The 72,089-nt window shown below is 40.3% G+C and overlaps 1 protein-coding gene, 1 non-coding gene and 1 pseudogene across 2 annotated transcripts in view; 1 reads left to right on the top strand and 2 right to left on the bottom strand.

Annotated features, from left to right (window-relative positions):
- Positions 1–8,310: 8,310 nt before the first annotated feature.
- On the bottom strand, positions 8,311–8,417 carry LOC118489656. Its single transcript, XR_004887673.1, has one exon. It is a non-coding gene; the product is annotated as a small nucleolar RNA R71 (small nucleolar RNA).
- A 5,456-nt stretch (positions 8,418–13,873) lies between these two features.
- LOC110924383 lies at positions 13,874–46,834 on the top strand (annotated as a pseudogene).
- Positions 46,835–71,004: 24,170 nt separating this feature from the next.
- LOC110924384 (uncharacterized protein DDB_G0286299-like) overlaps positions 71,005–72,089 on the bottom strand; it is a 7,412-nt gene continuing 6,327 nt past the window's right edge. Inside the window, exons 2-3 of the mRNA XM_022168397.1 lie at positions 71,383–71,714; positions 71,005–71,268 (exon numbers count right to left, since the gene is read on the bottom strand). Coding sequence (XP_022024089.1) covers positions 71,005–71,268; positions 71,383–71,714 — 596 coding nt within the window. The remainder of the gene's footprint in view (positions 71,269–71,382; positions 71,715–72,089) is intronic.

Raw genomic sequence — 72,089 nt, 5'->3', positions numbered from 1 at the left:
GACATACATGTCTTACACACATTCAAGACACAACACTTGTACACAAGTCATTTATAAAGACCGAAGTGTCTAACAAATATAAGAACATTTGTAGGTCGCAACACTATTCAAGACGACCGCACGTGAGATCATAGTTACTTCTATTCGCGGACGCGATTCTGTGAGTTCATGTCCCCTATTCATTTAAATGTTTTACAGCTTTACAACTATCGGAGAAAATACATGTTCAATTGTATGTTAAGTCATGGAATGAAACACCTTAGATCATGTGCGATTAGGGTCATACATCTAAGCACCATTAATCCAGTTTGGACCTAGGTACATAGGGTTAGATCTAATGGGTTTTGGCGAGCCCCACACTTGGTCGTAGACCCATACAGAAAAGTGCGTCTGTGTCCCAGTCGATGGTAGTCGACACGAAATCGTCTAGGTTTGGATTGCTTCCTAATTCGTCACACATATTAATGTCCTCGCGAAACATTAATGATCAACGATTTCATTGACGCTTTACATACTACATCATTACATACAGATACATCTTATACAACTCACATTTTATGGATACAGTTTATACAACTCACATTTTATGGATACATTTTATATAACTCACATTTTATGGTTACGTTTTATACAACTCACATTTTACATATACATTTTATACAACTCACATTTTACAGATACATCTCATACAACTAAACTGCATGAACTCGCCAACTTTTGTTGATGTTTTCAAACTTAACATGTATTTCAGGAAATTAGTAGACCATGCAGACATTTTAGTCAAGGAAAGCGAGTATCAAGACTCCATGCCACCATTTGAAGGGTTTGCCCGTTATATACCGCCTCTTTGCGGTGATAAGTGGTCAAAGCCTTGGCATTTTAAGACTTACATTTTGATGTATAAAACGATGACAACTTATTTTTATTTGATGGTTTGTAACCAATACATTTGACTTATGTTGCGTTCTTTGGAAACGATTATGACGATGGCATTGGAGCTTGTTTTTATTCATATAGTATGTTCACTTATATTGTTATGCAATGAGTACCGATCAGATCACCCCTCGCGCTTCCGCTATGAGCGGGTGTGACACACGGGGCCGTGCCCAATGGACACGAGGCCGTGTTCGTGCTTCTGTGCAGGCTATAAATAGGGGTGCTTGGCTCATTTGCAAACCATCCATTGGCACACCACCTCTCTCACACTTCACCCACCCACCACCACCATCACAACACCATCATCCACCACCATCATCCATCATCCATCTTAGAGTGTGTGAGTAGTCTCGGGATCCAAGATTGATCGTAAGAGTTCTTGACAATCAAAGGCCATGTTTGCCTAAGGTAAATCTTCCTTATCATTTGTCCGTGGTGTCTTGGCATTATTTTACTATCTATATAAAATAAAAGATTTTCACCATTCATATCTCCACGGACTATATGGAGATATGTTGGCTACCTGGTTGGGGGTTAAGGGAATGGTTTGGTAAGAGTCTTGCCTTGTTCAGTGTAAAGATCCTGCAATGACCTGGGTCAAATTTAGTAGAACCTCCTTCAATACCCACCGGTATTGGATGGCGGGGGTCCAAACTCTTTGATCCCCTCATATGTAAGCTACTATTAAAACTTTAACCCGGCTACTTAGGACTGTATCCCTGCTGACTCAGACTACTTAGCCGAGGGTAACGTCACCTTCAAAAGAGGGACCTACCACATTATGCATTAATAACTTAATTAATTATCTTTCAATAATCCAACCTTTAGGATTGTATCCTTGCTTACTCAAACTACTGGGTTGAAGGTAACGTCACCTTCAAAAGAGGGGCCTACTACAATAACTAAGATAATCTCTTAAAAAGTGCAAAAGTGCGGAAATAATCAAAGGTTACACTGTGACAACCCTCACTAAACCAGGTATCCGTACGACTTAATTAACTATTAATTGTTGCTTAATTACTGTGCTTAACTGAGATTCCTGATAAACTGCTACTTGACTGTTGATACATGTACATATCTGCATCATACTTTGATTTCCGTCACTACATTATTTACTTACTGAACTCTAGTGACAAACATGATGCACAAAAGCACAGTAGCATTTGAACGGATAACCTATTGAACATGCTGATATAGCCAGCATCAGGCAAACACTGCCTCTAAAGGCCTGAATGAGCCAGAAATATTTTACTACACCCATAGTGTGTGTAGGGATACAAGGGTTGTTAAACTGCGTCTCTAGGAATAAGATGTAATGATCGGATGTGCCTAAAACGTACTCTAAGCACGAAACACAGCACTTTTATCAACATACTAGCTTCTAGCTAATTAATAAAGTGCCAAAACATAAGGAAATATTCCTGACACTTTGCAGAGTAAATTGTGTCGCTAAAAATATTATTACGACGCTTAAAGGATTACTTAAGCACTTTAACGAATTACTATCCAACCGAACAACCGGACAATACCCGGAACATAAAAATATTGTCAGAAATATTATTAGTCTTTTTCTGAGCCAGTTAGGGTCCCTGATTACCCTAACACCCGCTTTATAACGCATCATGCAACTAACGGGGTTAATCTCTAAAGTAACCTACTTAACTAAACTAAACTCTAACTGAATGATTGAAAACCAACCGGATACCCCCCCCCCTAAAGATATCGGCCAAACCAAGGGGACAAAGGAGTACAAGAGTTGATTATTTTAATGTGTATGCTTAATATCTTGGTGACATTAAATCCAAAGGATTAAGGGTCTTGAGATTGTCTATAAATACCTTCACTTCTTACACAAGATAACACACATCACATTTCACCAACTCACTCCACTCTCTTGCCCTCCCCCATTCTCGGCCGAACCCACATAGGGTCACCACCACCACCTTCGATTCTTGTTCACCCATTCCAAGTATCTACAAGGCTTTCGGGTTTCATATTAGGGAGCTTGAAGCAAGCGGAAGTTGAAGGACCTCGTTTCTTTGCTTTTATCCATGCCATTTTCGACTAGATTCTTCCCTAGCCCCGAGCTAGAGGTATAATGTTTAAAACTCACTCTCGAACGTATTTAAAGTGGTTAATATGATTTTTAACGGTTAAAAGTCGGAATCATGCATTTTGAATCTTTAAAGTCTACTAAAACTTGATTTTTGTTGGTTAAAAGCTCATAACATGTGTAAAAGTTGTAGTATTTGAATATGTTGATTGTTGAGGCCCGATCTACGATGTGGTGGCTCTTATCATCGTTTAACCCGACTTTGTTAGGATCATAGATCTTGACATAAGCTTGTTTCTGTCGGTACGAGGGTTAAAAGGTGAAACTCCACCACACGAGAAACATGAACTTGTGTAAAAGCATTTTGACTTGTAAAATAGTATTTAAAACGAGCCGATCTACGTATGTACAAGTGGTATATTAGTAGAACCAAGTGTCGAGAAAATCATGTTTTATAAAAATTGGGTGACATGTTAACAAATATGATTTTTACAAACTACAAGTGTATAAACACTTGTGAAACGAAAGATCCGACAAAGTAACAATTTTTATAAAAGTTGTCGGGAAGTTGTAAAGGATGATTTGTTCTAAAAACGGGGTTTTTACAAGACTAAACTATTTTATACATAGATCCACTAAATATAAGGTGATCTACACTATGACTTTCGGAAAAACTACAAGTTCATGTAATAAAGCAATTTTACATACTAGTCTACAAGTTTGATGTGTTGAAACTAGTTTGAAGTATCGGAAATTGATTGGTTGATTTAAAGAAGTGTTGGAATGATTTTGTAAAAGAAAATGATACGCTTGAAAGCGTGGCCACCTCCAGTTACAGGGGAAACTCTGGCGAAATTTTTCTAAAATCTAACACTTAGAATTATTTACAAGTGTTAAACTATTTTTGAAATGTTTTCAAAATACATTTCGCCAAGACGCTATTTATTAAATAATCGGAGGTGGGATTTTCACAAAAACTAAACGTGATAAATATTTATTCGATAAATATATTTTTCACCACACTGTTTATGATTATTTTGTGAAAACATATAAATATTATTTTTAGAGTAAAAATAATATTTACAAACTTTGATGAACCCAAAATAATGCAAACGCTTACACGACAAACATATAAGTTACAACGGTAATTACTATTACCACTTACTCGCCAAAACGTAACTTACGCTTAATACGGAAATATTCATAAACGAGTATGTTGTCAACGTATTATTTTTGGAAAATATTATGTGTAGAGAAAATATAATATTTTTGAGAAAGATACTTATATTTTGGAATGAGAAGTAAAAATATATTAAGTGAGACTTAATATTATAAACGCGCATGTATTAATTCCCCCATCCTTGGGAAGGAGATTAACTACCAAATATATACAAGGAACGGTTGTCTAACTGTTTCCCGAAAATTAAACTATAAAGCTAAAGCACGGCCATCCGTCTAATAGAATTAGCACATGTAGGTCGTTGCACAGCTGTCGGACATTTGGAGTGCTTGATTTAGCGACGCACTGACTGTGAGTTCATGTCCCCCTTTTCTCTTAACTCTTTTCAGTTTTATAAACTGCGGGGGTGAAATACATGTTACTATGATTATGAAATACTTGATACATGGTATGGTTAGCGTAAGGAGGGTTATTACTTAGATCATGTGAGTGGGTAGGCGGGAACTGGAGGCCATTAATCCTCATGGTAGGACCGAGGGACGTAAGCGGTAGATCTATCTGGGTGTAGCGAGCCCAACTCCAGGTCCAGCATAACGGGCCACGGGGTGACTTTGTGCCCGACGCAAAATCCGCTAGGTTTGAGTCTTCCTACTTGCACTTCACACATATCAATGGCCTTGCAAACCATTGGTGATCTCTTTTTCTTTATTTGCTACATACCAGGGTTTTTGATAAATACAAAGGTTTATTTACTCACTTTCGCATGAACTCGCTCAACATTATTGTTGATTTTTCAACTTACATGTATTTCAGGGAATTAAAGATCTGGCACGGTATGGCATGTTTTCCGCTGCATAAGTCACCAGGGTCATCCAGGGTTCGGGGAATGTGACTCTTTCCTGGACAAGTCACAGTCCTTGAATCATGTTTATGTTATGTTTGGGTTTGTAATGTTTAGATAAAACACGAGAAACATGAACTTGTGTAAAAGCATTTTGACTTGTAAAATAGTATTTAAAACGAGCCGATCTACGTATGTACAAGTGGTATATTCGTAGAACCAAGTGTCGAGAAAATCATGTTTTATAAAAATTGGGTGACATGTTAACAAATATGATTTTTACAAACTACAAGTGTATAAACACTTGTGAAACGAAAGATCCGACAAAGTAACAATTTTTATAAAAGTTGTCGGGAAGTTGTAAAGGATGATTTGTTCTAAAAACGGGGTTTTTACAAGACTAAACTATTTTATACATAGATCCACTAAATATAAGGTGATCTACACTATGACTTTCGGAAAAACTACAAGTTCATGTAATAAAGCAATTTTACATACTAGTCTACAAGTTTGATGTGTTGAAACTAGTTTGAAGTATCGGAAATTGATTGGTTGATTTAAAGAAGTGTTGGAATGATTTTGTAAAAGAAAATGATACGCTTGAAAGCATGGCCACCTCCAGTTACAGGGGAAACTCTGGCGAAATTTTTCTAAAATCTAACACTTAGAATTATTTACAAGTGTTAAACTATTTTTGAAATGTTTTCAAAATACATTTCGCCAAGACGCTATTTATTAAATAATCGGAGGTGGGATTTTCACAAAAACTAAACGTGATAAATATTTATTCGATAAATATATTTTTCACCACACTGTTTATGATTATTTTGTGAAAATATATAAATATTATTTTTAGAGTAAAAATAATATTTACAAACTTTGACGAACCCAAAATAATGCAAACGCTTACACGACAAACATATAAGTTACAACGGTAATTACTATTACCACTTACTCGCCAAAACGTAACTTACGCTTAATACGGAAATATTCATAAACGAGTATGTTGTCAACGTATTATTTTTGGAAAATATTATGTGTAGAGAAAATATAATATTTTTGAGAAAGATACTTATATTTTGGAATGAGAAGTAAAAATATATTAAGTGAGACTTAATATTATAAACGCGCATGTATTAATTCCCCCATCCTTGGGAAGGAGATTAACTACCAAATATATACAAGGAACGGTTGTCTAACTGTTTCCCGAAAATTAAACTATAAAGCTAAAGCACGGCCATCCGTCTAATAGAATTAGCACATGTAGGTCGTTGCACAGCTTTCGGACATTTGGAGTGCTTGATTTAGCGACGCACTGACTGTGAGTTCATGTCCCCCTTTTCTCTTAACTCTTTTCAGTTTTATAAACTGCGGGGGTGAAATACATGTTACTATGATTATGAAATACTTGATACATGGTATGGTTAGCGTAAGGAGGGTTATTACTTAGATCATGTGAGTGGGTAGGCGGGAACTGGAGGCCATTAATCCTCATGGTAGGACCGAGGGACGTAAGCGGTAGATCTATCTGGGTGTAGCGAGCCCAACTCCAGGTCCAGCATAACGGGCCTCGGGGTGACTTTGTGCCCGACGCAAAATCCGCTAGGTTTGAGTCTTCCTACTTGCACTTCACACATATCAATGGCCTTGCAAACCATTGGTGATCTCTTTTTCCTTATTCGCTACATACCAGGGTTTTTGATAAATACAAAGGTTTATTTACTCACTTTCGCATGAACTCGCTCAACATTATTGTTGATTTTTCAACTTACATGTATTTCAGGGAATTAAAGATCTGGCACGGTATGGCATGTTTTCCGCTGCATAAGTCACCAGGGTCATCCAGGGTTCGGGGAATGTGACTCTTTCCTGGACAAGTCACTGTCCTTGAATCATGTTTATGTTATGTTTGGGTTTGTAATGTTTAGACAAGTATATGGTTGTTGGGTGTTAACCCGTTATTTTTTAATTCATATAGCTTGTTATGATTAAGCTATGGTATTAAGAAGTCACACCAACTTAACCACGCTTCCGCAAAGCCAGGGTGTGACATACACTAAACACGAGTTGGATCCAAGTGATTCATCTTGTCTATCTGTTTTTATTTTTATTTTATTTTTCAGCATTTTAATTAGTTTTATTTTTTCTAGTTTAAAAACCTTTTTTCTAAACCTTTGATTTGATTAGACATTGAGGATAAACCGGTATTAAAAGCTCTTGTGTCCTTGGATGACCTCGGTATCTTACCAACACTATACTACGCTCACGATGGGTGCACTTGCCCATATGTGTGTTTAGTGTTAGTAAATATCGTGTTTTATAAATTTAAAACTTGGCTAAAAAGTGTTAAAGGGCTTAAAATATATTAAAAAACTATACGACACTTCACACGCATCAAGTTTTTGGTGCAGTTGCCGGGAACACAAAGATTTTAAGAAAGTTAGGAATCAATGGCCTAATCGTTTTTTCTAATTTTTCTGTTTTTTTTTAGGATTTTCTTAAATTTTCAGTTTCTTCAGAGCTCAGCACGGGCCGTGCCTGGTCGGACACGGGCCATGCCCAACATTATTACTAGCAGTTTTTATTTTCCGAGTTACAGAGAGTTGAGCACGGGGCCGTGTCGGTGCAACACGGGGCCGTGTCGAACTCCCCAGTAACTGGGATCCGGAAAACAATCACTGTATCTTCGACCACGGGCCGTGTTCATCTGAACACGGGGCCGTGGTGAAGCTTCTGACCAACGTTCTTCTTTGTTTTTATTGTAGGACTTGGAACCCAAGCACCACATCTGAATTTTCCACGTAGTGTATGAGCTCCAGTTCTAGTAGAGACATAAAAGAACCCCTAGACGAACCCGGACGCTTTCTAAGAAGAAGACTTAAAGATAAAAACCAAGAGAAAGTTTCAGGGGACCCACTTCCAATAGTGGACCAACGTACCCTCATGGATTACCTACGACCCACCGTAGGTAATCTTGGCGCCGCTATCAATGCACCGAATGTCGAAGCCAACAACTTCGAACTTTGGCCGCATTTGATACAAATGCTTCAAAACTCTGCAACCTTCCATGGGCTTGCGGACGAGGATCCCCATCTACATATTACTAATTTCTTAGAAATATGTGATACCTTTTGGAACAACGGAGCATCAAACGACGCCATCCGCCTTCGAATGTTTCCTTTTTCGCTAAAAGACCGAGCTAAGGCTTGGCTTAATACCCTCCCAGTTGGCTCGGTAAACACCTGGGATGAACTAGCCCAAAAGTTTCTATATAAGTATTTCCCTCCTGCTAAAATGGCTAAATTAATGACTGAAATTAATACATATTCACAAGAGGATGGGGAATCCTTATATGAAACATGGGAAAGGTTCAAGGAGCTACTAAGAAAGTGTCCTCATCACGGTCTTGCGGTATGGCAACAAGTATCCACTTTCTATAATGGGTTGTTGCCACACAAGACAAACACTTGACTCTAGCTCCGGGGGACTTTTAGGTAATCGTCGCCCAAATGAAATATATAATCAAATTGAGGAAATTGCTCAAACCAATTTTCAGTGGCACACTCCCCGAGGAAATAAATCTATTGCCCCGGGCGCCCATAAGGTTGACGAAAGCACTTCTTTACAAGCTCAAATCGAGGCCCTTTCTTCAAAAATAAAAAAGCTAGAGATGGCAAAAACGGCCTCGGTTATGGCTTGTGAGGGGTGTGGTGGGCCACATGAAAATTAGAGTTGTATGAAAGAAGTAGATAATCAAACAGAATCGGTAAACTACATTGATAATAGACCTAGGCCGTCGGGTCCCCCAACGGGTACCTACAACCAAGGATGGCGTAACCACCCTAACCTTGGTTGGAGAGAACCCGGCAATGGTAGTAACCAACAAAATCTAAACCAACGAACAAACTTTCAACAACCAAGAAACGAGTCATAAAATTTCTCTCAACAACAAGGTGGACGAGAAAGGCTTGAATATACTGTATCTCGCCTCATCTCCGACACCGAAAAGAAAAACTCGGATCGATTTCAACAATTGGAATCGAATTTTAGAAATCAACAAGCTAGTATTCAAAACATTGAAAAACAATTAAATCACATAGCTTAAAATTTCTCCGAGAGACCACAAGGCGCGTTACCAAGTAATACCGAAACCAACCCAAAGGCAGAAGTACATCTCATCACATTGAGAAACCGTACCGTCTCCATCACCGCCAACTGAAAGAAGTCGATCGAGCCAAACCACAACTCCACCCACACCCCAACAAGAGGAGGCTTCTCCACCAAATCAAGAGCCCACCAAAAATCCTCCAGTTCCGTACCCCGGTCGGTTAATTCGCCAAAAGACCGATGAGCAATTCGCAAAGTTCGAAAATTTGATAAAACAATTGCATGTTAATATTCCATTTATCGAAGTCCTCACTCAAATGCCTAAATATTCAAAATTTATGAAGGACTTCCTCACTCATAAAAGGAAAATTGAATCATTGCAATTAGTTAATCTAGGCGAAGAATGCTCTGCTCTGCTAGTCAACAAACTCCCGAAAAAGAAGATTGACCCTGGAAGCTTCAGAATTCCTTGTTCGATTGGGGAATCCCCCATTCGCAATGCACTTGCCGATCTTGGGGCTAGCATCAACCTCATGCCCGCATCGATGTTCAACCGACTCGTCCTAGGGAAATCAAGCCCTACAAAAATGAGCATACAACTCGCCGATAGGTCCGTCAAATATCCACAAGGTGTCGCTGAAAATCTATTGGTCAAAGTCGGAGAATTTGTCTTCCCGACCGACTTTGTCAAACTAGATATGGAAGAAGACACCGAAATCCCACTCATTTTGGGGAGGCCGTTCCTAGCTACAGCCCAAGCAGTGGTAGATATGAATGATGGAACACTAACGTTGAGGATTGGGGACAAGGAGATGAAGTTTGGAGTTGGAAAGAAAGTAGAGGACGACGACCCGGTCAACTACATGAAGGTCATAGACTCAAGTTTGGATGATGCTCTCCGATGGTGTAGCATTGGATGCAAAACATCCCACTTGGGTAACATATGACAAGGCTTTGGGTCTAGCCAAGGACCCTTATAAACGTGGCGCACCACGGAGGCATTCCGCGGAACTATCCTTAGTTTAGTTTAGATTAAATTTTATGTTTTCTAGTTTATTTTTAATTTTCAGGAATAAAACACACTCAGGATGGTGAAGGATACCAAGGGAAACTTGAAACAGCACCCCATGCACAAAAACAGGGCCACCCGACAATTTTTCTACATTACAGCAAGTTCAGCATGGGCCGTGCTCACCTAACACGCCCCGTGCCCAACCATTTGCAGAAAATGCCCAGTTCAAGTAACTAGACACGGGGCGTGCTCACTGAACACGCCCCCGTGCCGAGGCTTCTGTTTTTTTTACTAATTTATGTTACTGGCGATCTGAACATAGGGCCGTGCCCGGACACCACGGGGCCGTGTCCAGATGCCCAGTAACATAAATTTTTGTTTTTTCACACCTTTTTACACATTCAATCAACCTAAAAACTTATTTTTGGGACACATTGAGGACAATGTGTAATTTAAGTGTGGGGGGGACGCTAAAACCTTGAATCTTGCAAATCCTAATTACAAGCCTTACACAAATTGGAACTGCTAATCACCCCAAATTTTTTTTTTCAAAAATTTTTCATTTTTTCTTTTACTTGTCTAGGTTTAATTTGGGAATTTCAAGTTCTAAAAAGGTTATATTTTTTACAAATTTACAACCGATAGCGTCGTGATAAAAAGAACCAACATAAGAAAATTATGAAACGGCATGACAAATTTAGTTAAAATATGATTATATATACTTGATCACATAAAAACTCATTCCCAAAAAAGTGAGTTTTGAGCTTTTATTGAGCATACAAATACATATCTTTAAACTAAATGCTCATTTTTCGTTTCTTGTGTGAATAGCCGCTTGGTTCTTACGACTCTAGAACTTGCCACGACGATACATTCCCGGTCCTTACCAACTTAAACCCGAGTAAGTAAATGATGGAGGCATTAGGACTAACCCTTTTTATTTCTACATTATTATTTTTCTTTTTTTTTTTACCACCTCCCCAAAATCCCCCTAGTTAACCTGTTGGTGCATATTTTGTGACAACAGCTTAGATTTGGTCTTTGGATATCTTGTAATTAGTTAAACGATAAACAGTTAGCGGGTTTAGCTTTGTATTAGTGAGATAATTGAGTTTGGGCTAAACTAAACCCAGATTGGGTGATGGGGGGCGAATTGGGCCTGTCCAATTCGCAGCCCAAGAGTGTTTAACCTAGCCCAGTTGTAACCTTATGTTATATAAACAAGGTTAGGCTTTAGGGTTTAGGTTAATCAGCCAAAACAGTTGTTAGAGGGAATTTCGTGAGAGCTTACTAGCTTGGATGAATTTGTGAGAGGATTAGGGTTTTAATTGATTGTAATACCTTGGTTTGATAATCAATAGAAAACCCGGATTGAAAGTGATTTCTGTTTCTACTCATTCTGATATATTCTGATCAAGAGGATTCCGCACTCTTGATCGGATTGACAATTCTGTTAAAGATCCATACACATCAAGGGGACCTACAATTGGTATCAGAGCATTAGGCTCTTGAAGGCTCGGTTCAGAATTGATTGCTGCAGAAACAGGGAGATTTTTCGAAATTTTTGAAACCTGAAAAATTAGGGTTTTGAAATTTTCGAAATTTTTGTGTGTTTGATACTGATTTTCAAAATTGTTGGATGTGTTGATATTCTGGTTTGTTTATTTGCTGTTTTGCAGGTTTTTGAGACTGTTTGGTTGATTATCTTGAAGAATTTTTGGCTGAAAGACTTGAAGATTCGAAGACTGTTCTTCGTGATTTTTCATAAGTTCTTCATAATTTTCGTAATTAATTTGCTGATTAGGTTTTGTGATTTTGTAGATTTGTGTTAGCAGAATCCAGAAAATCATCAAAAATTTCGAACAGATTGAGTTTCCATAGTTACTAGGCGAAATTAACTGTTCTGGCGAATTTGACTGATCTGCGAATTTAACCAGCAAACTTACCGGCGAAATTAACTCCAAAGGCGACTTTGGTAACCGTGTCAATTTTCCACAGCGAAATTATCACGGTTTTTCGGCGAATTTACTGGTCGTTGTACTAGCGAAATTGACCAGCGAATTTGGCGAAAATTTGGAGCGAAATTAACAGACCTGACCTATCAGCGAACTACACCAGCGAACTTGACCTGTCAGCGAATTTGACCTGCGAATTAAAACTAGCGAAATTGACCTTGAACCCAGCGAAATTAGGAGAGAGATTAAGTGGCGAAATTGAACCCAGCGAAATTAGGAGCGAAATTGACTCTGGAAAATCCCGAATTCGGTTTTTGACATTATATATCATTGGATTCGTCTTTTCGAGACGATTCTAATGGTGTAATTTGGTAACCACTGTTTTCGGAAAAAAATTGTACGGTTTTATCAGTCTGTTACGTTAAAAATGTCAAACATGTCTAGTTTGAATGAGTTGTTGAGAATGGAGCATGAGGTTGGCACTACCAACAAACCGCCTAAGATGATGAAGGTGGAAAATTATCTGACATGGAAGGATCGTTTTCAGTCCTTCATTGAATATCAGGATACGCGCATGTGGATATGCATTGAAGATGGGTACACAAACCCTACACACGACTTTGAGGGCAGACCACGTAGAACAGCTTATGTTAACATGCAAGATAATGACAAAAGGATGTATGAGGCTGAAAAGAGAGCCTTGGCTGCAATCAAAATGTCGCTACCTGATAGCATCAAGCATACCTTCAAGAAGTACACTAACTCAAAGGATATGTGGGATGCTTTGGAGAAAAGATACGCTGGAAATGCTGATGTCAAGAAAAACAAGATTGATCTACTGAAGAAGCAGTTTGCTGTTTTCAAGTACATGAAGCATGAGTTACTTGAAGACGTCATCACTCGTTACTACCATTTGATGTCAGAAATGGAAAATTACGAGATCGATTGCTATACTGACGTAGAGAAGAATGACAAGCTGCTAGATGCTTTGCCTACCAAGTGGGATATCTACACTCTCATGATCAAGGGTGAAGCAGATTATGAGACAAAAGAGCTTGAAGAGGTTGTTGGCAAGCTGAGAGCTTATGAGCTCAGCATGAAGAAGAAAGATACTGGATATGATCAGGTTCAAGATCCATCGGTCTACAATGGGCTTACGTCTTCTTCATCTCACAACGCTTCTAGCGACTCTGCTACTGCGTTTTTATCATGTGAAAATGAGCAGGTTGTGGTGAATCAGGATGGTGATGTGTGTTTTGTTGCTGCTTCAGGTGGAACATCAGGAGCAAAGAAAACATCAGCTTCTAAGCAGAGTAGTAGTGCTAAGTCAATGCCAATGAGTGTGAAGTCAGCTGAAGAGCATCTGGCTCTACTTGCTTCGTTTGTTGCTTCTTATGAAAACTACATTCAAGGAAAGATTTCTGATCCTGCTACTTTAGATGAAGACTATGATCAGATTGACCCTGATGATCTTGAAGAAATGGATTTGCAATGGCAAATGGCCATGATTTCTAGGCGTGTGAAGAGATTCATGAACAGGACAGAAAGGAAGTTTGTGGGAAGGTCTGTTGGTTTTGACAAGACCAAAGTTAGGTGCTTTAACTGTCAAAGTTATGGGCATTTTGCTAGGGAATGTCAGAAACAAAAGCAAGATAATTCAAGTCAGAGTTCAAACAACAGGAGTGCATCAAACAACTCTAGCTCAAAGGCTTTGATCTCCACAGCACGAGAAGGTTCTTATGATTGGAGTATTCATCTAGAAGATAATGAGAATGCCACTCAGGCATTCATGGCAGAGATAGTGCCTATTGATGATGATAAAGCTACTGAGGGAGATGCTGAAGTGAAAGTGGATGCTGAGGTGAAGGTTGAGAATAAAGCTGCAGAAGAGAAGGATGATCAGACAACGGTTGCTGAAGAGGAAAAGCAAAAGTCTGAACATGAAAGGGAAGCTGAAGAAAAGGATGCCAAGTATAAAAGAATGGAAGCTCAGCTTGCGGCTCTAATGGCAAACCTTGACAAACAGACGGGAGAGGTAAAGTCTGATTCGATATGTTTAAAATGCCGTGAACTACAGGGTGAGGTTGACAGGTTGTCACACACAACCAAAGTTTGGTAAGCGAAATATCTAACATAAAAGAATCAAACTTTTTCGCTAAAAGAAATGAATCCCTATACTTGAAGAAAATTAAAGGTTATGAAACTGAAATTGATTCTTTAACCTGCAAACTAAACGAAAAACTTCAAGTCATAGACTTAGCTCATGACATGATGGCTGAGAAAACAAAAGAGATTTCTGATAAAAACAAAGAGTTGTCAGATGCACAACTCAAAATTGTTAAACTTGAAAAGAAATTGGGTCAATTCAGGGATTCTACTTTTGTTATGAAACATATGATGGGTGGGTTAAAGAAGAGTAATGACAAGACTAGTGTGGGATTCCAAGGCTTTAATGAAGTCCCACCTCCTCTTTGTCATGATTATTCATTCCTACCTGATGAAGATGAGCTAACAAAGTTTATGTCAACAGCACCAAGTAGTTCCACAGCAAGTCGAGGTGATGAGTCTGCGTGTGATGATGCTAAGAAGAATGACAACAGCAAACCTGTTTTGAAAAAGAAAACTTCACATCCTAAGACTAAGAATCCAACTGTTGTTAAACAGATTAATTTTGTTCAAGGAAGTGACATGAAAAACGAAACGGCTGTTATTGAAAACGAATCTAATGTGGAGTTTGCTAAAAACAAAAACAAAGAAAATTCTGAAACTAAGCAAACTGAACCAGATTCTTCTAAAGCATCATCATCAAAGCCTGAATCTAGTTCAAAGGCTTCAGATAAGAAGTCCTCGAAAAAGATGTCGTGCTTCAAATGTCACACCAAAGGACATGTAGCTAGCTGCTGTCCTAACAAAAAGAATGAAGCACCAGTGAATGAGAGGAAGAGAGAGAAGTCACCAGAGAAAAGCGGTGATAAGCAGGAGAGAGAGTCCAACTCTCCAAAGAAATCTGCTTCTAAGCAACCAGAGAAAGTTGCTGTTTGTGTGGATAAGGCTGAAAAAGGAACTCCACAAGATCCTCGTTTTCAAAGAAATCAACCTAGATTTCAGCCTAGATCCCCACCAGGCAGATTTGAGAGACCTAGAAGCAGTTCACCACGAATGAACAATCAAAATACAAATAATTTCAGAAGTCAAGGTCAATATCAAAATCGATACCAAAATAATGGTGGTCGAAATTTTTATAACAATGGCTTTAGAAATTACAATAATAATGCTTCTTGGAATCAAAATCAAAATTTTCAAAGGTCAAATAGTCCAAACACACATAGGAACCCTCAGGACCAAAGACCTAGTGGAAATGAAAATCAAATTCCAACAGGTCTGAGATCCAAGACTCCAGTTAGGAGTAATGGATATTGGATGGATGTTCCGGTGGTTGGTGAATTTGGACGACCCAAGACCATTAAGGCTTGGGTCCCCCAATCTAACTAATTTCTTGGTTGGTGTGTGCAGGAGCTGCTAAGGAGGATTATCAACTTGTGGTATGTTGATAGTGGCTGCTCTAGGCACATGACGGGGGATGCGAGATTGTTGACTGAATTTGAAGATTATGATGGAGGACATGTGAATTTTGCGGGTGCGAAAGGTGGTAGAATTACTGGACGAGGAAAGGTGACCAATGGGAAGATCACACTGGACAAAGTGAACTATGTGGAGCAGCTTAAACACAATCTGATGAGCGTGTCACAAGTCTGCGACAAGGGTCACTCGATCCATTTTACCAAGAATGAAGCATTAGTGTTGAAACCAGGTTTGGAGATACCGGACGATTGGATAGTGATGCGAGCGCCAAGGAGAAATGACACTTATGTCATGGACATGGGTGCTAAGGATCCAACTGCGGTGGTGGCGTGTTTACTATCAAAAGCATCTGAAGCTGAATCGATGTTGTGGCACAGACGCATGGGCCATATTCACTATCGAAAAATGAACTATCTTGTTAAAAATGAGCTAGTGAAAGGGGTTCCAATGCAGAGGTTTCAAGTGGAAGACAAATGTCTTCCATGTCAAAAGGGAAAACAACATAAGAAACCTCACAAATCAAAAACAGTAAATTCCATAGATGCCCCTTACAAATTACTTCACATGGATTTATTCGGTCCAGTGAACATGAGGAGCATAGGTGGAAAGTACTATTGTCTTGTTGTCACTGATGATTACTCACGTTATTCATGGGTTTTCTTTTTAGGTACAAAAGATGAGACAGCAGAGATGTTGATAGATCTTTTTACAAAATTGGAAAACGTCCATGATGCAAAGATCAAGAGGATAAGGAGTGATAATGGCACGGAGTTCAAGAATCGCATTTTGGATCTCTATTGTCTTCGCAAGGGAATTGAACATCAATATTCTGCTCCTTAAACGCCTCAACAGAATGGAGTAGCTGAGAGGAAAAACAGGACGTTGATTGAAGCCGCTAGGACAATGCTTTCAGATTCTAAGCTACCAGTTCTTTTCTGGGGAGAAGCTGTGAATACAGCTTGCTATGTCCTAAACAAAGTTTTGACTGTTAAACATTTTAACAAAACTTGTCATGAGTTGATGTTTAACAAGAAACCAAACTTAGAAGGCTTTGAACCATTTGGATTACCCTGCACCATTGTGCGTAATAAAGATAAACAAAAATTCGGTGAGGTGGCTGACGATGGCTACTTTCTAGGTTACGTGCCTGGCACACCGAATAAAAGGGTTTTTAATCTAAAAACTGGTAAAATTGAGGTTGTGTTTAATGTTGAAATTACTTCTTACAAACCTCAACAATCAACGAGTGGACCAGCTATATTATATGATTATGAAAGTGTGTTTAAGTCATTTAATATTCCTGAGTTTTCCAATGCAGGTGAGTCTCAGCTGATTCAAACAGTGATTGGTGATGATGAAGGCGAGTTCATGCCTAGATCGAATGTTGATATGATGGATGCTCCGGATACTTCCCAAGATGCTGCTGATAGTGATTCAAGCGATAGTGAACCTGAACCCAATCAAGGGGATGACTTCATTAATCCGTTTGCAAATCAGAACATTCATGGGGAGATTGGATCAAACCTGGGTGACAATCTAGTAGTCGATGCGGTTGCTACTACACGAGCAAATAGAGATCATCCAGTTGACATCATACTTGGAGATCCTACTGCAGGTGTTCAGACGAGAAGAAGCATAGCAGCGAATACTGGTTTGTTTGTGTCGATTGAGAAGACTGGGATTGTAAACGAGTGCTTGTATAGTTGCTTTATTTCCCAAGAGGAGCCGAAGAACATTCATATGGCTCTTAAAGACAATTCATGGGTTGAAGCTATGCAAGAGGAATTGGCCCAGTTTGCTAAGTTGAAGGTTTGGGAGTTGGTTGATCTTCCTAAAGGTGAAAGAGAAATTGGCACTAAATGGGTGTTTAGGTGCAAGAAGGATGAAAGAGGTATAGTCACGCGAAACAAGGCTCGATTGGTTGTCAAAGGTTTCAATCAGCAAGAAGGGATAGATTACAATGAGGTGTTTGCACCAGTGGCAAGGTGGGAGGCAATTCGTTTGTTTCTGGCTTTCGCAACTTTCAAGGGCTTCAAAGTTTTCCAACTAGACGTGAAGAGTGCGTTTCTTTACGGGAAAGTCCAAGAAGTGGTGTATGTCTCACAACCAGATGGGTTCGTTGATCCAGATTATCTAGATCGAGTGTACAAACTTGATAAGGCTTTGTATGGGTTACATCAAGCTCCCAGGGCGTGGTACGAGACACTGTCTACACATCTGATAAAGAATGGTTTTGAAAGAGGTCAGATTGACAGTACACTGTTCATCAAGAGAAAGAAGGAAGATTTTCTACTGGTACAGGTGTACATGGATGACATCATCTTTGGGTCATCTGATGAAAGCCTGTGTAAAGAGTTCGAGCAGGTGATGAAGAGCAAGTTCGAAATGAGTGCTATGGGTGAGCTGTCTTACTTTCTGGGATTACAAGTTGAATAGAAGGAGGATGGGATGTTTATTCATCAAACAAAGTATGTGTATGACATTTTGAGTCGGTTCAAAATGAATGATTGCTCTACTTCCAACACACCCATATGTGAAAATCACAATCTTGGCCCAGATCATGAAAGTACTGTAGACGTTGATCCAACTCAATACAGGGCAATGATTGGTTCTCTAATGTACTTGACTGCTTCAAGACCCGACATTATGTTTGCCGTATGCTTGTGTGCCAGATATCAGGCAAATCCAAAAGAGTCACACATGAAAGCAGTGAAGCGGATTCTTCGTTACTTGAAGGGGAAACCTAAACTTGGGTTGTGGTATCCAGCTGATAGTGATCTGACGTTTGTTGCTTACACTGACTCAGACTTTGGAGGATGCAAGTCGAACAGAAAGTCTACAACAGGTGGTTGTTAGTTCTTAGGAGGCAGGATTGTGTCTTGGCAATGCAAGAAGCAATCTTGTGTGTCTACCTCTACGTGTGAAGCTGAATATGTTGCTGCTGGAAGCTGCTGCTCTTAGGTTCTCTGGATTCAACAGCAGATGCGCGATTACGGTTTGGATTTCACTCGTACTCCTATTATGATAGACAATAATGCCACAATTTCAATAACTAATAATCCCGTGAATCACAGTCGCACAAAACATATTGACATACGTCATCATTTTATACGGGATTGTGCTGAAAAGAGACTAATTGAATTACATCGAGTCGACACAGAGGATAACCTGGCAGATCTTTATACTAAAGCATTTGACAGGGCTCGCTTTGAACATTTAGTCGAACTCAATGGGATGAGGAATCCTGAATAACTGGTTTTTCATAAGAATTTTTGTAAGTAGTTTACTGTTTTTCTTAAAAATCAAAAATAAAAAAAAAAAACATTAAAAAAATCAAAAACATAAAAAAAATAGAAAAATAAAAAATGAGTTATCACTGTGTGAAAAAAGAAGAAATGATAGTACATCAGCAAGTTAGACTGTCACACTGAAATTGAACCAAAATTGCTTAAGTGTGATAGCAGCTTCATTATACGATGTACAAGTGGGCAAAAAGCATGAAATATTCAACTTACCAATGTGATATAAACTTAAATGAACTGAATATGAGTGGGGAACACATTAGTGGTGTATGGTTTAATGACCTTAATTCTTGCGTTGATATATTGCCAAAATCTGAAGTTTTGGGTCTTTATACTGTTATTTCATCTGGGATATCTTGGATGTCTGTCTGTTCAGAACAAAAATTGTACATGACCCCAGGAAAGAAAGTCACTTGGAATTAGCTCATTTCTATTTGAATGTCTGTATATTTTCCCGATACACACAATTTTGATCTGATTCTGAAATCTTCTCTGAAAAAAGTCGTGTACCTCCTCTGCTGCATCCAGATATATGCTGACCTGGAGGTGCTAGGCAACGATAGCTTCTGCTGCATCCAGATACATGCCGACCTAGCTGTACGTTGTCGCGCTATAGATCTAATACACCCGAAAGAGGCCCTCAAGTGCCCAAAAGAAACCCAATAAACCTATATCAAACTGAGAAAATCTCATTTGATCTGTATATTATACCATCTCTGCTAAAGATCTATTCTGTTCTCTTCTCAACCTATTCCCAATTAAGATTTCAGAACTCTGGATTGGACTTGTGAAATATGTGGTAGGGAAGATACTTGCATGATGGAGTGTGTTGTTTATATTTCCAGGATTTGATTTATATTTATTTGGGTGTTCATAGTTAAGCAATCAAAACATGATAAAACAGTTTAAATGCAGACCTAGACGCAGTCAGGATATCTTAAAGGATGACATCAGTATACTCACCTACTACGATGAATCTTTGTGCATATCTTGATCGCGAGGGTATATCCTGTTGTGGGACACGCTAATATATCAGAATTAAAATTACCTTAACGTATCATATGGTAATGGTACTTGAAATGTTCATGCATTTTGTTTAAGAGGACAAACATACTGGTAATCGTCTTGAACTGCTTTTCACGACAAATTAAATAAAGAATTATCTAATTGTGTGAAATAGTTTGATTGTGCTGATATGATCTTCTTACCAGTGATTCTCACAAAAATAGAGTGTTTATTGCTTTTGTATTTACTTGCTTTCAGAAAAATATAAAAATCCAAAAATAGTGTCATTTTCTGTTTAAAATTCTTAACGTACGGAAAACTGTTATTCGTGGAGGAATTGTTACTGATAGGGGGAGACGGTGTTATAAAGTGAGTTCAAAATTTTCAATCAGACAGGTACTTCTGTGTTGGACAAAAGTTTTGCGTATTGGTGATAAATTGAAAATGCTTAATCTATTATACAGTTTAACTAATCTCTTGAAAAATAATAATTTATTTAACTTTGTTGAAAAAATTCTTATGGTTTCTCGAGATGTTTGTTTTATAGTATACAGATTGAAGCAGTTTGTTGCTGAGAAGTTGCTGTGAAGTGAGAAGATGAGAGTTTGATTGGATGCATGGTAGAACCTCCTTTCTATATTGCAGACAAAGTTGAAGAGTTTGAAGTTTGCTGTGCAAATGCTAAACTGGAGTTTACTCAAGTGCTAACGTGTTGAAGATTTGGTGATTGGATGCATCAGCTTAGGGGGAGTCTGTTGCTGACAGAAGCTATTGAAGCTGAAGCTATCCAAAGACCAAAGACAGTGCAAGACTACATGAAGATTGCAAGAAGACTGAAGACAAAGTGTTGACTGAAGACAAAGTTTTATTGAAGCTATTGTCAAGGGGGAGTTTGTTGGTGCATATTTTATGACAACAGCTTAGATTTGGTCTTTAGATATCTTGTAATTAGTTAAACGATAAACAGTTAGCGGGTTTAGCTTTGTATTAGTGAGATAATTGAGTTTGGGCTAAACTAAACCCAGATTGGGTGATGGGGGGCGAATTGGGCCTGTCCAATTCGCAGCCCAAGAGTAATGCTCATTTTTCGTTTCTTGTGTGAATAGCCGCTTGGTTCTTACGACTCTAGAACTTGCCACGACGATACATTCCCGGTCCTTACCAACTTAAACCCGAGTAAGTAAATGATGGAGGCATTAGGACTAACCCTTTTTATTTCTACACTATTATTTTTCTTTTTTTTTACCACCTCCCCAAAATCCCCCTAGTTAACCCCTTTGAGCCTAAACCTTTTCATTTCTTAACCCAAAACAAACACCCTTTTACCCACCAGAAGCCTTTTTTTATTTTTAACCCTTTGTTTTTGTAACAAGCTCGGTTTTTTTTTATGACTTCCTTAAAAAATGATGATGATGAAGCAAAAAGAAATAAACAAACAAGTTTATCAAAAATAACTTTGTTTGAAGAATGGCTTCATCAAAATAAAAAAAAAGTCTTACGAAACCGACGCTTTTTACGCCTTTCGCCCTTTTACTAACCACTAACCCAACCACCTACCTTTAACCCAAGCCTAACCCTTCACCCAAAAGTCCTCTTGATATTTACAAAGGTGTATAGTTAAAAAGGAGGAGGATTGATTGCTTGGCAAGCTTATGGTAGGAGTAAGTTCCATGCCACTCTCGAGTGATTCACTAAAATACATCTTCGGCCGAGTGTTCAGTAATCCCCCGTGAGGTATGTGAACTTGTATATAAATGGAATTTTAAAAAGGCATGTTATGCCCTAATAAGTAATTTATCTTATGTAATGTTTTAAATAAATCATGACGAATAGGATTGTAAGTAAATAAAAATAAAACTTAATAAAGAATCCTGGAAATCCCGACACTCTATGACAAGCCCAAAAACCTTCTCTTCTACTCGTTCCATTTTGGGAGTGTAAAAGCCACATTATAAAGAGTTTTGCTTGAGAACAAGCAAAGATTCAAGTGTTGGGGTATTTGATGTTTACAAAATGCAACATATAAATTACATCAAATGTGGCATAAAACTAACCCTTTTTTAGTACCAATGTTGGAAAAAGTGTGTTTTTGTCTTCCTTTTGTATTTTCAGGATTAAATGAGCTCAAATGAACAAAAGAAGCAAAAAGGCAGCTAAATCTAACATAAATACAAGAATAGGAACAAATGTGGCATGCCCGACCCCTCGACAGCATCTTCCCAAGCAAAAACAAGAGAACAGAAGGCTGAACACGCCCCGTGCTCAGTGAGCACGGGGGCGTGCCCAAGTGTCTGCAGAAAAGACAAAACTATAGAAGCTTCTATCACCCACCATGGGGGCGTGCCCAGCAGACACGGGGCCGTGGTCAACTCTAAGATTCGAAGAATCTGAGGAAATCTTGATAGTACAGATACGCTTCTGCACACGGGGTCGTGCCCAACGGACACGGGGGCGTGGTCAACTAATGCAGACAAACTGCAATTAATGAAGAAAGAGAAGATGGGTGGACACAGGGTCGTACCCAATAGACACAGGGCCGTGTTCGTGCTTCTATGCAGGCTATAAATAGGGGTGCTTGGCTCATTTGCAAACCATCCCTTGGCACATCACCTCTCTCACACTTCACCCACCCACCACCACCATCACAACACCATCATCCACCACCATCATCCATCATCAATCGTAGAGTGTGTGAATAGTCTCAGGATCCAGGATTGATCGTAAGAGTTCTTGACAATCAAAGGCCATGTTTTCCTAAGTCTCTTACATCACTTGGTGAAGACAAGTGTCTAGTGTAGTACTTTTTATTTTTAATCTTTTCGCACTTTTTATTTGGTTATGTATTAATGACTTTAATAACTAGTTTCTTATGTTGAAGGTGAATCTTGCTTATCATTTGTCCGTGGTGTCTTGGCATTATTTTACTGTCTATATAAAATAAAAGATTTTCACCATTCATATCTCCACGGTCTATATGGAGATATGTTGGCTACCTGGTCGGGGGTTAACGGAATGGTTTGGTAAGAGTCTTGCTTTGTTCAGTGTATAGATCCTGCAAGGACCTGGGTCAAATTTAGTAGGACCTCCTTCAATACCCACCGGTATTGGATGGCGGGGGTCCAAACTCTTTGATCCCCTCATATGTAAGCTACTATTAAAACTTTAACCCGGCTACTTAGGACTGTATCCCTGCTGACTCAGACTACTTAGCCGAGGGTAACGTCACCTTCAAAAGAGTGGCCTACCACATTATGCATTAATAACTTAATTAATTATCTTTCAATAATCCAACCCTTTAGGATTGTATCCTTGCTGACTCAAACTACTGGGTTGAGGATAACGTCCCCTTCAAAAGAGGGGCCTACTACATTAATGTCACACCCCCAAAATCCACACGCGGAGTATTACCGCCTGGAGGCGTGACTGACCAGGATCAAGCCAACAATCATATTGAACATATTAAGTAATAAATGTATTTCAACCAAACAATATGAAAGGTGTTCAAAACAAAAGTATAGTAAGTGTTTAGCGGAAGCATAATCATGAAAACCCAACATAAGTAATAAGTTCAAAGTGTTATAATGTTTTAACATGGCATCCACTGTCCATGTCCCACAACGACTGCGCCCCCCAGTGCAAGCTCCATGAGTACCTAACGACCTGCAAGGCATGTAACAGAGAGTCAACAACAAAGTTGAGCGAGTTCACAGTTGGTTGTTTAGTTATAGTATTCGTTTCGTAAAGCATATGTTTATTTCGTAAACCATGTATCGTATTAGTTCGTATCGCGGTCTCCCAGACATGTTTGCGAAGATTAGTGGGGGCTTCCCATGTGTTACTAGACTAGTTGTATATATCGCGGTCTCCCAGACATGTTTGTGAAGATTAGTATTCGTATCGCGGCCTCCCAGACATGTTTGCGAAGATTAGTGGGGGCTTCCAATGTGTTCTAGTCTAGTTGTATGTATAGGTGTCCTTCCCAACCCGAGGACAATGGTACGTAAACAAGTAGCTATGAAAGTACGAGTAATCATTCAATCCCATTCCCAACCCACCGGGAATCCCATGCCTTGGTAAGAGTGTGAACTCACCTTGGTTTGCTCGGTATGCTAAAGTACGTGCTCACAAACAATCAGTTAAGTCCTAAAGTACGCACGTGTACGAAATCAGTTTGTATTCACGAAGTTCACGTATAAACACAATCACAGTGGATATTGAAGTATTGATTACCAAATAGCACAAAACACGTATTCAAGCTCATACAAGTCATGCTTAACACTTAACGGCAGTTAACTAACTTAGTTAACTCGTAACAGAGTCAAATCTGGTTACTGTGCAGTTTACCCATTCGGTGAAACACCCCTGTTTCGCCGTGAATCCCTTTCGACGAAACACCCTTGTTTCGTCGTGTTTCCCCATGGCGAAACACACCCGTTTCGTCATACCAGTTTCGTCATGACCAATGTTGACGAAACACCTCAGCGTTTCGTCGACATCAGCGTTTCGTGGAGACATCAGTTACGTCACATAACAGTTACGCAAAAACCCTAATCGTCTACAGCCGTTTACGCAATGCTCATCAACAACAGAACTTTATCCAGGAATCACGTGTTACCAGATCCCTTTCACCAACCTAAACATCTGATGCAAAAACATCCACCGAATACGAACTGTGTGCATAAACGAATACGAGTTTCAAGCATCTGATCTATCACTACGTCAAAAGTAGGCTACGGCCACACTTTTGGCAAAACCACCCAGTCACACATTTGAAAAATTGTGTGGCTAAAGGTTATTCGTAACATTTTAAAACACTTTTACCCACACATTATATTATTAGTGTGGCAATTGTGTAGTAGTTCAGAACATTTAGCCACACTTTTAGAAAATTATGTGACATGTATTAGCCACAACTCGAAATGTGTGGGCAAAGGTGATCTATAGCCACATATTTTTGTTTCATGTGACCAAAAGTACGTGTATTTGACACTTTTAGCCACACTTTAAGAAAAAAAATTGTGACAATTATTAGCCACGCTAGCAAAGTGTGGCCAAATGTGATCTACGACCACAATATTTGTTTTCATGTGACCAATAACACATGTATTCAAAACATTTAGCCACACTTTAAGAAAGAAACAATGACTTTTATTAGCCACACTAGCAACGTGTGGCCAAATATGATCTACAACCACAATATTTGTTTCATGTGACTAAAAACAGATATATTCGAGACCTTTAGCCATACGTTAAGAAAAAACAGTCACACTAGAAAAGTGTGGCCAAATATGATCTACGACCACATTACATGTTTGAAAACATTGTTAAAAGTTAATACAAATGACAACATATATTATTTTGTATGACCAAAGATAGACAATAGCCACACTTAAAATTACAAAATTTCATGTGGCTTTACATAGATACTCGTCACACCATAATCACTTTGTTTATTATGTGTGACGAAATGGTATCAAATGTCACGGAAAAAAAAGTATGACCAAATGTTAAACTTATTACGTACATCTTTAAAAATTTCCCCCAAAATATTTCATCCTAAAATTTAAACTTCCCCCTAAAATATTTCATCCTAAAAATTCCCCAAAATATTTCATACAAAAATTTCCCCCCAAAATATCTCATACTAAAACTTCCCTCTCAAATAATATTCTCATTTAAAAAAATAAAGAGTAAATTACGTTTTTGGCCCCTATGGTTATATCAGTTTTACTATATTGGCCCAAAATAAGAATTTTTAACAGATCTGCCCCCATGGTCCCTATATCTAACCATTTTGGCCCCTGAGACTAACTCCATCCCAAATTCTGGTTAACTATTAGGCACATGACATGCACATGATGGCTAAAAATGTAATTTCCCCTCCCCCTATTATGGCTTTATAAATAAAACTCAAATCTTGAACAAATCATCATCTGCATCTCTTTCTTGAACAAATCTTCTCCACTACTCATCCTTCAATTTTTGCACTGCAAATCCAGATGAAGAACCCTAAATTACGCAACTTACTACCATTGATACACACCTCCCTTTTCTCTTCTTCACCCTTTGTCTATAATTACAGTCACCATCGATCCTTCAGGTTTCTTTCTCATTCACTCACCCTTCAAAACCCCAATCCCCCTTTACCTTTTCAGGTTCTAATCTTTCCTCTGCAAATCGTCCTGAACATCGAAAACCCATCAAAACCCATCAAGGAATTACCCCCAAATATCAAGATCGGAAACTACTGCGATCTTTACCAAACGAAATCGAAACCAAAAAACTGAAATTACCAAGGTGGATTATCTTCAAGAACACCCATGGCAGCCACAGGTGGCGGCGCACGGTGGTGCACAGCGGTGGCAGTCCAAGGTGGATTTGGATGTGGGTTTTGGTTAAGGGATGATGATGATGGTTGAAGGTGGTCATTGAAGATCTGGGTTTGAAGATGATGTGTTTTGTTGAAGATCTGGGTTGCAGATGATGATGTTTTGTTGAAGATCTTAGATGCAGAAGGTGAGTTGTAAGATGGGTACTTTTTGTTTGATGTGGGGATGATGATGATGGTTGAAGATGATGATGTTCGTTAAAGATCTGGGTTAGATTTAATTGAAGATCTGGGGATGATGATGATGATTGAAGATGATTCGAATCAAAATTAACAGACTTGGGTGATTCAGATTCGAATCAAACATTAACAGATTTGGGTGATTCAGAATCAAAAGGTAATAATGTTAAGAATATGTGGTTTTAGGTTTATATAAATGAATATGTACCTGTGCTGTATGAGCAATTGGGGAGATTTAGGATTTGTATTGATGATTGATCCACTGGTGTGCTGGTAATTGTAAATCGGTTAATTAGGTTAATGTTGATGTGAATTTGAACATTATGTGAATAAGATTTGTGAGTTGATTGAGATTTATATTGCACAAACTGCAAATGGATTAAAATTGGTGCTGGTTTAACCGATTCAGTGTTAGTTCTGCATTTGAGAAGGTATTAAGTTTAACTGAACTGTTGATTTAATTATTAGTTTTATTTTATTTTTTATAAAGTCAGTAAAAGTAAAGGGAGAGGGGAAATTACAAATATGCCCATCAATGTGACAAATAATTAACCAGGTTAAGGGTTGAGTTAGACTCAGGGGCCAAAATGGTTAGATATAGGGACCATGGGGGCAGATCTGTTAAAAATTCTTATTTTGGGCCAATATAGTAAAACTGATATAACCACAGGGGCCAAAAACGTAATTTACTCAAAAATAAATTATTTAGTATTAAAAAACAAAAAAAAATCTTACTACGTATTTAAAAATTCAAACTATTATTAAATATTATATATTTTAAACCAACTTTTTTATTACTCATTCTCTTCTAAATAATACGTTAATATGCATATTAGTACCCATACCGAATTTCCCCTACAAAATTGTTTTCGGTACCGATTCAGTACCCACTTTTTGGTGTTTTTGGTACGAGTAGTTTTAATTCGATATGGTACCGGTATTTTATGGAATTTTACTTTCAAATACTCGTACCATCTCGGTACTTGTACCGTATCGAACATTTTCGGTACAGGTACCGAGCGTATCCCTAATCATATATGTGTTGATGTACCATATTAGGCCTTAATGGATATGGGCAATAGTGAATCATATATTTCTAATGAACTTGATTGGGCCGTAATGGATCATAGTGGACAACTTTAGATCATACATGTCTTAATGGATCTCGATAAATTATAGTAGATCATACATGTGTTAATGGAGCATATTGGGCCTTAATGGATCACAATGAAAAATAGTGGATCATATGTGTTAATGGACCAAATTGGGCCTTAATGGATCACGATGAACAATAGTAGATCATATATGTGTTAATGGGCCATATTGGGCCAAAATGGATCATAATGGCCAACTGTGGATCATACATATCTTAATGGACTATATTGGGCATAAATGAATCACGATGAACAATAGTAGATCATATATGTTTTAATGGACCATATTGGACCTTAATGGATCACAATAGACTATAGTAGATCATACACGTGTAAATAGATCATACACGCGTAAATGGACCATATTGGGACTTAATGGATCACAATGAATAATCGTAGATCAAAATATTTTAATGAACCATATTGGGCCTTAATGGATCACAATGGACAATGTTAGATCATACATATCTTAATGGACCACAATGAACAATAATAGATCATACATGTCTTAACGGAGAAAATTGGGCCTTAATGGATAACGTTGAACAATACTAGATCATATATGTGTTAATGGACCATATTGGGCCTTAATGGATAACAATGAACAATAGTAGATCAAAATATATCAATAGACCATATTGGGACTTAATGGATCACAATGGACAATGGTTCAGACTTCTTACTATTTCAACACTTAATGATTCAGACTTGTGACAACCCTCACCAAATCAGGTATCCGTACGACTTAATTAATATTTAATTACTGCTTAATTATTGTGCTTGTTTAAAATTGATAAACTGCTACTTGAATACTGATACATGCACATACATGCACATACTTGCATCATACTTTATTTGCTGTCACTCTATTATTTACATACAGAACTTTAGTGACAAACATGATGCACAAAATCACAGTAGCACAATAAACGGATAACCCAGTAAACGTGCTGACATAGCCAACACCAGGCAGGTACTGCCTCTAAGGCCTGTATGAGCCGGGAATAGTTTACTACACTAGTAGAGAGTGTAGGGAAATGAGGGTTGTAGAACTGCGTCACTAGGTGATAATTATAGTGACCAGATGTGCCAAGGACCTCTCTACGGTGCTTTTAACCACCTATTTTTCGACTAGTTTCTTCCCAAGCCTTGAGCTAGTAGTAAGTGACTCTAAACACCCTATTGTTCTATTCTAAAGTGGTTAATAAAAGATTTAACGGACAAAAATCATAAACAATAGAGATCAAGTTTAAAGTCTACAAAAAAAAATAATAAACAAAGTGGTTAATAAGTAAATAATAGTGTAAAACTTATAAATCTAGTTTTATTATGATTATTTATTGTTGTTGATTGCTAGTATGGGAATGGATCGTCATCAAACCCCGCTAGATCATGTTCACGAAACATGAACTAGCCTTATGTTTAGTCGTAAAGTTTCTAGATGACGAACCCTTTCCAACATAAACATGAACTTGTGTAAAAACAAATTTTCTTATGAAATAGAGTTCTAAACTAGTAGATCTAAGGATCCACAAGTGGTATTTTCGAAGGACCAAGTGTCAAAAGAAATCATATTTTTAAAGCCGGTTCTTTCCTAAACAAAGGTGGTTTTTGTAAACACACAAGTGTGTAGACACTCGTGTGACAAAGAGTTTTAACAAAAAAATTGTTTTTTGTAATATTTGACAAGAAGATGTACAAATGCATTTTCTGAAAGAACAAGATTCGTGAGAAACCGAGTTTATTTATAGAAAGATCTACTAAAAATAATGAAAGTTACTACACTTTTACACTACCCACAAGTTCATGTGTTTGTGATATTTTTGAACTAGTTTGATGTTGAAACGTTGTTTATTGATGTTAGGAACATTGTTGATTGGATTTTTGAAAAGAAAATGATACGCTTGAAAGCGTGGCCACCTCCAGTTACAGGGGAAACTCTGGCGAAATTTTTCCAAAATCTAACACTTGGAAATATTTTTATCACAAGTGTTATGAATATAATTTTTAACTTATTTTTCCCAAATAAATTTCGCCATGATTTTATTACAAAATTTCTAAGTGTCGGAGGTGGGATTTTCACAAAATAAAACTTGATAAATATATATTTAGTATATATTTTTCATAACAACACTTGTGAGATTTTTATGATTATTTTGTGAACTATACAAATATTATTTTTAGGGTAAAAATAATATTACCGAATGTTAACGACTCCAAAATAATACGAACGCCTTCACAATAAATATTAAGTTACAACGGTATTATTAATACCACCCGATCTTTAAACGTAACTTACGCATTTTCGGAAAAATACTAGTGAACGCGTATTTTGACAAAGGTATTATTTTGGGAAGAATTATATGTAATAAAATATAATATTTTTGGGAAAAATATTTATATTTTGGAGAAAGAATTGAAATATATTTTAAGTGAGACTTAATAATATATTACGAAAATTCACGAACGCACATGTATTAAAGCCCCTATCCTTGGGAAGGAAAATATTTTCCAAATAATTACGAAGTGTACATACGAAATAGTTGTCTAACTATTTCCCAAAGACATTAAACCTTAAGCTAAGGCACGGCCGTCCGTGTAATAGAAGTTAGTACGTGTAGGTCGTCGTACAGCAGATTGACAAGGAGATTTTCTTGTTAGAGACGCACCACTGTGAGTTCATTTCCCCCTTTCCTCTTAACTGTTTTCAGTTTTCTAAACTGCGGGGGTGAAATACATGTTACTTTGATTACAAGTACTTTTTACATGGTATGGTTAGCGTAAGGAGGGTTACTACTTAGATCATGTGAGTGGGTAGGCGCAACTTGAGGCCATTAATCCTCATTGTAGGACCGAGGGACAGTAGCGGTAGATCTATCTGGGTGTAGCGAGCCCAGCCCCAGGCCCAGCAGAACGGACCTTGGGGTGACTTTGTGCCCAACGCAAAATCCGCAAGGTTTGAGTCTTCCTACTTGCACTTCACACATATCAATGGCCTTGCAAACCATTGGTGATCTCTTTTTCCTTATCTGCTACATACCAGGATTTTTATACATACAAAGGTTTTATTACTCACTTACACATGAACTCGCTCAACAATTTTTGTTGATTTTTCCAACTTACATGTATTTCAGGGAACTAAAGATCTGGCGCGGTATGCTACGTTTTCCCGCTGCATAAGAGTTTCGAGGTCATCCAAGTTTAGGGGATGTGACTTTTACCTGGACGAGTCACAGTCCTTAAACTGCGTTTATTTCATGTTGGTGTTGTGTCTTTCAAACAATGTTTTTATGTTATCAGGTTGTAGTGTCCGTTGCATGAGTCAACGCCTTAAGACAATGTTGTGTTATTTATGTTTTAAAACTTAATTCAATGGATGATCTTGCATGGTTTTATTTTCATATAGCTTTGTTATGATTAAGCTTTGGTATTAAGAAGTCACACCAAAATAAACCACGCTTCCGCAAAGCCAGGGTGTGAAAGCTTGGTATCAGAGCTCTGATCATAGCGAACTAGGATTCCTTCTCGAGTCTAGACTATGATCACTAGGGCTCTCATGAAAACATTTTTACACTGCATACCACTTAAGTCCAGATCCAAAACGTTTTTATAAACAAATGTTGAGCACATTTTATTTATTATTTATAGGCTCAGTCTGGGAGGCTAAGGCTCGGTCTGGGAGGCCGAGGCTCGATCTGGGAGACCGAGGTAGTTGTCTAGTGGGACTAGGGAGTCAGTCTGGGAGGCTGGGAGAATTGGCTAGTGGGACTAGGAAGAGCAGTCTGGGAGGCTGGGAGGCTAGTGGGACTAGGAAGAGCAGTCTAGGAGGCTGGGAGGCTAGTGGGACTAGTAAGAGCAGTCTGGGAGGCTGGGAGGCTAGTGGGACTAGGAAGATCAGTCTGGGAGGCTGTGAGGCTAGTGGGACTAGGAGAACTATTTGATTGCTTAATTGGGGACTAATGTGTTTATCTGATTGTATGATTGATTATTTGTGCATATTTGTGTTTGTGTTACAGACACCATGGATTCATCAGGCATTGGTGAGTCGGACACTACGGGTCCTATGCCCATCGTATCAGACGACCGAGTATCATCGGAGCATGAGGCACACACTTTAGATGTTACCAGCACGGATGAGGATGATTTTCAGCCCTTCGCGCTACCCGATACTGTCGACGAGCCCGCTGATGGCCCTTTTGTCGGGGACTTACCGCTAGTGGAGATCCCTGCCCCTATACCTCTTGCTGCTTACCCTGCTCTTGACATACTCCTCGACGCCGACGCTGATGACGACGTCGATTTGTTTGATGACGAGCCCCTAGAGGATGATATTGAGGGCGAGGCCCTTCTAGCCGACGGCGGTCTTTTGTTGCTCGCAGATGCTCCTGCTGAGGAGTCACCTGTTCATTCACCCGTCCCAGACTCCTTTGAGTCTATGGCATCTGCACCGTCACATGCGCAGGGAGTGCAGCACTATTCTCATGATTCAGACCCTGATAGAGCATTGTTCGTTGCACCCGCCCCTGCCCCGAGCTTTGCGATCGATCATGACCTTGATGATGATTCTGACCCTGTTTTCCCTCCCGGTTTTGATCCCGATCATGATATTGAGTTTGTTCACCTAGATCAGCCCATGGAGGACCCTGTTGACCCTGTTTTTCCCATGTTCGCTGATCCCGCAGATTTCGAGATGGAGTTTGACGACCCGGAGCCTGTTGTGGCCCCCGAGCCAGTAGTTGCTCCAGATCCCGTGTTCGAGCATGACCCTATTCATGCTGATGTACCCATTGTTGATCCTGTGATTGCTGATCTACCTGTCGATGATCACCCTATTGTTGCTCCACTATTGGAGGGTGAGCATGCCGTTGATGCTCAGGTTGATGCCCCTCACATTGCCGATATACCCGCTGAGCCTGTTGTTGTCGCTCCTCTTCATGACCCTGTTCCATTGGAGCCCGACCATGCACTCTTTGCGACTCATATTGACCCCCGTTATGCGCACACCCGGAATGGGTGGATTGATGCTGATGATGAGTACCTGCCTTTTGTGGTACCAGTTACACCCGTTCCAGCCCCTGTGTCAGTTCCTCCTGAGGTTCCTATGCATCCCGTTCATACTACCAGTGTTCACCACACCGACTTACCTGTTATGTTCCGTCAGATTACTCCGCCATCGCGACCTGGAGAGGGTTCCTCGGCTCATCCCTTTGGACATGTGCCGGCATCTATCCCAGTTATACCACAGTTTTCTTCTGCTATTCCCCCTGTTCCTCCATTCTCTGTGCCACCTTTCGATCCAGCCAGTGAGCCATTTCTCTGGACGTCACCACCTATTATGCTGCCATCCGACCCCTACCATCCTTTCCATATGGGGTATTCTATTGAGGACATTCTTATGTCGTTTGTTGTCCAGCAGGAGGCACTCACACGGCGTATACAGGAGCTCGAGAGAGCCCAGCCACCGCCGTGCCAGTGTCAGGGTCAGACTCACCGTGCTACTTCGCAGCCCCCTCGACCGTTGCCACCGGACTCTGCTGCACGCCTTTTGGCACTAGAGCAGCAGATGGCGTCCTGGTTGCGTTCCCAGAGAGCCATGGAGGAGGACTGGCTCCATTTGCGTCGTTTGTTCTATTCCCATTTTCCCCCTCCTGCACCGCCATCAGTGTAGGGCGACCTTGTACAGCATGGGTGGACTTTGGTGAGAAGACGGCGATTGCTCTGACCGCACAGCTTTTTGGATACTGCACCCTGATTCTGACTTTTGTTGACATGTATATGGATGTATTGACACTGATTTGATATAGTTTTGGACTGGGGTGATGTAGCCCTTAGTCGTTGATGTTCTATGACACTATTATGTACTTGTACACTTTACCATGTGGTCTCGATTTATGGCAATGCAATCGCAGTATTCTCATCAAATATGATGTTTGATTGATTATTTATGTTTTATGACATGGGATGTTGTGTGATGGATATATTTATAACATGGGATGTTGTGTGATTGATATAATTGTAACATGGGATGTTATGTGATTGGTCTATTTATAACATGAGATGTTATGTACTATTACTATTATTATATACGTACGCTTTACTATGGCCTGACCCACGTGAACGCATCGTTTAGAAGATGCCGCCGAGACGTCAAACGCCAATGCCTACCAATGAGGCAGAGCTTCAGCAAGTCATCGCTGCTGCCATCGCACAGTACGCCGCCTCTCAAGGAGGAACTAGCGGAAGTAATTCTGGCAATACCGGCAACAACAATCCGCCTCATGGTAATACTAAGTCATTAAGACATACCATGATACAATTGGATATCTCTAGCAAGGTTGCTAATGCCATTCATATGTTGTAACGTATGTGCAGGGTGCACCTACAAGCAGTTCCTAGACTGCAAACCTGTAAACTTTGACGACACCGGAGGTGCTGTTGCTTTTGTTCGTTGGGCCGAAAAGACAGAGTCAGTTCTCCGCATGAGCAAATGCGCTCCAGACCAGCAAGTTACTTACATCTCTGGGCTATTCGTGGACGGAGCCCTGTCATGGTGGAATTTACAAGTCCAAACACTTGGTGAAGCCGCTGCATACGCAATGACATAGAGCGAGCTGAAAGAGCTCATGCGCAGAAAGTACTGTTCACGTGCGGAGATATAAAAGTTGGAAACTGAATTTTGGCATTTGAAGATGGAAGGTCCGAAAATCGTAGAGTATGTTCAGAGGTTTCACGACCTGTCACATGTGGTACCTTATATGGTCACACCAGAATTCAAGCGGATTGAGCGCTTCATTTGGGGTTTAGCTCCTCAAATCATAAGTATGGTGACCTCATCCAAGCCTGCAACAATTACTGAGGTAATTGATCTGAGCGTGGCTCTCACTGAGGAGGCTATCCGCCTAAACAAGTTTTCTGATGCTGAGCCAAAGAAGAAAGAGACTCATGTCGAGTCGTCCGGAGGTAACAAAAGAAAGTTCTCGAACTTCAAGCAAGGCGCTAGTGGGGTTGTTAAGAAAGGAGAACCAAGCACGCCAGCTCAAGCTACAGCTGGTACTGGTAGGAAAGGAAAGGGATATGTGGGTACCCATCCCAAGTGCTCCCAAGTGCAACACCTGCCAGCGCCACCATTCTGGCCGATGTGGTTTAAAAGTATGTGAAGCTTGTGGGAAAACTGGCCACTCGAAGGATTCATGTTGGGCCACTGTTGGTCGGGGAGGCCAAGGAGGATTTGGAAATAGAAACAATAACCGGGGTGGAAATGGAAATCGCCCACAAGGAAACAATGGAGGAAATGGAAATCGTGGCAACAATGCGAATCAGGCTGGTAATGCGAACCGTAATCAGAACAACAATCAAGCTGGGAATGGAGGTGGAAACGGGCAAAGACCTGGATGCTTTAGCTGTGGTGATATTGGGCACTATAAGAGGAACTGCCCAGAACTGAACCAAGCCCGTGGAAGAGTTTTCAATATCGAAGCAAGGGAAGCGCGCCAGGATCCCAATGTCGTTACTGGTACGTTCCCTGTAAACCAACGCTATGCATCCGTTTTATTTGATACTGGTGCCGATTATAGCTTCGTATCGTTAGAGTTTAAGAATATGCTTGGGTTAGCCGCTAGTAAATTAGATATCCCATACTCAATTGAATTGGCTAATGGAAAGTTAGTAGAAGCCAATGAAGTGGTCAGAGGTTGTGTAATCGAGTTGGGAGAGCGTGAGTTTGCTTTGGATCTACTACCAGTCCAGCTAGGGAGCTTCGACGTGGTAGTAGGAATGGATTGGTTATCGAGCAACAAGGCGGAGATTGTTTGTCACGAAAAGGTCGTTCGCATCCCAACCGAAGATGGTGAGACAATTGTGGTTCATGAGAGAAGTGTGATACACCGTTAAGAATTATCAGTTGCTTGAAAGTGCGAAAGTGTTTGCAGAAGGGATGTGCTGCCTTCCTGGCACACATTGTAGATAAGAAAGCTGTTGAGCCGAAAATCAAAGACATCCCTGTCGTGAGGGAATATCCAGAAGTCTTCCCAGAGGACTTGCCTGGATTGCCACCTCAGAGGCAAGTGGAGTTCCGCATCGACTTAGTTCCAGGCGCCGCGCCTGTGGCTAAGGCACCTTACAGACTTGCACCTTCAGAAATGCAAGAATTGTCGACACAACTTCAAGAGTTGTTAGACAAAGGATTCATCGGACCAAGCTTCTCGCCTTGGGGAGCTCCGGTCCCGTTTGTCAAGAAGAAGGACAGTAGTTTTCGAATGTGTATCGACTACCGGGAGTTGAATAAGCTGACGATCAAGAATAGATACCCTCTGCCAAGAATCGATGATTTATTCGATCAGCTACAAGGTTCAAACTTTTACTCGAAGATCGATTTGCGATCTGGATACCATCAGTTAAGGATACAAGAGGAAAGTATCCCTAAGACAGCCTTCAGAACTCGTTATGGACACTACGAGTTCCTAGTTATGCCGTTTGGGTTGACAAACGCGCCTGCAGTTTTCATGGATTTGATGAACAGAGTTTGCAAGCCGTATTTGGATAAGTTCGTGATTGTGTTTATCGACGACATTTTGAGTTACTCAAAGACAAAGGCTGAGCACGAACAGCATCTAAGAGCTATTTTGGAGCTGCTGAAGAAGGAACAGTTGTATGCCAAGTTCTCTAAGTGCGAGTTTTGGCTACGCGAAGTCCAATTCCTTGGACATGTGGTAAATGGAGATGGGATTCATGTGGACCCCACCAAGATCGAAGCGACCAAGAATTGGGAGACGCCAAAGACGCCAACCGAGATTCGACAATTCTTGGTTTTGGCTGGCTACTATCGAAGGTTCATTGAGGATTTTTCAAAGATCGCTCAACCATTGACGCTCCTCACACAGAAAGATAAGAAGTTTGATTGGGGAATCAAACAGGAAGAAGCGTTCCAGCTATTGAAGGATAAGCTCTGCAATGCGCCGATCTTAGCACTACCAGAAGGTACAGACGATTTTGTGGTATACTGTGACGCCTCACGCCAAGGTTTGGGTTGCCTGTTGATGCAACGCCAGAAGGTTATAGCTTACGCATCGCGTCAACTGAAGGTGCATGAAAAGAACTATACCACGCATGATTTGGAACTCGGCGCAGTGGTATTTGCTTTAAAGATCTGGAGACACTACCTATATGGTACAAAATGTACAATCTTCACAGATCATAAGAGCCTACAACACATATTCAACCAGAAGGCGTTGAATACGAGACAGAGACGTTGGGTTGAGTTGTTGAACGATTACGACTACGAGATAAAGTATCATCCAGGGAAGGCGAATGTGGTCGCCGACGCCCTAAGTCGAAAAGAAAGGATCAAGCCCATAAGGGTTAGGGCTTTAGAGATGATTATCCAAACCGATCTTTCCTTGCGCATTCGTGCCGCGCAGAAAGAAGCTCTTAAGGAAAGAAACCTTGAAGAAGAATATCTCCGTGGGATGGAGAAGCAATTGGTGCCAAACGAGGAAGGAACGTTATGTTTCATGAAAAGGATTTGGGTTCCTTTGTTCGGTGATTTAAGAAAGGTTATTTTCGATGAGGCACACAAATCACGGTACTCTATCCATCCAGGAGAGGACAAGATGTACCAGGATCTTAAAGATTATTATTGGTGGCCTACGATGAAAGGCGACGTTGCTGTTTATGTGAGCAAATGCTTAACGTGCGCCAAGGTTAAAGCTGAATACCAGAAGCCTTCAGGACTTCTGCAACAACCTGAGATTCCCAAATGGAAATGGGAACAAATTTCAATGGATTTTATTACAAAGTTGCCTAGAACGCCAAGAGGTCATGACACTATTTGGGTAATAGTGGACCGATTAATGAAGTCTGCGCACTTCTTACCTATCAGGGAGAAGGATAATACGAGCAAGTTGGCTGAAATTTACATGAGAGAAATTGTTACACGCCATGGAGTACCTCTCTCGATCATCTATGATAGAGACGGAAGGTTCGTATCAAGGAATTGGCAATCCTTCCAAGAAGCTTTTGGCTCACAATTGAATCTGAGCACTGCATTTCACCCACAGACCAACGGACAAAGCGAGCGAACGATACAGACTTTGGAAGATATGCTGAGAGCATGTGTTATGGATTTGGGCGGTAGCTGGGATAAGCATTTGCCATTGGTCGAATTTTCGTATAACAACAGCTACCACACCAGTATTGGTGCCGCGCCATTTGAAGCTCTATATGGCCGCAAGTGCAGATCACCGCTTTGTTGGTCTGATGCAGGTGATAGACAATTGGTTGGTCCTGATGTGGTACAGGAAACCACAGATAAGATCGCACAGATTCGAGATCGCATCAAGGCGGCTCGTGATCGTCAGAAATGTTATGCGGACCGAAGAAGGAAACCTCTAGAGTTTGAGATAGGTGATATGGTTTTGTTATAGGTATCACCCTGGAAGGGTGTGGCACGCTTCGGGAAGCATGGAAAGTTGAATCCGTGGAATATTGGTCCGTTCAGAATTCTGGAAAGAATTGGTTAGTAGCATACAAGTTGGATTTACCGGCCGAACTAAATGGTGTTCACGGTACATTTCATGTATCAAATTTGAAGAAAAGTCCAACTCAAGATACCGTTGTCATTCCCACCGATGAGATTCATGTTGACGACACGCTCCATTTTGTGGAAGAACCTGTTGAGGTTACGGATTGGAAAGTGAACAAAACCCGCCGGAGCAATGTCAAGCTCGTCAAAGTTCGTTGGAACGCAAGACATGGTCCTGAATACACCTGGGAGCGTGAGGACCGAATGAAAGAGAAATACCCCCACTTATTTCCCAAGACACCTGCAATTAGAAGCAGAACTTAAAATCTCGGGACAAAATTTTTCTAACGGGGGGAGAATGTGACAACCCTCACCAAATCAGGTATCCGTACGACTTAATTAATATTTAATTACTGCTTAATTATTGTGCTTGTTTGAAATTGTGGATAAACTGCTACTTGAATACTGATACATGCACATACTTGCATCATACTTTATTTGCTGTCACTCTATTATTTACATACAGAACTTTAGTGACAAACATGATGCACAAAAGCACAGTAGCACAATAAACGGATAACCCAGTAAACGTGCTGACATAGCCAGCACCAGGCAGGTACTGCCTCTAAGGCCTGTATGAGCCGGGAATAGTTTACTACACTAGTAGAGAGTGTAGGGAAATGAGGGTTGTAGAACTGCGTCACTAGGTGATAATTATAGTGACCGGATGTGCCAAAATATGATTTAAAAACAAAATTCTGCACTTTAACCCAAAAATTCAGCATTTTAGCTAATTAGTAAAGTGCAAAAATGCGGAAAAATAATACTAGACACTTTCTAAAGTGTCGGGAACTCTTTGTGTCACTAAAAATAATATTAACGACACTTTAAAGCTTTGTTAAGCACTTTAACGGATCAGTATCCAACCGAACAACCGGAATTAACCCGGGACATAAAAATATTGACATCAACATTATTTTTCTTTTTCTGAGCTAGTTAGGGTCCCCGAGTACCCTAACACCCGTTATAAATTACAACACACTAGTAACTAGTCTTAACCCTCTAACTTAACATAACTAATACTAACCTATTTAGTTGAAAAGCAACCATGGGAACCCCCATAACCGAACTCGGTTAGCAAGGGAGACAAACACTTACAAGAATTGATTATTTTAATCACTTGGCCTAATATCTTCTTGACACAATGACCTTTGGATAATTAGAAAGATATGACCTATAAGTAACAACATATATCTAACATAACATTCACAACACTTGGGAAAAAATCATAAACACTAGAGATCAAGTTTAAAGTCTACAAAAAAAAAAAAAAATAAACAAAGTGGTTAATAAGTAAATAATAGTGTAAAACTTATAAATCTAGTTTTATTATGATTATTTATTGTTGTTGATTGCTAGTATGGGAATGGATTGTCATCAAACCCCGCTAGATCATGTTCACGAAACATGAACTAGCCTTATGTTTAGTCGTAAAGTTTCTAGATGACGAACCCTTTCCAACATAAACATGAACTTGTGTAAAAACAATTTTTCTTATGAAATGGAGTTCTAAACTAGTAGATCTAAGGATCCACAAGTGGTATTTTCGAAGGACCAAGTGTCAAAAGAAATCATATTTTTAAAGCCGGATCTTTCCTAAACAAAGGTGATTTTTGTAAACACACAAGTGTGTAGACACTCGTGTGACAAAGAATTTTAACAAAAAAATTGTTTTTTGTAATATTTGACAAGAAGATGTACAAATGCATTTTCTGAAAGAACAAGATTCGTGAGAAACCGAGTTTATTTATAGAAAGATCTACTAAAAATAATGAAAGTTACTACACTTTTACACTACCCACAAGTTCATGTGTTTGTGATATTTTTGAACTAGTTTGATGTTGAAACGTTGTTTATTGATGTTAGGAACATTGTTGATTGGATTTTTGAAAAGAAAATGATACGCTTGAAAGCGTGGCCACCTCCAGTTACAGGGGAAACTCTGGTGAAATTTTTCCAAAATCTAACACTTGGAAATATTTTTATCACAAGTGTTATGAATATAATTTTTAACTTATTTTTCCCAAATAAATTTCGCTATGATTTTATTACAAAATTTCTAAGTGTCGGAGGTGGGATTTTCACAAAATAAAACTTGATAAATATATATTTAGTATATATTTTTCACAACAACACTTGTGAGATTTTTATGATTATTTTGTGAAATATACAAATATTATTTTTAGGGTAAAAATAATATTACCGAATGTTAACGACTCCAAAATAATACGCACGCCTTCACAATAAATATTAAGTTACAACGGCATTATTAATACCACCCGATCTTTAAACGTAACTTACGTATTTTCGGAAAAATACTAGTGAACGCGTATTTTGACAAAGGTATTATTTTGGGAAGAATTATATGTAATAAAATATAATATTTTTGGGAAAAATATTTATATTTGGAGAAAGAATTGAAATATATTTTAAGTGAGACTTAATAATATATTACGAAAATTCACGAACGCACATGTATTAAAGCCCCCATCCTTGGGAAGGAAAATATTTTCCAAATAATTACGAAGTGTACATACGAAATAGTTGTCTAACTATTTCCCAAAGACATTAAACCTTAAGGTAAGGCACGGCCGTCCGTTTAATAGAAGTTAGTACGTGTAGGTCGTCGCACAGCAGATTGACCAGGAGATTTTCTTGTTAGAGACGCACCACTGTGAGTTCATGTCCCCCTTTCCTCTTAACTGTTTTCAGTTTTCTAAACTGCGGGGGTGAAATACATGTTACTTTAATTACAAGTACTTTTTACATGGTATGGTTAGCGTAAAGAGGGTTACTACTTAGATCATGTCCTTGCAAATCATTGGTGATCTCTTTTTCCTTATCTGCTACATACCAGGATTTTTATACATACAAAGGTTTTATTACTCACTTACACATGAACTCGCTCAACAATTTTTGTTGATTTTTCCAACTTACATGTATTTCAGGGAACTAAAGATCTGGCGCGGTATGCTACATTTTCCTACTGCATAAGAGTTTCGAGGTCATCCAAGTTTAGGGGATGTGACTTTTACCTGGACGAGTCACAGTCCTTAAACTGCGTTTATTTCATGTTGGTGTTGTGTCTTTCAAACAATGTTTTTATGTTATCAGGTTGTAGTGTCCGTTGCATGAGTCAACGCCTTAAGACAATGTTGTGTTACTTATGTTTTAAAACTTAATTCAATGGATGATCTTGCATGGTTTTATTTTCACATAGCTTTGTTATGATTAAGCTATGGTATTAAGAAGTCACAACAAAATAAACCACGCTTCCGGAAAGACAGGGTGTGACACATTTGCCTCTAAACGATTAAGCGTTATAATAAATTTTATTTATAATTTTTAAGTTATGTATTTCCTACGTATCCAAGGTACCTCAATGAATTAATAGCTTAATACACTTTAGAGATCTGATCTCCTATTGATAATCTTATATTAAATCACTGTCTCAATGATTTGGTCTTTTCTTCAAGTCAGCGTTAAATGTTGATGAAGTCATTTTAGTAAAGTTTTTTTTTTAGTTTTTTTTTTAACAACAAGTTTTTTTAGTGTAAATAGTAATCAATGTTTAATTAATATAAATATTTATTTTATTTGACTCTAGGGGTGCAAACGAGCCGAGCCGCGCCCGAGCTCGATTAACTTATGAGAGCTCGGGCTCGAGCTCGTTTATATTTTCTCAAGCTCAAGCTCAAGCTTGACTCGGGCTCGGCTCGTTTATTATCTATTAATTAATATCTGGATAACACAGTACTGGTGAAATCATTGTCAAGTGCTACTATCATATTTTGTATAAAGTTAATCCAAAATTAAGTTGTATTCGCACATATATTCGTTTTTATCTATTTGGGCTGTTATACTAAATGCTCGTATGTTATCAATACCATAATAGTATCATAATGAACCGAACCAATGTCGGCGAAAAACGACGCGAAGCATGAAAATTTTCACACCTAAAAAACTTCCTCCAACCCAATTTCGCTTCCAAATTTCAAACTCCCCCCAAAATTTTTAGTATTCCTCTCCATCTATTTTCTTCCCTAAATTTGTTTGGCAAACCAAAATAACTTTTTAAAATGACCTCTTTTTTTTTTTTTTTTTTTGTAAAAAAAGCTACTAAGGAGAAACTTCTTTTCTTCTTCCAAACAAACTATCGTGGAACAACCAGAGCTTTCGCTTTCGTCAATGGCAAAGATACCTTCAGCTTCCGCTACTGCCACAACGGCTCACAGGTATCTTCAATTTTATAATCTCTATTTGAATTTCAGTTTTTATAACTCTCGAATTTTGAAATCAAAACCTAGTGATTTCAAACGCTAAATTCACATGAATGTGTTAGGTTTTCATATGATTAATACAGCGATTACACGTATGATAGTTGGAACCAGAGTTTGATGGATGAATATGTAACTTTGAATTAGTTATTACTCTCGCTTTCAAAATCTAATGTAGTGATTATATAACGCTAAATTTACATGAATGTTTTAGGTTTTGATATGATTTATACAGCGATTATAACTGATAGCGAGGTTGAAGTTAGTCGAAACTAGTTTGACAGTTGAGAATCTGTTCTTCAATTGTAGTTATCACTTTTCGCCTTTTGAAATCGAACCTAGTGATTATCAAACGCTAAACTCACATACATGTGTTAGTTTTTTTTATCTGATTCAAACAACGCTACTTCAATTGCGGTTATCACTCTTGATTCACGAAATCAAACCTGGTGATTTTCAAACGTTAAAGTCACGTGAAGTGTTGGTTTTCAATCTGATTCCTACTACGATTACAGCTAATATAGAGGCTGAAGTAAGTATAAGCTCGCATTACAGTTGATAATCTCTTCTGAAATTGCAGTTATCGTTCTCGCCTTTCGAAATTAAACCTAGTGATTTTTTTTCTGATTCATACGACGGTTACAACAAACATTACTCTTAGGTATATCATATGTTAGGTCTTTTCGTAGCGTTTTTCATGACCTGAAGTTAGGATGTTGACTTTTTTTTTTTTGTATATTTCAGTTGGAACAAATGTGGGAGATATCGGATTATGGGAAGTAGGCTCACGCGAAAAGCTGGTTCTAAAAAATTTCAAAGTTTGGAATCTTAGTGCATGTTCAATGCCTTTTCAAGTATGTAACAAAATATTCGACTTGAATTTCATAATCACATATGAAAGTAATTAATCTTTTTACATGAATGCAGGCTGCTCTAGTAAAAGATCCAGCTATCTCGGTGAACCGTGTAATCTGGAGTCCAGATGGTTCACTGTTCGGTAAGTCCAAATAACGTAGTATTTGATAAATAATCAAGTATACTAATTTATTATTATACGTACAGGAGTTGCATATTCAAGGCACATTGTACAAATATATTCATATCATGGAGGTGACGACGTGAGACAAAACGTAGAGGTACACTTAGTTTCTTTCTGAAACATGTATAAATTATTAAAATGTTAAAATGACACATGTTTAATTTGTTTCGTTTGTTTGAAGATTGATGCTCATGTGGGTGGAGCAAACGATCTTGCATTCTCTAATCCAAACAAGCAACTTTGTGTGATAACTTGTGGGGATGACAAAACAATCAAGGTTTGTTTTGTATAACATCTCATCAATTTATAACCAATAATTTTTTTATTATGATAATAAACATTTTTTGATTCTACTAATAGGTTTGGGATGCAACAACTGGTGTAAAAAAGTACACTTTTGAAGGCCATGAAGCTCCGGTTTACTCTGTAAGTCTGTATGCCCTCACTATAAAGAGAATATTCAGTTTATATTTTCAACGGCTCTTGATGGAAAGATAAAAGCATGGTTATATGATAACATGGGATCGCGTGTCGATTATGAAGCACCCAGTCGTTGGTGCACTACGATGGCATACAGTGCTGACGTAACAAAGTTCATCAACACGTTCTCGCTGTTCTTAAAGGTTTTTTTAACGACTTTTCGAGTTTTAACGTTTTGGAATCATTTCAGGCTTTTCTCATGTGGGACAATCAAAGACGGGGAATCACACATTGTCGAATGGAACGAGAGTGAAGGGGCGGTTAAACGAACGTATCTTGGTTTCCGTAAACGATCTTTAGGTGTCGTACAGTTTGATACAACAAAAAACAGATTTTAGCAGCTGGTGATGAGTTTTTAATTAAATATTGGGATATGGATAACGTTCAACTTTTGACAAGTGTTGATGCTGATGTAGGTCTTCCGGTAATGCCTTATTTCATAACAAAAAACAGAATCAAAACTGTTTAACTTGCTTACAACCAATCATTGTTCTTAATTAGGCAAGCCCACGAATCCGTTTTAACAAAGACGGTGCTCTTTTGGCTGTTTCTGCTCAAGATAACGGTATAAAAATTTTAGCAAATTCTGATGGACTTCGGTTACCTCGAACGTTTGAAAATCTTTCGTTTGATGGTTCTGCCTCAAGAACTCCTGAAGCTGCAAAGGTAGATGTTATATTTTTCTAGATGTTTGTTATGTTTATTATATAACTATTTATTCTCTAATTATGTTATTTTAAATTGCAGCCTACAATAAACGCGTTATCTGCTGCGGCTCCTAGTAGTGCGGCATTAGCAGAACGGGTTGCATCTGTTGGATCCATCTCTGCAGTGGTTAGTGCTCGTGTTTGACTTTGACTAGATATTCGTACTTCATATTCTGAGTGTCAGTTTAGTAATTAAAGTACGGTGGATGTAGAACGGGGATGCGAGAAGCTTGCCGGGTGTGAAACCTAGGATTGTGGAAGAATCGACAAATCAAAGATTTGGAAACTATCGGAGATTAATGAAGCTTCGCAATGTCGATTGCTGAAGCTCCCCGAGAACATGAGAGTAACGAAGGTATAATTATATTATTATATAATGATACAGCTCTTTTTTATAGTGTCGGAACTAATGGTGGGGTTTGTTTGTTGAATCTACAGATATCAAGATTGATATATACAAATTCGGGAAATGCTCTTTTAGCGTTAGCATCAAATGCTATTCATTTGCTATGGAAATGGCAGCGTAACGAGCGTAATTCAAGTGGCAAGGTGAATAGTGATTAAAATATTTTTAAACCAAAAGTTTGTAGCGCGATAGATTTTATATGTGGGTTTTTTACTGCAAGCGACAGCTGGCGTTTCACCGCAATTATGGCAACCTTCAAGTGGGATTTTGATGCGTGCTTTGCTTTGTCTAAAAACGATCCGTATGTTATGTCTGCATCTGGAGGAAAGATATCCTTGTTCAATATGATGACATTCAAGGTGACGGTTTTCTTATTGTTTGACATTTGAGGTCAGACAGACCAACAGTCCTCTTAGATTTTGACTTTTGTGTTGAATTTTCGCCTCAACAATTCGATTTAGATTACGAATACCATTTTTGTTGTGAAGGTTAAAAGCAAGCTTAAAGGACAAACGTATGTCTGGCCTCTCCTTTTCTCACGTGCTAAATGTGCTTGTCTCATCTGGTGTTAATGCTCAGGTTAGTAAAGTTCATGAAAAATTCGATTGTTTAAACTCATGTACATTTATGATATTTTTGTTTATCAACTAGATTCGCGTATGGAGTTCGGATGGATGGGAAAAACAAAAGACACGATACGTTCAACTCCCACCAGGTAGAACACCGTCACCACAATCCGACACACGTGTGCAGTTTCATCATGATCAGACCCATTTTCTTCTTGTTCACAAGACTCAACTCGCCATCTATGAAACGACAAAATGAGAATGCGTAAAACAGGTAATATTTTTATTCATTTTCTTTATAATATATGATAAATGTAACAGTGTGGTAAGATATTAAATTGATCTTTTGTTTTTCAGTGGATTCAACGTGAAAATTCAGCCCTGATATCGCATGCGACCTTTTCATGCGATAGTGAACTGATATACGCAAGTTTCTGCGTGTTCAACGCTTCGCACCTTCGCCTTCGATGCAAGATTAACCCCTTTGCGTATCTTACAAGGTATAATAAGTTATAAGTTAATAACCGAAACATATATGTCAGTTTGGTTCTTTTGAGAAATCTTGATTTTCGATGTTTGACAAAAACTCATGTATTGTCAGTAACCTTAACGTGCACCCCATGGTGATTGCGGCTCATCCACAAGAACCAAATCAACTTGCATTAGGGCTTTCTGATGGAACCGTTCATGTTTTGGAGCCACTTGAATCTGATGGCAGATGGGGCGTGCCACCATCGGCTGACAACGGGTCCACAAGAACAGTACCGGCTACACCACCAGCGGCTGGTTCAGGGTCGGAACAACCAGCATAGAGGTGACCCGGTTGTTTCCGGTTGACTAAACACTTGTTTACTATGCAGTTCCAGCTTAGTAGTTATGTTCCTGCTTCTAGTGCTACTGTTATTATTGTGGATTATTTTGTTTACTATGCAGTTCCAGCTTAGTAGTTATGTTCCTGCTTCTAGTGCTACTGTTATTATTGTGGATTATTTTGTTAAAATGTATTTTAGTTGGTGACTTGATTTAACTTGTTATGTAAGATGATGTGAAAGGGTGAATGCTAATTGTCTGATTTTAGTTTTCAATCTTTTAAAAGGAAACCAGAAACTGGCTTTTATGATAGAAACAACCACACTCACAGTAAATTCGTGTGACTATATAATAAAAATAACCACACTTACATTAAATTCGTGTGGCCACTAATACCATTTAGCCACACTTAATGGACCATTTGGTTGATTACAATAAGCTTTTTGCCACACTTTGTTTTAAGTGATTTGTCTAATACAAAGTTTATAGTGACTCTATAATTGGAATGGTCACTTACAACAAGTTCATGTGACCAAAGGTTATACAATTGCCACATTTAAAATTACAAAAGTGTTTCGTGTGACTAGTAAAAGTTTTTAGCCACCCGTACAATAAACTCATGTGACTAAATAATAGAATCGGCTACACTTACAAGAAATTCATGTGACCATTACTACCTTTTAGCCATACTTAATAGACAAAATGTTTAATTACAAAAACCCTTTTGCCACACTTTTGTTTAATTGACGTGGCTAAAATATATTTTTTAGTAAATATATGTGACTATACAATAGAAACAGTCACACTTAAAATAAATTCATGTGGCTGTTGCAACCCTTTAGCCACACTTAATGGAGGAACTACTAGATTTTAACAAAAAATGTTGGTACCTTTTAGCCACACTTTTAAGTTCTACGACCACTAAAAAGTGTGTGTGGCCGTATGATACCTACGATGACTCGAGCTTTGGTCACACTTGACATAAAAAAATACGTGTTGCAAAAGACATATAGTCACACTTTTTGGTGTGGCCGTATCCCTATTTGGCGTAGTGTATTCTCATGGATTACTAACCGAATATTTAACCCTACTGTTTATCATTCTATGCTCTAATCAACTCATGCGGGTAATCAGATTCGCCATTACAATTATTATTAACAATTGATTCTCGACATACAAATAATCATCGTGACAGTCATCATAAATCAGTCAGAGGAAATTAAGTTATGTCAACAAGCATTTACACAAACAATCTAATCAGTATTACAAGCAAACGACTCCAATTATTACACACTAACCGATTACGGGATGAACTAGCGAGGATCCGGGAAAGAGACGGAGGCTGCCGATGCTCAGAGAAGTCCTAGGGTTTTGGTTTTGGTGATTAGTTTCACAAATGAAACTGTTTTCGCGAGATATAGCTCACGTAACAGAGTTGGGCCTTTAACTGGGCCTCGGCATGCACTGCCCTGTTTCGTCGGGGTAAAGATGGCGAAACACATTCCATTTCGTCGAGATGTTGGTGACGAAACAACTCTCCGTTTCGTCGGAATGTATATGACGAAATGCACTTGTTTCGTCGAGCTTATACAAAGCTTAAATAGTTTAGGTGTTTTCAAGCAGACTACAAGTTATATCCCTAAACATATAATTGTAACAATCACAATACATTTAAACATATCACAAACATGTACGATTACAAAGTAAACAAGTCGTGTAAACAAACAGTTTAACAATTAACGTGCAATTAATGCGAATATGGAATCTTGGAAACTCGAGTTGTCACAAATAACTAAGATAATCTCTTAAAAAGTGCAATAGTGTGGAAATAATCAAAGGTTACACTAAGCACGAGTCGGATCCAAGTGATTCATCTTGTCTATAGTTTACTGGTTACTGAGGAAGCTAGGTAAGTTGTGTAGTTTACTGGTTTTCCTGCGGTGTCACATCATCCCCCCGTTGATTTGGAATTTCGTCCCGAAATTCTGTAGTAGCTTCAGCCTCAGTAGTAGTTGTGTTGTTTCCGAACAACTGGGGATACTTGAGTTTCATTTGGTCTTCTCGTTCCTAGGTGAACTCTGGGCCACGACGGGAGTTCCAACGAACTCGAACAAGAGGTATTATGGTGTGCTTGAGGACCTTAATATCCCGGTCCGTGATTTCAACAGGTTCCTCGACGAATCGCAACTGATCGTCGATAGTGAGCTCCTTCAAAGGAACTATGAGGGTCTCATCTGACACACACTTCTTCAGATTCGACACGTGAATAACATTGTGAACTCCCCCGAGTTCTGCTGGTAGGTTCAGTTTGTAGGCCACCTTGCCTATTTTCTCGATGATTTCGAACGGTCCGACATACCGCGGATTGAGCTTGCCTCGTTTACCAAAACGAACAACACCCTTCCAGGGTGAGACTTTGAGTAGCACTCGATCCCCAACCTGGAACTCGAGTGGTTTCCTGCGCTTATCAGCGTAGCTTTTCTGACGGTCACGAGCTGCCGCCATTCGTTGTCGTATCTGAGCAATTCTTTCTGTAGCATCGACTACAAGTTCTGGACCCGTGATCTGACTATCACCCACCTCTGCCCAACAAAGAGGTGATCGGCATTTACGCCCGTATAATGCCTCGAATGGAGCGGCTTGAATGCTGGTGTGGTAACTGTTGTTATATGAAAACTCCACCAAAGGGAGATGTTTTTCCCAGCCGTTGTCGAAGTCGATAACACATGCCTGAAGCATGTCTTCTAGAGTCTGGATAGTGCGCTCAGACTGCCCATCAGTCTGAGGGTGATAAGCTGTGCTCATGTCTAATCGAGAGCCAAAAGATTTGTGCATCGCTTGCCACAGTTCTGAAGTAAATCGTGCATCACGATCCGAAATAATGGAGGTTGGCACCCCGTGCCTCGAAACCACTTCTTTCAAGTAGATGTCTGCTAAGGTAGAGAACTTGTCTGTTTCCTTGATAGCCAAGAAGTGTGCAGACTTTGTGAGTCGATCCACGATCACCCAAATAGTATCGTTTCCACGCTGAGATCTAGGCAGGCAAGTAACAAAATCCATGGAAATTTCCTCCCATTTCCATTGTGGTATCTTTGGTTGCTGGAGTAGGCCTGATGGTTTTTGGTATTCCGTCTTGACTCTCGTACAAGTCAAACACTTGCTAACGTAAGTTGCTATGTGAGCTTTCATGCTAGGCCACCAATACGTAGTTCTGATATCGTGGTACATCTTATCTGAACCCGGATGTACTGAGTAGCGAGACTTATGTGCTTCATCCATTACCAGCTCGCGTAAGTTTCCATAATGTGGGACCCAAATGCATCCTGTCACGTAATAGGCGCCATCTTCCTTTTGTTCTAATCGTTGCCTTGATCTGCGTAAGGCTTCAGCCCTGACGTTTTCTGGTTTCAATGCTTCTACCTGAGCATCTCGTATCTGTGCAGGAAGACTAGACTGGATGGTAAGTTGTAATGCTCGCACACGTCTAGGTGCAGTATCTTTTCGACTGAGGGCGTCGACCACAACATTGGCTTTGCCTGGATGGTACTTGATGGCACATTCGTAATCGTTCAGTAACTCGACCCATCGACGTTGACGCATGTTCAACTCCTTTTGCTTGAATATATGCTCGAGACTCCTGTGATCGGTGTAGATGGTGCACTTGGTACCGTACAGGTAATGTCTCCATATCTTGAGCGCGAAAACAACAGCTCCCAGCTCTAGATCATGTGTAGTGTAGTTCCGTTCGTGAACTTTAAGTTGGCGCGAAGCGTAGGCAATGACCTTATCCCGTTGCATCAATACATAACCAAGACCCTGAATTGATGCGTCGCAGTAAACCACAAAGTCGTATGTGCCCTCTGGCAATGAAAGAATAGGTGCACTGCAAAGTCTGTCCTCTAAGTGCTGAAATGCTGATTCCTGTCTATTACCCCATCGATAAGTAACGCCCTTCTGCGTTAGTGAAGTGAGAGGTTGTGCGATCTTGGAAAAATCCTTAATAAACCTTCTGTAGTAACCTGCCAAACCCAAGAATTGGCGAATTTCCGTTGGTGTGCGAGGTGCATGCCAGTTCTTAATCGAGTCTACCTTGGATGTGTAACGCCCCGCTTTTTCGTAACTTTCTTTAACTAGAAAACGTGTCTTGTATTTCTTTTTTTTGGAAGTTTATTCCTTTTGTGTTTCGTATTTCGTTTCAAACCATTGTAAATCTGAGACTTCGATCGTAATGAAATTCTATTTTTATACATGCTTATGCGTCTTGCAATACTCGGGTTATGTGTTACCAATCTCGAATGCATACGCGCAACCGATACCTGACATACTAGTACTCAATAACTTATACATGCTTGTTATCTATTAAATACGTGGTTAAATTCTAGTAATATAATAATAATAATAATAAAAAAAAATAATAATAATAATAATAATAATAATAATAATAATAATAATAATAATAATAAAGTAACAATAGCATATAACATATGAACGTAAGTTCATAAAAGAAAAAAAAATATGAAAGTTAAATGCTGCCAACAGTCCGGTCGCAAGTCTTGGGGATGCACTTGATTTTTTTTATATATATTAAAACCACTTACGTTGTATTAGATTTAAATGGATAGAATATAATTATTTAACTAAAACATAATATAGTATATCTTATAACCATCTAACTTATGTTGTCATAAAAGAAAAGGGGGAAACTTGTTGACTGTTAACAGCCATGCGGCCGCACAGTACATGGCTGCCCCCAAAGTTCTTTTTTTAATTAAAACAAATCAACCAACTACTTATATTAAATGCCAACCAACCTAACCCTAATTCATTTCCTGTAAATACCAAGTCATTTCCAAGCCATTTTCACTTTTCTAAACACTCTCAACTCTCTCTAATCACTCACAAACCACTCTAAATTCGCAGCAACATCAGAAATTCGGACAGATTCAGCAAGCTTCACTAAAGTGAGCATAACTCACTCAATACTTGTCCGATTTAGTCCATTCTTTTTCCTATGTGCTTGGATCGACCTTAGCTTCGATTCCATGGGTTTTTAACATTAAATAAGTCCCTGGAACTCCGGCAAAAAGGCTCCAAAGTTCACTGTTTATTTCTGATTTCATCTAATCTTTACTAAACTTGTTCAACTTGAGTCTAACTCATCTCAAACCTATGTCCTTATGCTTATAGCCACTTCTATGGTTAGTTAGGCTTAAAAACAAGGTTGAGACATTCATAATCAGAGGTTAAAACCTCACATATATTCTGTTTTGTTTAGGGTTTTGACCCACAAGTGATGTTCAAGCTTCAAGCTTGATGAAGGTGTGATTGTGGACTAACTTGGGTTGTCCAACATAAGAGTCCCCACATTACTTGATGATTTCTCATAGTGTAGTTGTTTATATTCTTGTATTATTCATAGTTCATGACCCTCCTTGTATGTTTTTACATCAAGTGTAGTGGTGAACCATAAGAGGTACCTAAATGGAAGACTATTCTTCCTACCTCCTACATGACTTCCATGATACTAGAGGTGCCTAAATGAAGATCCTAATCTTCTACCTCCTACTTGAATTATTGGACTAAATAATATGTAGTACTTAACCTAAATATATATATACACTCATTCGAACCTTTGATGTTGAACTCGTGTTTATATGTTAAAGTAGTAGAACATCACCTAAGACCTAAACCTTGTTGTGATTCTTATGGGTGTTCGACTCATGAAAACATTATCATAACCCTTGTGGTTACCAAGTGTCACACAAGTGTTAAGTGTTGAAGATGATTATTTTCACATGCTATTCTCATATCTTACTTTTATGTTGTTTTAAATACCGATTCTCGACTCTAAGCATACTTGAACTTTAACCCTACACATTCAATCTTCTAACCTCATCAACTCGTCAATAGTTGGATAATCGGAAGGCATATGCAAACTTTGTGAGTATACTCGTATTCCCCCTTTTACTTTTATCACTTTTGGGGTGTAACATGTTTTATCTATCAACAAACTTACACATGAACATTTTGCTTAAACACATGAACATTCCTATAACATGCTTGTATACGTGATGGCTTGATACTTTGAACTTGGGTGAAACTTATGTGTTGAATTTATCATTAACTTCGTACGAGCCAAACCGTGACATATGTAGCGCAATAGGATTAATGACCCGCCCTTTATCATCGGTAATGTCATGAGCATATTGCGTTTCCTTGGTTTGATATGTTAGACACATGCCATGTTTAAATGTTTATCTTGAATCACATGCTTGCTATGAGGAATTGTTTAAAACTTATCTCTTGCTATGTATGTATCAAACTTGTATACTCGCCTTTGCTTTTGCAATGAATTATTTTAAACATGTTACAGGTTGATGATGACGATGCTATGAAAAGAAGTAGCGTTGATGCCTAGATACACATATAGACGTTTAGGTTTAATATGTTGTATCAATTTTGTTGTGTTGTCATGTTATTTTTGTTAAACTTGTTGTATTTTGAATTTCTTGTAATGTTGACAATTTATCTTATGAAATGAAATCGGATTATTTAAATACTTGTCACAATTATTAGCGTTATGATGTCTCGAGCAATCTTCACACTTCGTCTCATCCTGATGTTTCCGCCATTGGTTGGGGTGTGACAGGATGGATCGACATGAATCCCATCCTTGTTTACCACGTGGCCTAGAAAGTGAACTTCGCGAAGCCAGAAGTCGCATTTCGAAAACTTGGCATATAACTTTTCTGTTCGAAGGAGTTTCAAAATAAGTCGTAAATGCTGCTTGTGTTCCTCCTGACTCTTAGAATAGATCAGGATGTCGTCGATGAACGATAACAAATTTGTCTAGGTAGGGCTTGCATACTCTGTTCATAAGATCCATGAAGACTGCAGCCACGTTTGTTAACCCGAATGGCATGACCAGAAACTCGTAGTGGCCGTAGCGAGTTCTGAATGCTGTTTTGGAGACGTCCTCGTCCCGGACTCTCAGTTGATGGTAGCCTGACCTTAGGTCAATCTTCGAAGAGTAGCTCGACCCTTGCAACTAATCGAGCAGGTCATCAATACGTGGAAGAGGATAACGATTCTTCACTGTCACCTTGTTGAGTTTGCGATAGTCTATGCACATCCTGAAGGTTCCGTCTTTCTTTTTCACAAATAACACTGGAGTTCCCCAAGGCGAAGAGCTAGGACGAATGAAACCCTTATCCAAGAGTTCTTGTAGTTGTGAAGATAGTTCTTCCAGTTCAGAGGGGCTAAGCGATACGGTGCACGAGCTATTGGTGCTGCTCCAGGAGCTAGTTCGATTTGAAATTCGACCTGGCGATGAGGCGGTAGACCAGGTAAATCTTCAGGAAACACTTGAGGAAAGTCACGTACTACTGGAATATCCTCTAACCTCTTTTCTTTCGTTGATGCATCAGTAACAAGCGCCAAAATAGCGGTGTGGCCCTTTCATAAACACTTCTGGGCCTTAAGGAAGGAGATGATGCCTACCACAGCACCACTCTTGTCGCGTTGAACTTTGAGAGGTTCCTTACCAGGACGGGGAATTTGAACAATCTTCTCCTTGCATAGGATCTCTGCTTGCTGTTGGGACAACCAATCCATCCCGATGATGATGTCGAAACTACCCAGAACTATAGGAATGAGGTTGATAGAAAAAGTCTGACCAGCGAGGATAAGATTACAACCCTGAACTATGTGTGTGGCCTCTAGACTTTTACCATTAGCTAACTCTATGACATGCTTGGTGTTCAAAGGTGTCGGTGCGCGTTTGAGCATTTGACTAACTTTCAGAGACATATAACTGGTATCCGCACCCGAATCAAATAAAACAGTAACATAAAAGTCATCGAGAAGAAACTTACCCATCACCACATTAGGATCATTCCTTGCATCACCCTGACCCAGCACAAACGCTCGACCCCTGGCGCCATTGTTTCCATCATTGTTTCCCCCGTTGTTGTTTCCATTGCCCTGCTTATTGTTGTTGTTATTCTGGTTCTGGTTTAACTGGGGGCAGTCCCGCTTAAAGTGGCCTTCAGCACCACACTGAAAGCATCCCGTGTTGCCTCGCTGTTGCCGCTGCTGGTTCTGTGGAGCGGGTGGTTGTTGTTGTTGATTCTGATTCGCAGGTCGTGAGCTCCTGCAATCCTTAGCTTCATGACCCATCTTGAGACACCGCTGACAACGACCCTTGTTGCACTGACCACTGTGGTGCCTATTGCATGTATTGCACTTCGGAAGGTTTCCTCGATATCCACCCTGCCTTTGACTACCAGAAGATTGCTGACTAGGACTCTGGTAGTTATCAATCTTTCGCTGCTGTTCCTGGGACTGAACTGTAGTCGAACCCTTGCTGGAATCCCCATCCCATTTTTGCTTGTTGTCATTGGGAGTAGCAGTAGTGGTAGCGGTAGTAGTAGCACTGATACGTTTAGGCAGCCTGTTCTGTTCCACTGCCTGGTCTGTGAGACGATGAGCTAGACGAGTAACATCTTGAATGGTAGCAAGGTTGGCAGACGTCACATGGCTTTGAATCTCTGGTACTAAGCCTTTAAGGTACAACTCAATGCGCTTGATAGGAGGGTCCACCATAGTTGGACACAAGATGGCCAGCTCATTTGACCTTTTCGTATACGCCTCTATCTCTGACCCCGTCATTTTCAAATTAAAGAACTCCACTTCCAACTTGTGGATGTCATCACGTGTGTGGTATTCCCGCTTGATCAGTTCCTTGAATTCGTTCCATGGGGTGGCATTAGCAGCCGCCAACCCCAGCATCTGAACTTGCGCATTGCACCATGTCAGCGCAATGCCTTCGAGAGTACCAGTGGCATACTTCGCCCTGCGAGCCTCAGGGCATTCACACATCTCAAAGACGGACTTGAGCTTTTCAAACCAATGGAGGAGTCTAACGGCTCCTTCAGTGCCACTGAATGTGCTAGGACGACAGTCCATGAAAGTCTTGAAGGTGCATACAGGTTTCTGAGCGTGTTGACATGTTGTGTATAAGAACAGGACAAGGTCAAACACAAGAGTGGGTTCATGAGAGTTTGCGACTGCAGGGTATACCTCCTGCTTGAGCGGCTGCAAGTGCCGCAACAACTTGTTCGTTAATTAGAGCCGTCAACTGGGCTTGAGTCATGTTAACGCGTCCACTCATGATCTTCATACCAAAAAGGAAACATGTGTGAGAGAGGTTCGCAAAAGTGCGATGACAGAAGAGAGTAAGCACACAAGTGTTCCCATGCAATAGTTGTTACGTTAATCTAAGCATACCATGAGCAAAGTTCTATGTAACTAACAAGTAGGCAATAAAACATAAACCGTATCACCTATAGTGTTGAGTCTTGCACGTGGAGCGAATCGTCGTTGTGGATCGTTGAACACAGTTCTGGTTATAGTCTGGTTTTAACAAAAACTTTTTTCCCCTTATTAAAACCAAGTTCTCTATAACCAATGGCTCTGATACCAATCTGTCACACCCCCAAAATCCACACGCGGAGTATCACCGCCGGGAGGCGTGACTGACCAGGATCAAGCCAACAATCATATTGAACATATTAAGTAATAAATGTATTTCAACCAAACAATATGAAAGGTGTTCAAAAAAAAGTATAGTAAGTGTTTAGCGGAAGCATAATCATGAAAACCCAACATAAGTAATAAGTTCAAAGTGTTATAATGTTTTAACATGGCATCCACTGTCCATCTCCCAAAACGACTGCGCCTCCCACTGCAAGCTCCATGACTACCTAACGACCTGCAAGGCATGTAACAGAGAGTCAACAACAAAGTTGAGCGAGTTCACAGTTGGTTGCTTAGTTATAGTATTCGTTTCGTAAAGCATATCTTTATTTCGTAAACCATGTATCGTATTAGTTCGTATCGCGGTCTCCCAGACATGTTTGCGAAAATTAGTGGGGGCTTCCCATGTGTTACTAGACTAGTTGTATCTGTATTTGTATCGCGATCTCCCAGACATGTTTGCGAAGATTAGTATTCGTATCACGGCCTCCCAGACATGTTTGTGAAGATTAGTGGGGGCTTCCCATGTGTTCTAGTCTAGTTGTATCTATAGGTGTCCTTCCCAACCCGAGGACAGTGGTACGTAAACCAGTAGCTATGAAAGTACGAGTAATTATTCAATCCAATTCCCAACCCACCGGGAATCCCATGCCTTGGTAAGAGTGTGAACTCACCTTGGTTTGCTCGGTATGCTAAAGTATGTGCTCACAAACAATCAGTCAAGTCCTAAAGTACGCACGTGTACGAAATCAGTTTGTATTCACGAAGTTCACGTATAAGCACAATCACAGTGGATATTGAAGTAGTGATCACCAAATAGCACAAAACACGTATTCAAGCTCATACAAGTCATGCTTAACACTTAACGACAGTTAACTAACTTAGTTAACTCTTAACAGAATCAAATCAGGTTACTGTGAAGTTTACCCATTCGGCGAAACACCCCTATTTCGCCGTGAATCCCTTTCGATGAAACACCCTTGTTTCGCCGTGTTTCCCCATGGCGAAACACACCCGTTTAGTCATACCAGTTTCGTCGTGACCAATGTTGACGAAACACCTCAGCGTTTCGTCGACATCAGCGTTTCGTGGAGACATCAGTTACGTCACATAACAGCTACGCAAAAACCCTAATCGTCTACAGCCGTTTACGCAATGATCATCAACAACAGAACTTTATCCAGGAATCACATGTTACCAGATCCCTTTCACCAACCTAAACATCTGATGCAAAAACATCCACCGAATACGAACTGTGTGGATAAACAAATACGAGTTTCAAGCATTTGATCTATTCTCATGGATTACTAACCGAATATTTAACCCTACTGTTTATCATTCTATGCTCTAATCAACTCATGCGGGTAATCAGATTCGCCATTACAATTATCATTAACAATTGATTCTCGACATACAAATAATCATCATGACAGTCATCATAAATCAGTCAGAGGAAATCAAGTTATGTCAACAAGCATTTACACAAATAATCTAATCAGTATTACAAGCAAACGACTCCAATTATTACACACTAACCGATTACGGGATGAACTAGCGAGGATCCGGGAAAGAGACGGAGGCTGCCGATGCTCAGAGAAGTCCTAGGGTTTTGGTTTAGGTGATTAGTTTCACAAGTGAAACTGTTTTCACGAGATATAGCTCACGTAACAGAGTTGGGCCTTTAATTGGGCCTCGGCATGCACTAGGCCGGCGAAACGCCCTGTTTCGTCGGGGTAAAGATGGCGAAACACATTCCATTTCGTCGAGATGTTGGTGACGAAACAACTCTCCGTTTCGTCGGAGTGTATATGATGAAATGCACTTGTTTCGTCGAGCTTATACAAAGCTTAAATAGTTTAAGTATTTTCAAGCAGACTACAAGTTATATCCCCAAACATATAATTGTAACAATCACAATACATTTAAACATATCACAAACGTGTACGATTACAAAGTAAACAGGTCGTGTAAACAAACAGTTTAACAATTAACGTGCAATTAATGCGAATATGGAATCTTGGAAACTCGAGTTGTCACAAATAACTAAGATAATCTCTTAAAAAGTGCAATAGTGCGGAAATAATCAAAGGTTACACTAAACACGAGTCGGATCTAAGTGATTCATCTTGTCTATCTGTTTTTATTTTTATTTTATTTTTCTGCATTTTAGTTAGTAATATTTTCTAGTTTAAAAACCTTTTTCTGAACTTTTGATTTGATTAGACATTGAGGATAAACCGGTATTAAAAGCTCTTGTGTCCTTGGACGACCTCGGTATCTTACCAACACTATACTACGCTCACGATGGGTGCACTTGCCCATATGTGTGTTTAGTGTTAGTAAATATCGTGTTTTATAAATTTAAAACTTGGCTAAAAAGTGTTAAAGGGCTTAAAATATACATTAAAAACTATACGACACTTAACACGCATCAACTTCATCTCAACCATTAAACACACCCATCGGATGGCCCAGATCACTTCCTACACTTAGTAGGAAAAAACACTTTGCGCAGGATCCCTACTCGATATAAGTATTTTACACACTAAAAACATGAAATTCACTTACGTCTGTTATAAAGTGTAACTTTCATTTTAACAAACAGAGACTTGAATAATGAAACCCTAAACAATCAACCACCAACTTTAGATTCTTATCTACCCATTTGTTTGCCTCAACAAGAAATTTATATGACTTTTTTTCTTATCTTTTCGTTTAGTTTATGTACTGTTCCACCAAGTTAATTTAAATACCATCTTTTTAAGCAATAAAAAATGATAAGCAAACCATCCCTTGAAACCCATTGATGTATACCTCTAAATGATTTCACCATATTTTGGACTCCTAAGCCTTAACTCGTAGCACCAACGGTTATAAAAAGCGGCCCTGCCTCTCCCTACATCTCGAGAAAACCTTGTCAACCTTTTATGCTTTCCCTTACCGATCAATTTTTGTTTGGCAACCATATTAGTGATATGTGTCAAATGCAACATATGAATTATGTCAAATAAGGTATAAAAACAACCTAGTTTAGTACTAATGTTGGAAAAAATGTGTTTCTTTACATACTTTTGATTTTCAGGATAAAAAGAGTTTAAATGTACAAAAGAAACAAATTAACGACAAAAACCAGCATAAATACAAAAGAAGGGAAGTTGATACACTATACCAACCCTCCAAGCTTTGTCCTAAGACCAAAAAAACAACGAATCAGAAGGCAAGCACGGGTCGTGCCTACCGGGCATGGGGTCGTGCCCCACTCAAGATTCCAAGAAGAAGAAGAAGACAAACAAAAACAGACAAGAGACATGGGATTGTGTCTCATTGACACGGGCCGTGGTCAACTCCCAGATACGCAAATCTTGGATAATGCAACAAGTACAACAGCCACGGGGCCGTGTGAGCATCTAGACTGATAAGCTCATTAAATGAAGACAGAGAAGAAGGAGGGCATGGGGTCGTGCCTACCAGGCACAACAGGGCCGTGTAAATCAATTGTTTTCAGCTATAAATAGGGGTGATTGGTTCAATTGCAACTCATCCCTTGGCAAACTACTTATCTCACAGTTGCCACCACTCCACCAGCACAAGACCAGCATCATCCACCAAATTCATCCATCATCCATCTCTAGATGTGTGTAGTAGTCTCGTGATCCAAGATTGATCGTAAGAGTTTTTGTCAAACAAAGGCCATGCTTGGCTAATCTCTTACATCACTTTATGAAGACAAGTCATTTATGTATTACTTTTGATTTCTAACCTTTGGTTAACTTTTTAATTGGGTATGTATTAATGACTTTAATAAATAGTTGATATGGAGCAAGACACCGAGATCGCGCTCATATTAGGAAGGCCATTCCTTGCCACCACACGGGCCATGGTGGATATGAGTGACGGAAGGCTAACATTGAAGGTAGGTGACAAGGAAATGAAGTTTGAAGTGGGACAACGCGTGGAAGAGGACCCGGTCAACTATATCAAACCAATAGACTTGAGCCTAGACTACGCCCTCAGCCGGTGCAACTTGGGATGCTCAGGTAACATTTGACCGACTTTGGGTCTAGCCAAGAATCCTTATAAATGTGGCGCACCATAGAGCCATTCCATGGACTATCCAACAATAAAGTAGTTTAAATTTTAGTGTAACTTTTAGTTAATGCTATTATTTTTTAAGTTTTCTCTTTGTAGGAACAAAATACACTCAAAAGAAGGATGAAAATGACCAAAGGACTTTGAAACAGTACCCCATGCACAAAAACAGATGTCTCCCGACGAAAACTCTTCAAAACAGTAAGTGCAGCACGGGGCCTCTAAGGTAAGCATGTCCCCGTGCCTCATGTCTGCAAAAATAATTTTCATTCTGGAACTTTAACACGGGACCGTGTCTCATAGGCACGCCCTAGTGTTTATGTTCTAGAAGATTTCGTTACCGGCAGTTTTGTCATGGGGTCGTGTCCCCCAAACACGCCCCCGTGTCTAGTGTATGATTTTTGAAAAAAATTGTTGTTTTTAACCTACATTTACACATTTAATCAAATCTAACCAATTTTGAACACATTGAGGACAATCTGTAGTTTAAGTGTGTGTGTGTGGGGGGGGGGGGCTTGAATTTGTTTGTCCTGAAACAAGCCTTACACAAAACTCTACTTGGAACCGCTAAAACACCCTAAAACAAGCCTTACACAAAAGTCTACTTGGAACCTCTAAAACACCCCAAATTTTTTTCAAAGATATTTTTTTTAGTTTTTTTTTGTCTTGTTTATAGTTTAAGTTAGAAAACCAAGTTCTAAAAGTTCAAGTTTTTACAAATTTATAACCGATAGCGCCGTGAGAAAAAGAACCATATAAGAAAAGATCATACAAAGGCATGGCAATCTTTTTAAAATTTGATTGTATATACGTTTTCACACTTTTACACTTTTCCCACAAATTGTGAGTTTTGTGCCTTTACCGAGCATTTAATATCATATCTTTACTAAATACTTACTTTGCATTTCTTATGTGAATAGCTCGTATGATTCTTACAAATCTAGAACTTGGCAAGACAATACATTCCCGATCCTTACCTACTAATCCAAGTAAGTACATGATTGAGGCATTGGGACCATCAACCATTTTTCTTTTTCAACCTTATTTTCTATTTAGCTCCCCACAAAATTTTCCCTTAGTCAACCCCTTTTAGCCAAAACCTTTCATTTCAATACCCGCGAAACACCATTTTGCATAAATCACCCATCACGCAAAACCATCTTTTACTTTTACACCCTTTATTTTAGTAAAATTCGGTTCTTTTGAAATATACGAAAGTATGTGACTTAAATTTCTTGTGAATATTCTATCAAAAATATCTCTAGTTGCTTGAAATAAATAAGCAAACTTATTTCTTATAAGCATTTAATTGGTACCTAAGTCACAAATAAATGTTCAAAAGAAAACGACATTTTGAGTCTTTAACCACTTTCCAAATACACTTACCATACCCTTAACCAAAAACCTACCATTTTAAAGTCCTCTTGATATTTACAAAGATTATGTTAAAACGGAGGAGGATTGATTACTTGTCAAGCATATGGTAGAAGTAAGTTCCATACCGGGATCGAGTGTTTCACTTATACATCTTCGACCGAGTGTTGAGTGATCACTTGTGAGGTGTGTGAATTTGTATATAGCTAAGTGAAATTTTAAAAGGCATATTATGCCCAAAAATATTTATTTTTCTTAAAAAGTTCTAAATAAATTATGTCGAATAGGATTGTAAATAAAATAAAAACAAAAATAAAAAAGAACTTGGATTCCCGACACTCTACAAACAAGACCCGAAAGCCTCTTCTCTACGAATTACATTTGGGTGTGTAAGCATTATTAAAGAGTTTTGCTTGAGGACAAGCAAAGATTCAAGTGTGGGGGTATTTGATATACGTCAAATGCAACATATAAATTATGTCAACTAACGTATAAAAACAACCCTTTTAGTACTAATTTTGGAAAAAAAATGTGTTTCTTTGCATACTTTTGATTTTCAGGATAAAAAGAGCTTAAATGTACAAAAGGAGGAAATTAACAGCAAAAACCAACATAAATACATAAGAAGGGAAGTTGATACAATATACCAACCCTCCAAGCTTCGTCCCAAGACAAAAAAAAACAACAAATCAGAAGTCAAGCACGAGTTGTGTCTACCAGGCATGGGGTTGTGCCCCACTGAAGGGGTATGGTCCCAAAAAACTGCACAGACCATTCAGGTCGCGCGCTGAACCATACTCCTTACTCAGTTAAGCTGATCAATCTATAGACCTCGCGCGGGCTGCTTAAGCAAAACTGATCTCGCGCGAGGTCCAAGAAAGAGACATCATCAGTTTTCACACTTAGTGTTCTGAATAAGAGCCTTCATCTCCTACAACCCTGCGCGGGCTAGTTACGTGCACAACAAGGGTCGCGCATGATTTACGGCGCAAGGCCACTTCAGAGAGTACGAAAGGTACAAGTGGCAGAAGAATGAGCCAATCAGCGTCCACCAGGCTGTGCTCTATCGTGCTCCACGATCGTCTGACGTGCAGGGGACAGAGAGTACACAAGGACGCCTACGTGGCACCAATCAGGGGGCGGCGACAACTGCCCCATGATCTCCACTTACCTGCTGATGGCAGAAGGACAACAAGGTCGGCAACTCGGACACGTGGCTCCAATCAAGGTGCACCAGCACCGAAGAGCTTCTAGAAACCATTAACGGTCGACACCAGTGAGACAAGGAGGATATTCCTTGTTGTCGCCTTCCGACCCAAGGCCCATCAGCCCATCTCCTCTTACAACTCTCCGGCTATAAATAGAGACCTCCATGCACAGGTTAAACATTCCATTCTCTCTATTCTCACTCTTAACACACTTATTTCCTCAAAGCAGTTACTTATTCTCACGCCGGAGTCTGGTTAAGAGGGAAACCCCCATATTCCCCTCTTAACGAGCTAACGGTGTTGCTGTTTTGCAGGAAGAACGGATCATATTGGAGCTCAGGAAAGATTAAGAAGATTAACCCTCATGATTGAAACATAAACCAAACTAATTAATCTCAAAATTAGTTTAGTGTTTCTTCATTGGCGCCCACCGATTTTTACAATCACTTCATCTTCTTTTTTCTGAGTTTTCTTCTGTTCTCTTGATCATGGCTGGTTAAGGGATAGTTCCTGATTTCGGTTTTGGCACAAACTCCAACGTAAGAATGGGGGGAGGACAATCCGCATGTCCAAGTCCAACCTGCCGAGGAGATAGTCGAAATCGAAGCAACGAACACTGGGGGACCCCACGCGAGCATCACTCACATCACTCAAATAGGAACCCCAGTAAGCCATGTCGCTGTCCCATCAAACCCAGCTCCAAACCCGAACATTTCGGCGCTACTAGGGCTACCAGAAGGCGAAACTCTAGCCTCTTAGTATGCCAAGCAGATTGCTACTATAAATATTGCGTATCAGTCTTTGAGCGCACAACAAGCAATTCTGTTAGCAGAACCATCCTTGGTTACTCCTCCGGGTCCAATTCAAGGGGCGCGCCAGACACCCCCACAGCAAAACATTCAAGGGCGAATCAACAGACCTCCTCCCTAGAGAAGACCAAGCGCGCACGATATGCGCGACACACATGCGGAGACAGGCAGTTATTATGACCACCCGTCAAATGTGCAAAGGGGTCCAGTTCACAGCCGACTGGGGCCGCGCAACATGAACAATGAACGGGACGACACGGATCCAGATGATCATACTTGGCAAGAGGTTGAAGGTTCCTCAGTTTTCAACCGTCTGCAGAAAAATCATGAGTCTTACAGACCAGGGCCGCGCATCGCATACAACGAAGAAGCAGAACGTGATTTCAGCCTCGTCTATAGACCAGCTGAAGCTGCTGAACACTCAAAGTTCATTCCAAAGATTGCCCTAGCCCCGCTAGAAAAAACAAAATTACCCCCAATAGTGGGGAAGTTCAATGGTCTCACTAACCGTGATGATCACGTTCGAGTATTTACAAGCGTTGGTGTTTTAGGAGGACGGACCATGCCAATGTGGTGCCATCTGTTTATCCAGACTCTCACAGGGGCTGCTCGCGCCTGGTTCGACAACCTTCCATCTGGAAAAATCAAGTCATGGGTCGACTTCAGAACCCAATTTGTAAGCCACTTCAGCCAGCAAAGATGTTATCAGCGCGATACGTATGAAGTAATAGACATCTGGCGTAGAGACAATGAGGGGTTAGAAGATTTTATCACTCGGTTCAACAAGGAGTGTTTAGAGATTAGAGAAATCAACGAACAATTAATGCGCGCTCACTTCAAGAAAGCCATACGGTGTGATAGTCTAATCAGGACTATCACGGGAAAGGACGGTATGCCTAAAAAATGGGACAAGCTCATGGCAGCTGCGAAGATAGTGGCGCAGACTGAAGAATCGTTGGCTGGAACCAAAAGCTCTTACATAGAGGATCATTTTTCTAAGGCAAGCTCGCGCGACAACAACAGGAGAAACAGAAACAGAAACCCTGGATGGAGGGGAAACCAATCCAGCGGTTACGACGAAAGGCCTCGCTTTAAAGAGGACGCGCGAGATACAGTTGACCGCATCGGCTATCGCAGAGCAGTCAGGAATGAAAACCGAGAGAAACATTGGACTCCGCTCATTAAGACGCCAAGAGAGGTACTCATGACGGAGAACCATGACTTGAAGGCCCTAAAGCCTATAACAAACAAGAAGGGGCAAGACCCAAACCTGTACTGCGATTTTCACAACGATACGGGTCATCTCACGGATGACTGTATCAGTCTAAGGCAAGAAATCGAGAAAGCGCTGAAAAGCGGCAGGTTAAGCCATCTGGTCAAGAATGTGCACAAGGAGACGCGCCAGATTCAGAGGAACGATGACGGAAACCAGAAGAAGGTTAGGCGCCTAGAAACCCACATGGTCAACGGACCAAGGTACAGCGCAAGAAGAAAGGGCAAGCGCCCGTTTGAACCAGCATGGCAGGAATAGCAAGTCATCTTTCCGGTCGTGCGCGGGGGTCCACGCGCAACGCGCCCCTTTGTCATTACCGGCATCATAGGCCACTATGAAACAGAGTACGTCTTCATTGACCCAGGAAGCACAACTGATATCATTTATAAACAATGCTTCAACCAATTTGATGATGAAGATAAAGCGCGCCTCAAGCCTATTGATTTTCCTCTATCGGGATTCTGCAATGAGACTGTCTTCCCATTAGGCCAGATCAGTTTCCCCATCACGCTGTCTGACAGGAAGCATTCACGAACTACAAACGTCAACTTTATGGTGATACCAGTTAAATCAAGGCATGACGTTTTAATTGGAAGAGAAACTCAAGGAGAAATGAACATGGTAACCTCCACGCCCCACTCAGCCATTGGCTTTCCAACTGAGACGAGAGTGGCGATTATCTATGCAAAGAAAGAAGTGATGGCAGCAGAAGATGCGCGCCCAGTCAAAGCAGCAAAAATTTCAACAACCGAGCCAGAGAAATGGGTTTTGAACCGCAAGTACCCAGAACAGACGATGACGATGGGCCACGCAATCTCACCAAATACCATGACGCACCTCAAACAATTATTGTTCAGGAACATGGACATCTTCGCCTGGACTCCGTCTGACATGACAGGTGTCCCGCGCGACGTCACTGAACATTGTCTAAACACTTATCCTTCCGTCGAGCCAAAGGTACAAAGAAGGCGCAGCCTAGGAGCGGATAAGACTAAAGCCATGAACGAGCAAGTTTGTGAACTGCTAAAGGCAGGCATACTGAGGGAGGTGCACTACCAAAGTTGGGTTGCAAACCCTGTTATGGTCGAGAAGTCTACCGGAGGATGGCGCATGTGTGTCGATTACACAGATCTCAATAAGACATGCCCCAAGGATTGCTATTCATTGCCTGAGATTGATAAGAAGATAGACTCTCTCGCGCCATTCAGGTGGAAATGTTTTTTAGATTGCTACAAGGGGTATCATCAAGTCCAGATGAAGCTGGAAGATGAAGATAAGACAGCCTTCCGCACTGACATCGGAATCTTCTATTACACAAAGATGCCTTTTGGGCTCAAGAATGCTGGCGCAACTTACCAGTATCTGATGGACCATATATTTGCTGATGACATCAGAAAGCATATCGAAGTATACATTGACGATCTCGTGATCAAAAGTCCCGAGGAGGACCAGATGCTAAAAGACATAGAGAAGACGTTCAATTCTCTAAGGAACTTGAACATGAAGCTGAATCCAGCGAAATATTCTTTTGGTATGGAGGAAGGCAAATTGTTAGGCTTCATGGTTACAAACGGTGGTTTCAAAGTCAACCTCGAAAAAGTTCAAGCGATTGAGCGGATGCCATCACCGCGCACGATCAAAGAAATGCAAAGATTTGCCGGTCGCCTAGCCATGCTTAATCTTTTTTTATCAAACCACACTGCAAAGTCTTACGCTTTCATCAGTACCTTGCGCAACTGCGTGAAAAAGCAAGAGTTCAAATGGACGCTAGAAGCAGAAGTAGCCTTCCAACAGATGAAAGAGTGTTTGATCAAGCTCCCTACCTTAACTGCGCCATTCAAGAAAGAACCACTCATTCTGTACTTGTCTTCTTCAGATAAGGCAGTTGGGTCGGTATTGTTGGTAGAAAGAGACCGAGTTCAAACTCCAATCTACTATGTTAGTAGGGTGCTCACAGATCCAGAAACACGATACTCAACCATGGAGAAGTTAGTGCTCGCGCTGCTACACGCCTCCAGGAGGCTGCGCAGGTATTTCACTGGGCATGTAATCACTGTACTCACTAACTTCCATATTGGTACCGTCATGCAAAGACTAGAAACATCATGCCGATTGGCAAAGTGGGCAACTGAACTGGGGGGCCACAACATTCTGTACAGGCCGCACCCAGCTATCAAAGGCCAAGTATTGGCGGACTTCATGACCGAAGTCCCAGAAGGCAAGATCAAAGAATGCGAAGGAGTAGATACTCCCATAAAAGATACATCAGATGAGTTATGGTTGTTATTCACCGACGGAGCCTCAAATGAAGATGGCGCAGGAGCTGGTCTGCGCCTTGTGAGCCCAGAAAAGCGTGAGTTTACTTATGCCATTAAGTTAGATTTCAAAAATACCAACAATGAGGCAGAATATGAAGCGTTCTTGGCAGGCTTGCGCCTAGCCATCAAGATGGGAGCGCAAAACTTACAAGCACATATTGACTCTCTCCTCATCGCGAGTCAAATCAACGGAATATACGATGCAAAAGGCGAGGTCATGGCTTTGTATTTGGAACAAGCGAAGGAGCTACTTCAGAAGTTCAAATCTTACAAGGTTGTTCATATCAACCGGTCAGAAAACAAGCCAACGGACGCGCTAAGTAAGCTCGCTTCAACAGCATTTCAACATCTCGCCAAGGACGTAAGAATTGAAGTCTTGAAAAATCCATCGGTACTGCTGCGCCAAGTCACCGTGATCGAGATAGGGCCACCTTCGTGGATGACCCCTATCATTTAGTATCTGCAAGAAGGAATCCTCCCGGAGAACAAGGCGGAAGCCAGGAAAATACAAAACAAAACGCTGTTCTACGAGATGAATGGGGGTATTCTTTACAGAAGATCCTTTTTAGGGCCACTACTATGTTGCGTGGACCCTCAAGATGTAAGTTATCTTATCAGGGAGATACACGAAGGCATCTGCGGCATTCATGCGGGCCCGCGCATGGTCGTAGCAAAGATAAGGACACTGGTTATTATTGGCCAGGGATGCACGTTGACGCTCGGAAGGAACTGCGCAAATGCGACTCCAATCAAAGACACGCTCCAAAAACTCTACGCCCGAAGAATGATCTGATTCCTGTGTCCACCGCCTGGCCTTTCCAGCAGTGGGGGATTGATATGGTGGGACCTTTCCCTGAAGCTCCTGGTGTAGTGAAGTTCTTAATTGTTGCTGTTGATTACTTCACTTAGTGGGTGGAGGCAAAGGCCCTCGCTTCAACCTATGCAATGATGGTGCGGAAATTCATATAGGAACACATCATTTGCAGATTTGGCCTCCCACTCAAGATCGTTACTGATAGCGGCACAAATTTCGCTGCTGAAGACTTTCAAGAGTGGATGAAAGAATTAAACATTGAGCACACTTTCTCTTCCGTTGCACATCCTCAAGGCAACGGCCAAGTAGAAAGTGTCAACAAAAGCATTGTTGAAGGGATAAAGTCCTGCCTGGGCACCAAGAGAAGAGGCTAGGTAGATGAGCTCCCTAGCATCTTGTGGGCTCATCAAACCATGCCAAAAACAAGCACTCGGGAAACCCCTTTTAGCCTTGTCTACGGCTCAGAAGCGGTTATCCCAGCAGAAATAGGCCTCCCCTCGCCACGCTTATCAGCAGTCAACAAGATTGATAACGAGGCGGAGCGCCGTTTAGACTTGGACCTGCTCGAAGAGAGGTGCGAAATCGCGCGAATCAAAGAGTCCAAGTACAAAACACAACTGGAGCGATACTACAATGCCAGAGTGTGCATCTGTACGTATACCCCAGGAGAATAGGTGCTTAGGGATAATGAGGCCTCTAACACAGAGCGTCCTGGGAAACTAGCAACAAAATGGGAAGGCCCATACTTGGTCCACGAAGTGCTAGGAAAAGGGGCGTACAAGCTGCGCACTCTAGATTGCCATATCATCCCGTGCACCTGGAACGCGCAGCAACTACGCAAGTGTTACATGTGATCACCTTCGGCCTACGCGCCTTTTAGTCATTTATGTTGGCCACGCGCCTTTACTACTAGCTATGTTGGCCACGCGCCTTTTTAATTACCTATGTTGGCTATACACCTTGTCTTTTATTTCGATTATGTATGTTGGCCCTACGCCTGTCTATAAGCCACTTAATGCAAGCATTGGCTATGCCTTATGATTTATCATCATGTCGTCTACGTTACAAATGCATGTTAAACTCTTGATTATCACGAAAACACTTCAGTAAATTACAAGCTCTTGAGTTACGGCTCCAAGGTCCTCTGCAAACATAGCGCGAGACCGGGCAGTGACACTCATACAAGAGCCACAGTTACATTTATTCGAGCTAATTTAACCAAAGTTTCTAACAACAATGCAATAATTGTAAGTTGACAAATAGAAAGCAAACATAATGTGCCATATTCCAAAAGCGCAACCGCGCAACGATTACATCAAAGTCAAAAACAAAAATTACAAGGCACCAGCCTGCAGACACTATCTATTTGTAACCATCACCATCGCCATCACCACCACTTCCGGTTGCCTCCTCTTTATCTAATAATTCCACGGTCTCTAGAGGATCGATGATAGACCTCAGCCGCGCACACCAGTCATCATGTTTCAATGCTTCAGTAACCAACTCCATCACACGCAATGAAAGATGGTCATAAACCCCTTCGACTCGAGAAAGCGCAAAATCAGCCTGATCGGTCACTAAGCAATGATGAGTGTCAAACTGTTGGCCAAACGCCTCCTCCACATGTTGAGCACACTCTAGGTAACCACCACGATGTCCGACGGCGTGTGATGCATCTATCAGCGCAACAACAACCTCATCCATCTCAGTAGCATTCAGAATGGAATTGGCGATCTACACAGAGGGCAACGGATGAGAACAAAACAACAATAAATAAAACCTATGAGAAAAGAGGAGAAACTCACCGCAGTTACTCCTCTATTGTGCATACATTCAGACTCGGAGACCAGCGTGTCCACGATTGATTGAGCCTCGGCATAGTTGTTTTGAGCTACGTTAAGGGCGGAAGTGCTAATATCTCATGCCTTGCCGGCCTTCTGCTTGGCCTCCTCGGCGGTAGCAGCATTCACCCTTTCAGCCTCAAGGTCTATCTCCAAATATTCATTCTTGTCATGAGCCTCAAACAATCGGCGCTTTAGCTCCTCAATCTCCACGTCCTTGGCAGCTAAGTCTTTATCCTTGCCGTAACCTGCGCCTTCAACTCAGCCTGCAAAGGATGAAACAACGACTTAGCAATATTTTGACAAGAACAAAACATAAAAAGGAAAGGGTTAAGACTGTTGAACCTCAACATGCCCTTTGTCTGCTTCAACTTCCTCAACCTTCCCTTTTAAAGTGGCAATCTGAGCCTCAAGGTCGGTAATTTTGGAGCGGGCCGCATACATGCGTTGATTATCTTTCTTGCATACCTCTTTCCATTCAGCTCGCTCCTTCGACAAGAGCTCCTCAGCAGCATGCAGTTTGCTCTTTAGGCCTTCGCGGCCCCATTCTTCAGACTTCTTCTCCGCTTCGAAAGCGGCCTTCTCCTCAGCAAAGGCACTTTTCATCTTTTCGAAGTCTTGGACTTGTTTTAGCAAGCGCTCCCGGTACTTCTCCCGGTCAGCCCGCTCCTTAACCATTGTGCACCACTCGCGCACAATCTGGTGGTTAGCAGCGCGCGTGTTGGCCTCCCCAACAATGTAAGCGCGATACAACCCATCATGAGTTCGCGCTTTTTGCCAATTAACTTCACCGGGAGGGAAGGAGCCCAAGTACCAATCCCCACAGGCCGCAAACTCCATGAATGTGTCTTTCTGCTTTAGACCCCAAACAGGTTGGTGGGGAGCATCGTCGTGAGATTCTTCAGTATATGTCTTGTAGTAAATATCTCCCAAAGTATCCTTAGGACCAATGGGAGCTTGTGGCATTGACCCTCCGGCACCACCAGCCGCGCTTGCACTCCCGCCAGAACCACCAGCACTTGCACCACCCGCAACAGTGGTAGTCTTTTTATGCGCTGCTTGCTCGGGTACAGTAGCAGCTGACCCCCTAGTAGCAGATGTCACTTGCATAGTTTGGGTGGGGGCATCTGGCTGCGTAGGCTCTGTTGGTTTAACTACCTCAGGCCCTTTCTGCAGGATAGTTTATTTTTCCTTCTCATTGAAGGGCTGGTCAAGCCCTATGATACGCATGACCTTCGGACCCTGCGCCGTAACACGCTCAGTGACAGCAGCAGTCTCGGTCTGTTTCGGTTTCTCCTTCTCAAGGGTTAGACCACCCGTAGGCTTCTCAACCTCCCTCTCAGTTGTCTTGGGGGGTAGGATGATAAACTCCGTCTTCTTCGGCACTGGCTCCTTTGGGTCCTTCCACTCAACACCCTTAGTTTTCTCAGGGGTCTTCTTTAAAGCCTTTGCAGAAATCAAGTGTTAGGAAATTCTACTAGGGAAAATATGGAGGGCATCATAGCACTAACCTAGTGAAAACTTGTAAAGGGAGCGCAGGCTACTTTGCTTCCCTATCACCGAGCCAACATTCTTTTCCGCCGCTTTAGCGCCAGCAGCAGCCTCCTCCCTAGATCTTTTTCTGCTCACCAACTTGGCAGCAGCTTCCTCCTCATGTTCTTCTTCTTCTTCCTTTTCATCCAAGGTAATCGATGAAGGGGTCATGCCAGCTTCAGGGATCCGAGATCCCGTGCTTCCAGAACTATTTGAACCAGCTGCGCTGGTTTTCTTCTCACCTATACGGGACAAACCCTCCAGTGAATCACACGCAACAACATAATCTTCCAGGTTACTCTGCCGAAATCGAAGAGTACCTTTATCTTGCGACGCGGTAGCCGCGCGGCTAGATCCACCTGTCACACCCAAAAACGTCGCAGCGGAATATAAAACATAGTGGTGACGGAAGCTAGTGCCCATTTATATCTTGTCGATCGATGCATTTAATTGTTGGACATTTTAGTATATTTTAGATGTAAGTTATTTAAACATTACGTTTCAAGACACGATACAACCATGACAGAGTTAAATTGTCTTTGATCCTTATGGATCTTATTACATCTGTCCCAGAAAGTTTAAAATTAGTCCAACATATTTAAGTAGCAAAACATGCATCAACAACCACAAGATACGCCATAATTCCCGAAGCCGAACTCAAGTACCTGTATAACACGTTATAAATCAAGTGTCAACACAAAGGAAGGTGAGTTCACATATTCACTTACTACCAA

Source organism: Helianthus annuus, chromosome 17 (genome assembly GCF_002127325.2).
Source record: "Helianthus annuus cultivar XRQ/B chromosome 17, HanXRQr2.0-SUNRISE, whole genome shotgun sequence".
Taxonomy (NCBI): Eukaryota; Viridiplantae; Streptophyta; class Magnoliopsida; order Asterales; family Asteraceae; genus Helianthus; species Helianthus annuus.
This window is presented reverse-complemented; position numbering and strand designations above follow the sequence as displayed.